This window comes from Fulmarus glacialis, unplaced genomic scaffold (genome assembly GCF_000690835.1).
Source record: "Fulmarus glacialis isolate BGI_N327 unplaced genomic scaffold, ASM69083v1 scaffold21666, whole genome shotgun sequence".
Lineage (NCBI taxonomy): Eukaryota > Metazoa > Chordata > Aves > Procellariiformes > Procellariidae > Fulmarus > Fulmarus glacialis.
Window position 1 is genome coordinate 1 of NW_009216516.1, and position 57,457 is coordinate 57,457.

General features: G+C 36.7%; 1 protein-coding gene across 1 annotated transcript; it reads left to right on the forward strand.

The window, feature by feature from the left end:
• Positions 1–6: 6 nt before the first annotated feature.
• Positions 7–48,861, forward strand: TBCK (TBC1 domain containing kinase; the record flags this gene model as incomplete). Its single annotated transcript, XM_009579341.1, has 20 exons — positions 7–126; positions 1,634–1,707; positions 2,797–2,938; positions 4,172–4,232; positions 5,533–5,594; positions 6,347–6,408; positions 7,126–7,274; positions 8,278–8,416; positions 9,860–9,959; positions 11,856–11,905; positions 12,267–12,396; positions 13,251–13,349; positions 14,664–14,726; positions 15,607–15,733; positions 16,305–16,355; positions 17,954–18,037; positions 22,077–22,162; positions 30,517–30,553; positions 31,961–32,122; positions 48,686–48,861. Coding segments are annotated over 20 exons (1,974 nt in total), but the record flags the coding sequence as incomplete, so codon positions are not given.
• Between the last annotated feature and the right edge of the window lie 8,596 nt (positions 48,862–57,457).

A 57,457-nucleotide genomic window follows, 5' to 3' on the forward strand; every position in this document is an offset into this window, starting at 1 on the left:
CCCCCCCCCAGTTCTTCAAGGATCTTATGCATAGCATATGAGGTTTTGCAAGGTTTGCAATATATGAACAAACATGGAATGGTCCACCGAGCACTCTCCCCTTGCAATATTCTTTTGGATCGAAAGGTACAGCTACAGGAATAAATCTATGGTTTTGTTTGGTTTTTGTTTTTTCCTCTTGCCAACAAGTCCATATATGCTATGTCATATATGGAGACTGGGCAGTCACAATCCTTCTGATGGGGGAAAAGTTGCATATCTGGAAAGGTGTTGGTTTTGTTTGGTTGTTTTTTTTAAAAACTACAGTTTTCCCCCATTTCTAAATTTCAAATGTATTTCAGATTTTATTTTTCTCTTTTTCCATTTCCTTCTAACCAAAACCACTTTTCTTCTTAAGGTGGTAATCTAAGTCTGCTTGTTGTCGTTGTAATTAGTTACAAGACCTTCCTAGATGTTTGAATAGGAAAATATTTCTTCTGGCTAATTAGCTATTAATAATATTTCCTGTGTTTCATGGTGATCTGATACTTGACTTTTAAGGTATCAACATATTTCTCTGTTCATGTTAAATTATTAAAATTCCCGAGTCTGTCAATTCTGTTGTCACAGACTATTGAGTTGGCAGCGTGGAATACAGGTTCTGCTCATAAAAGCTGAAAAAAATTAATAGCTGTTGTTGTACCCAGAGCGGTCGCTTCATCTTAACTGACAGCTTAGCCTGTCTGCAAAACCCCTCTCCCCTTCCCCTTCTTCCTCAGTTTAGATAGAATAGCTAGATGCTCCCCTTGGAAGGCAGAAAAAAATGAGGAAGAAGGAAGGAAGGCTATTTTTTATATACTTGTAAACAAATAAAAATCATAATAATGCTCTAACAAGCAAAAGTACTTTAGGATTTTAAGATACTCCTAAAATCAATAAAAGAACAAAAGAAGGCCACAAGACCATAAACTTCTAAACTTTTCCTCTGCATTTTGAATAGCTTGCTGATGTAGCCTTCACTGTTGCACCATCTGCAGGCTGTCTGAGTATAATTCAAAATCCAGCAGAAACAACACCTCAGTTTAACTTCTATGCCTATTTTTTATTGTTTTGGTGTTAACTTTCTGCCTCCACAGAATAAAAGCAAGCACCTGGAAAACTTGTTTGTTTGAAATATGTGTTGATACAGTTAAGGAGAGCAAGATAGTAATGAGTTGATGGGAAGGACTGGAGGAGCAAGGCTGGGTAAATGGAAAAGGTGAGGGAATAGTGGTGATACTTAGGGAGTTATAGGATTCAAGCAGGATTTTGAACAGTTTTCAAACAGGAAAAATGTTCAATAGAGTATTTAAGCCTTTTTAACTTACTGAAAATATACTGTAACTTACAAAGTCTGATTTTCTTGTGTTCCAAACAAGGTAATTACTTAATTCTCTCGGAAAGTAAAAGCATTGGAAATAAGCACCTTATTAACTTGCAGTGGAGTTCTGCATAATGGATGAGACAGAAATGTGAGAGGGTGACTTTTTATAGGTACCTGTCTTCTGACAGCTAATGCAATTTGAAATGATTTTTTTTTTTTTTTTTAACTTAAACACAGGTTCTTCCAATGTTAGATTCTGCTGCTCGTGATCATTTATTTTTTCCTTTTCAGGGACATGTGAAGTTGGCTAAATTTGGACTCTACCATATGACTGCTCAAGGTGTTGATGTTGATTTCCCTATAGGGTAAGGATGTAGCTACACAATACAAATGTATCAGGGATGTATTTTTTCAGGAAATATACTTATGTTTTGAGGAATCATCTTCAAAAATGCATTGTATGTACAGGTTATAAGTTGCTGTTTTAATTCATATCTGTTGCATACATCCCTTACACAGAAGCTTCTGATAATGTCACTGAATCATCTGACTAGGTGAAATTCATGAAAGACAGAGAACGGGTACCATGCAAGCATGTTACTGTAACTATGTGATGTCGGTCTTTATTGCCTAGATTTGCCTTCAAATGCTAGTAGTTCCCTGTGACTTGGATTCTGGAGGTGCAATCTAATATCAAGTTTAGGAAAAAGCACAATCAGTGCTTCACTGTTGCAAAGAGGCCACACCACGAGGCCTCTTATCTCTTTATCATTTTGTGATTTATTTTCAAGTGATCTTACGGTCTAGCCAAAGTGATGTGCTTTGCAGTGTTTCCTTGCCACTTTTTGGTTTTTTGAGGGGTCATGTTGTTTACAATTGAAATACTGAGCTGATTCTTAAAAACAGGCTCAAAAGAAGTAATGATGTTTCCCTTCAAAAGGTGATTTCAGATTTTTTTTTTAAGTATTCTAATGAATTGTTGACAGAAAAATCAATAATGTTATTTTTAAATTATCTAGCAGCAGGTAGAACACCTCAACACCGTTTGTTACTTTTCTTAAAAATTCAAAAGTTATTTGATGGGAACACTGTCAATGGAGGGGAATACTGCCACCATACCCAAATACGGGTCTAGGATACATTTATTTAATGTACTAGTGCTGAAACTCAATGTACGTTTTCTTTGCGATATGTAGACATACTATTTTGAAAGCTGCTGTTATTTCCTCTCACAAAAAGATGGAGCTAGTGATTAAGATTTGACCTTTTATGTAGTAGGGACTATGTATTTTGCAATTGGAGTGAAACTTTGCTGCAATGTATAGATTTTGACTGAATAAAATAGAACAATCTGCATTGCTATGAATTTTAGTTTCTTAGAATGCAAAATTAATTTTATTACTTGTTTTATTCGGACAAACAGGATATTACTTAACGTTGCTGCATCTTTCTAGGTACCCATCATATCTGGCACCTGAAGTAATTGCACAGGGAATAGTCAAACCAAGTGATCATACTCAGTGTGAGAAGCCTCTGCCTTCTGGCCCTAAATCAGATCTGTGGTCTCTTGGTATAATATTATTTGAGCTTTGCATGGTATGTAAGAGGATAATTCTCTTGATTGTGACTCTTGGGGAATAGTTACATTAACTTGATTGCTCTTGAGTATGGGGTTAATGACACTTTGCCCATCACCTTAGTCCAAATACCAGAATATGCTAGCATTCCTACCTGGACAGTATTGGTGGTGGTTCAAGTAGTAGGATGCGTATTGGCTTGGTATGAGTATATGTCTTAACCATGAAGGGCAGCTGCCTGTTAAGCCACAATGATGTAATTGCATTATTGAATTCTTAGTGAGGAATAGCTTCTGAACCAAGAAGTCTCTCTAGATAATTTGTTGTTTTAATTGTGCTTTTAAGCATGAAATAACCATTGCTGTCATGCCCTCATTCTCCTTGGAAAGGATGAGAAACTAATAATGTTTCATGGAGAGGTAGAGAAGGGAGAATCTGCCTTATCGCCAGAGTTTAAAGAGCTTCTGTACAGAATTAAGGGTTTATTTGGAAAATGCTTATTTGACTCTAGAAGTTGAAATAAATTATGACAGCATAATTTTACTATTTGTGTATGTTAAACTGGACTTCTTCAATTCAAAGACAGCAACATTCTGCAGGGAAGTATGATCTAGCAAATACCTCAATATTGATGTTTAGTCTCATTATATAAGATAACTAAATTATCAGATAATTGCATGGTCAAGAACTTGTTTTATGTAGTGATTAGATCAGGACATTGGAAATAGTCGTCTTTTGCATATTTTCCTCTTCTGTAAATTTGCATAGTGTTTGTAGATCATTATTTATTCTTTTGAATAAGTACATTTTCTTAAAAATGCAATAATATTTTTTGAAACATCTGTAAAGGGATTTTCAGATGACTTTTCAAAAGCACTGTGCAATAATACAAGATACGATGATTACCGTGTTTAGTAATTAATTGCCTTTGTTCATGTTCACGTAGGATAAAATACAGTTTTTGAAAGCCTGTTACTGAATTAATAATTTTGCCTTTTTTTTTTGGTTTTGCATTTGTTCCAGCTAACAGACATTATAAATGATACATTGTTTTCTTTATGATGGCATGAAACTGTTTCTGCTATAGTTGGGGTATATAATGTTTTCTGTTCTACCAAATAGTTTTCCTAAATCTAAAATTATCATGTAGGAGCTTATTTCACTGCCTTTGTATATGGATGGGTATGTATGCTATCTAAGTATTTTTATGTGGCAGCATTCAACTGTTGATTTGATTTTGTTATTCACTTAGGGGAGAAAGTTATTCCAGAGTTTGGAGATAGCAGAAAGATTGAAATTCATAATTATGTTAGGTAAGTAGCACAAAATCATTTTCTAAGTTTCCAAGCAGTTCTATAATTGGAGCTTTACAGACTAGTCAGCTTGTGGTGCTCAGACCTAAGGCACTTTACCTTTGTCAGCTTTTGTCTCCAGAATTAAATAGGCATTTGAAGCATGATTGCTTGTCTAGGGAAGGTAGAGGTGGGTGCCAGAAAAAATAACTTTGCAGAAGAGCTATGAGTATGTTAGAGTAAGGGCAAACTATAAAAAAAACATGCTCAGAAAAGGTTGTCATTTTGATGATTATTTGTTGTTTTGTGTTGCAGGAGCTTTCTGAAATGAGTTAGGAATTGTATGACACTAAAGAAAACTGTCCCTGCACTAGCAGTGCTTGTGTACCAAATCCCAAGCAGGGAGAAGCAGGACTCAAATAGGAAGACAGAAAATAAAAAGAGGGCTGAGAAGCGTATTATTGGATCCAGGCTTTTGTTTCTGGCTTCACCTACAAACTATAAAACATTACTGTAGAGATGGAATTTTTGCTTAACGTAAATGAGTCTGGAAGTGGGACTGTTTTGTGGCTTTTAAAACTTGATTTCTTGTGGGGTTTATGTATAAACCGTGGGGAGGGGAAGGCATGAATTTGGAGTTTGAAGCTTTATCAGTAAGTTATTATCCAGAGCAAATAGTAATACTGTTAAAGTAAGTTACTGTGAGTAGAAACATCTTCTTCATTCAGCAGTTAGTGCTTGGGTGCTGAAATTCTGACTGTTTTGGTAACTGATTTGTTATCAAAGCTTCCTGAAGCATTTCAGTCCCCTTCAAGTTGAATGCAAGTTATTGGTAACCTTTATGCACTGAAAAACATTCATGTCCTGACTTGGGAATTTTTTTCTCAATAATGTGTTGAAAACAAGTTATCAAATACTGCTAGTATTATCTGCAAGTAGCAACAAAATGAAAATTACTTCGAGCTTCTATATGCAGGTATTTTTAAGTTATTTCAGGGATTTTTTTTTTTTATATGTGGAAAGACTTTTAATTTATTTGGCAGAGACTGACACACTGCGTTTACTCAGCCTGCAAAAAGATTTTCACTGTTAAATTAGATGTGCTGCTTAACTTTCTTAGGCTTCAATTTTCTGTCTACATAGGTAATAATAATTTTCATTTCTAATTTTAAGAATTCACTCTCAGGTGATGTGGCAATGTCAATGAAAAGCCAAAGTTAAGTGCTTTTTATTGGGGTGGGGTTTTATCTGATATCCTGTTTAATTGGTATCACTTTTTTCATAGTCTTTAACTTTTTATTGTTCTGTTTGTTTTTCAAAGGCTGTGTAGATGATATTGTAACTGTATTGGCTGAAGAACATGGTTGCCTTGATATTATTAAGGTTTGTGGAATTAGTTTGCTCTTCCATGCTGTCTTATCCAAAACTTTTTATTGTTGTTGCATAGTATTTCACTTTTTTTTTTAAACTTACTTGGTCACTTGATGAATTTAGTATGAGGAAAAATTTTGAAGTCTAAACTACATATCTAAGATCCTTTCAAATAGCCAGTACTGGTAATATTCCTTCCTTCCTAAAATTGCTGTAAATCTCAGTAAATGTTAATGCTCTATCGATAGTTTAATAAGTTATAAATTTCCTTTAAAGTGTTGGGGGTTAAGTATTTTTCTTCTAGAAATTTAGTCTTCTGTCTAGTCTACTTTACACATTCTGATAGTGTAGGTTTATGCAGTTTAACTCCTCCCCACCCCCAAAATTAATCACTGAATTTTAGTGTCTCTACATTTTGAGACACTGTAAAAGGATTCTGACTGTTAGCAGAAGGGAGTTCCCAGGTACTGCATTGTTTCAAGCTGGGTACAGAACATCTAAATTAACAAATAAAAATAAAAAGCTGTGTATACGTAGCAAATTTTTTGTATTTTTTTTCCCCAAAGCAAATGCAGGGTTGGGGGGTGAGAAGAATTACTTCCTCAGCATTTTGGTCTGACACAGCTAACCTCATATGTGTAGGTGTGAAATTTTATTGCCCTCAAAGGAATAGCCTGTATGTTAAATGTTAAGTATGAGCTAAGTGACTTGCTGATTTAAGACAGTAATAAACAGACCTCCAACATATTTTTCTTATGTTCCAGGACCTTCCTGAAAATATCATAGCTCTACTGAAGAAATGCCTTATATTCCAGCCTTCTAAGAGGCAAGTATTCAGTCTAATCACTTAGTAAACTCTGCTGGGATACTATGAAGTTAGAAGACCTGTTGCTGAACCTTTTTTTTAAAATACTGACAATTTGTGCTACCTATAAGAAATTCTTGGTTTTGTTGCTTTTCAGTGTTTAAAGGAAAAGAATTGGGGGGGGAGGTGGATGAGGAGTGGGTGGAAATCAAGTGTGCAAAACTTTGAGATTGAATCTGAGTATTTTGGGGGAAAACTTAGAACTTGTAGTTCTAAGTTCACAGCTTTTAATGATTCTGTGTCTGGAAGTTGGTGGTGGTTACTATAGCTCTGTTGTAGCCAGAATTAGGGCTGTTTTCTTGAAATCTCTTCTTTCAAAGTACTTTTTCATTATGTCAGTCCACCACAACTTTCTTCTGAAAACTGAAGTATGCTTTTGTTCTTTAACCAAGGCTTTGCATTTGCATTTTTCCATCTCTGCTTAGAGAAATAAAAGGGGAATTAATAAAATAGTTGCTATGTACATTAAATGAACTTGGGCTGTAAACAGACTGCGTGGTGTGTTATGCATCATGAGTTGAACAAAATTGGTAGATATTTTTGCTATTAAAAATTCTGAAATCAAATATAATTTAAAATAACTTGCTAATATTTGGCACTGTCGGCGTTTCTTACTGAAATTTAATATTTTTGGAAGCACTTTACTCTTAGTGTTTTATTCTTTTTTCTTAATTCAAGGCCAACTCCAGAGGAATTGCTGCATGACAGTTTGTTCAGTGAAGTGTCCTCAGTATATCCTCCCTTCCACAAACCTGCTGGTCTATTCTCATCTTCTCCAAGGTGTGCTAATTTAACGCTTCCTGAAGACATAAGTCAATTATGTAAAGGTAAAAGCAAGCAGTGGGATAAATGTCATTGGAGGGGGAAGGAAAATAAAATGGTTTTGCATTTTCTTTGAATACTTTGTTGGAGAGAAACTATTAAATGTTACAGTACTATATTCTTGTAATAAGTTGTTTAATGGGCAGAGATACGGGCAAACATGTTTTGAGGGATGTGTGCAAGTCAAAGGAGGGCATTTTGATTTTGTGCTTCAACCTCAGGGAATAAATAGTTATCATTAGTATTCAAGTCCAGTTTGGAATATCAGTATCATCTTTTGCTTTTAGAATTTGGAAGTGTGCATGTACAAAGTAGTTTTTTTCACTAAATTGTGTTGTGAATTGGTAATTGGATTCTGTGGGATCATAGCATGGGATGATTTTTGGAAGTATTAGAAAACTAAATCCTTGTGAAAGAGGTCACATTCTAGAATAGAAGATGACATTTCTGAGTTTAAAACTACAGTATGCTGAAAGTGTTACCATTCTTAAGTCCTCATTAACTTTTTCTGATGAACTCAGAAATTTCTACGTGTTTAGAAAATCTCATTATACAATTTTTGGAGACTAGGATTTTATACCTTGTTAGTATGGGTATGGTATGTGAAGGGAAGATAGATTATAACTACTCAGTATGAATCACTAGTTTCTTATTTTTACTCTTAGCACTGTGTTGTGTATAAAATAGTGTTTGTTTTTTTTAAGACACACAGGAAGCAAAGTCCACACTTCAATATATTTATTTGATTGGTTCTATTTTCTGGCACCAAGGCAAACTGCAGAAATATTTGGTTTTTTCTGACTTCTGCCCATCTGCTCTTTCCTTAAATCTTCCTAAAGGGCACTTGCAAAGGGAAGATCACTTTTCCTCTAACTTCACATTAAGGTCTAGGACCTTTCAAGCATAATAATTTTTTTTTTTTTTCAACAATATGTGTTTAGAGTGGTAGGAAGAAATACAAGCTGCCTAAAAAGCTGTAACTCATATTTATGTGGTTTCTCCTAATAGATGAAGATAGTGATTACCTAGCAGAAAGATCAATTGAAGAGGTTTATTATCTCTGGTGTTTGGCTGGAGGAGACTTGGAGAAAGAACTTGTCAACAAGGAAATCATTCGGTCAAAGCCACCTGTCTGCACGCTTCCCAAGTAAGGAAGGAGAAGCACTTTAAGGGAAAGGAGGATGGATGGAGAAGGCCAGTGATTCTGATAGAACATTTTGGTTTTTAGTTTCAAGACCTGTACGTGTGGAAAAATACTGAAAATCGCGTTCTTGAACAACAGGAGATCATGTCACTTCCCCTCTTACCCAATTTAAGGCATTATTTGAATGCTTTATATCTGTTGTCTACCTGCACTTCATATTGGTTTCTGAAATTCGAAGAAATGTAGGTGAAGTGCAAAATACTGAACTGGAAGTCCCTAAATTTAGCACACTTTCCAATAGCCTTAAGTTTTACTAAAAATGTCTCACTGTGCTTCAAGAGCGTATTTGTAATTGTAATTTAATTTAATACATTCTGTAGCAAATTCTCACATTCTGAATTCCCTTTCACAGAGCACCAGTGCTGAATGGTCAACCCAATTATTCAGCAGATCAACCGATTACTTTTTTTTTAAAATGCTTAGTTTTATGACTTATTCTATAACAGCATTTTAGTCATTGCTACTTTTATCTTACTGCTGCACACGTTGCAATTTTATGTAGTATATTCATGTTTTAATCCTAGAATCTGATCTTAATAAGCATAATTATGTGTCCATATAGACCAATTTGCTGGTTCTGGGTTTTAAAAACACATGAAGTCAGTGTACAGCTAAAATGCAATATCTTGGGAAAAAAAAAAAAGGTGGAGCTAGATTTTAAGTGATAATTTGGTGGCAAAATTAGTGTGAGATTTTGAGGGATTGCCTATTTCTGTACCCATAGGTGAATGCACGTGCTTTTGAATTGTGAGGGGAAAACATTTTTTGTCATAGTATCTATCTTAAAGATGAGATGTTAATTTCAAAAATGCAATCAAACTCTATCTTCTAAGTGATACTGAGAATGTTAGATTAATTTCTGGAAATCAATTTCTTGTTGTCTGCTTTAAAAATACCACCAAATAGACAATTTGTGTATACTCTTTCTTGGATGCATTTGTATCCTTAGATGGACTGCAACAGAAAAAAGGTCTGGGTCAGACTTTTGCTTGTTCTTTGTCATGGTAGGAAATGGCTTTCATATGACAGTAATGTTTTATTTTTGCTTTTCATAATAAATGGCAGTCCTGGTCTGTGCCAGGTCAAAGAATAAAAGGGAATATTAATCCCATATCTCATTACTTTTCCTTTGTGTGCAAACCAAAGTTACAGAAAACCTGATATGCGCCTTCTTACAGCAAAAACCATTTGAATAATTTAAGGTGATTGTACATTCCCTTGATAACAGGTTTCATGCCATGCAGAGTCAATACATTATACTTCTAAGAGCTAGTATTTTGTTTTAAAGAGGAAACTGATTGATGTAAGAATTTTCTATTTTTTTCTAACTCAAGTCTTATGTTATAAAATGACCTGATTTTTTTTTTTCCCCCCTCCCTTTTGAAGCTTTTTATTAGAAGATGGTGAGAGCTTTGGGCAAGGACGAGATAGAAGTTCCCTCCTAGATGACACAACTGTGACTTTGTCTCTGTGCCAGCTCCGAAACGTAAGAAGAATATTGTGCACTTGTTCTTATGTTTTCACTGCAGAAACATTTGTTTAAAGGGAATACAAGTGACAGTGTTGTTGATTCCAAGAGAACACTTTTTGGTGTCCGAGTCAGGTTCTGATTTATGCTATTAAATTGCTTTGTCTGCAAAAGCTTACTAAGTTTGATTTATCTTCTGTCCTTCCATCCCCTTTTTGTGTCCCTCCCTTTGTTCTGGTGTAGCCCAAACAGTTCCGTAGTACCTGATACTCTCCACAATTGCTAAACTAATTGGAGTGTCTTCTTGCAGTCTTTAATTCCTGTCTGTAGGTGGCTCACAATATTCAAAAGAAAGATCAACTCAATTCAGTTGCAGCTCCTTAAAGGCTTTATACTTAAAGTTGGATATCAAGTTTCCAGTAGTTAATTACTAATCTTTGGAATATATAGCTATTAAACAACTAGTTCAAATGCAGTAATGCAGTTTTCTTCCATCTTCAGTGGAAAAATCAAAATATGATAACTCATAATTTTGCCTGATGTAATGATCAGTTACAAGATTTACTGCATATATCACTGAAATGTTTTAATTGTTCACATGTCTTTGCACATGTAGAGCTTTATTGCTGTAGAATTAGAAATTTATGCTGCACTGTTTGCAGCTTGCTTTTTACAGTAGCCAATGCAATTATGTCACAGTCTTTGTAAAAAACCTTTCCGTATGATTACAAGGGTTAATACAGAAAGGAAGGTGACTCCTGAAGTCTTGATCTCTGCCACCATTACCTTAATTTTGGGGGCAATGTGGCAAATACTGTGTAAACATATTTCTTCAATAGAACTTTGCATTACTTCACACAAATGCATGAAAACTAGACCAAAGAACTGGGTTATTTTGTTTGCTTGTTTGGTGGGGCTTGGGGGGCGTGGGAGGAGGTTAAGAATATGCAACAGCTATTTTAAAGGTAATACGCACTGCAGCTCCTACTGTTGTTCCTACAAAAGGGCAGCTTTTAAGGCTTTTTAAAAAACTTTTTAATCTGTAATTTTGGATATTGCTGCCTACTTCTATAAATACAGCAGCAAATAAGTATATACTGAAGTTTCATTTTGGGGAAGATACAAGCCTGAACCTTGCAGTGTTAGTTGAAATAAATTTTTGAACTTAGCAATTCTTCAAAAACCTTTCATAGAGCCGAGCATGATGCTTATAATCAAAAGAGGATCAGTATTGAATGAACTGAGAATGAACTGTTCTGTCAATCCCAGGAGGAAAAGGCTGTGTGCCGTATGCCTTTAAGTTAGGGATTGAACTGAAAAACAGAGCACTGCAGGGAGGATGGTATTAAATATTAATCACGATGCACCAAAGATGTCTGAAAACTTCAGGCAAAAGTCCAGGCCTGCTTGTCTGTCACCTTTCCAGAGAGTGTCTGTATTTCTGTGCAGCTTTCAGATGCTGCTCCTAAAAGGAGCTCAAATTTGCATAGCTCTTGAACAGATTAAAAACATAAAACCAAGTTGTGCAGTTGTTTTGCAGTACCCTACTTGGATAGGAAGTCCATGTAGAAAAATGAGGAGAAGAAGAACAACTATGTAATACTATTGATTTATTAATCCATGGCTCACAGAAGCTTTTTTTTGTGTGGAAGTGGGTTTGTGAATGAGATGAGTATTATCTTCAGGCAGAAGAACGTCCATCAACTCAAAAAGCCTGTATTAGCAAAAGTTTTTACCGTTAAAGGCTGTGTGTTTCTTTGCTGATGGAGGACTGAGCTAATGCTTAGATCTCAAGGCAAGCTACTAAATTTGGCAAATTAATTGCTAATTAATAGTTTTTGTATTCCACTAAATATTTCCACTTGAATTCTGAGCAGCATTCTGATAATGAATTATTTTTATTCTTCATTTCAGAGACTGAAAGATGTTGGTGGGGAAGCATTTTATCCATTGCTTGAAGATGAGTAAGTGTGTGTGTGTAAGCTTGTACATATATAAGGGACTGAATTTTGAGTTACTAGTTTTATTTGAGTGGCACACTGCACAGCTAGACACAACTGTCTTCCAAAAGCAAACCTAACATGTCCTTGTTTGGGTCTTAAAGTGAATGAGAGCTGATAAGCACTCTACACTGGGGGACTTAAGGCCCTGATACCAAACTGAGGATCGTAGCCTGTCCTGTTCTGGAAATCAACTGTGCTGAATATTCAAAATTACCCATTTGTACTTGTTTCTGACTCAGAAATGCATCACAGGATATTGATTTTTTTCACAATTACATGTGTTTTTTGCTGTTCACTACTACTATCCTAACTCTTTTTCCAGCCAGTCAACTTTACCTCATTCAAATAGTAGTAATGAGCTGTCTGCAGCTGCAAGTCTTCCTCTGATCATCCGGGAGAGGGACACAGAGTACCAGCTAAATAGAATTGTCCTGTTTGACAGGCTGTTGAAGGTATGGAATCTTTCTGATGCTGGATAATTGGATTTGGTCTGTTAATTAGAAGATTTTTAAAGGACCAAGCAATTGAAAAAGGAAGCAGAGATACAAGAGACCATGGTGGAAAAGGGGGAAGAAAACCCTACAGAAGTATAAGAAGATTGAAAATAAAAATATGAGAAATAGGTCTTTTCAGTAATGATTAATATAAAGTAGATTTTAAACATGCACGTGAAAATAGAGCTGCTGCTAATACCTGTTATTTACTGAGGAAAATACTTCTGCATCCTTTATCTCATAACAGACTAAGCCATTATAGGTATAAATATGCCTGTAACATTTCTGCATTTCCAAGCAGTAAGGTACTTGAAAACAATATCAGTCTCTACTGACAGTGCCATGTTAGAAATATGGGTTTTATACTGAGGGAAGAAAATACCAGTCCCTAATTTACATATATGCAGAGGGTTGGATTCTTGCTTAAGAATGAGAGAGCTGATGCGCATGATCAAGTACAGCACTTAAGAAGGTATAAACTAGAAATGTTTAATAAAAAAAAGTTGGATACATAGTATGAAAAGAAACATATAATGAGGAAAACACTTTTAATAAAAATTTGGATTAGTAAATTTATATATCCAGTATATACTAAAGCACATGAATATATTTATGAGAAGGAGTGGGTATTTTAACATCAAACAGTAGTCCTCCATCTAGGCCTTCCAATTAGGAATGAAATTTACTTGTTGTAAAACTTGCGTTGAGGCTAACAGGTCTTTCCTTTGGGAGAAAGACCGTCCCGGGGTTGGGATTTGAATTGTTTCTGTTACGTGCTAACATTTTTTGCTGTTAATCTCTTCTCTTTGAAGGCCTACCCATATAAGAAAAACCAAATTTGGAAAGAAGCCAGAGTTGACATCCCTCCTCTTCTGAGAGGCATAACCTGGGCTGCCCTGTTGGGTGTTGAGGTAAGGCTAATGGGAGGGCATTTGCAGAAGTTCCAGTACTGACTGGGGAGGGAATGGGATAGGAATGGGATTGACAGGGAAGCTGGAATGGATTTGAAGATGTGGCAGGTAGAATTACTGGAATTTCAAACAAAATGAGTCATGAAATTGTGTGAACAAAGACAATGTTCAGACAAACTTGCTTCTTGTCTCTAATATTATTTGATTTCAGAGGATGTATGTCAACTTGACTGCCTTTAATTTTGATTATGAGATGGAAAAATACTACCCATACAGCCAAATTTTGCTAGATTGTTTAAATACAATTGGTAGTTAACAGGTGTTTTTGTTTTGATTTTTAGTATTGTTGACAAATGCCGTTAGAATCCTTCTGCTCCAGTCAGCAATAGTTGGGCAAAACAGGATGAGACATATCAAATGTATTCTTCTCACCTACCAATCAATGCACTTCCTCCAAAGACTGGAGAATAAATAAATTAAATGTAACACTTTTGGACAAAGGACTAGAAAGGGATGTCCCAGAAATGAGGACTCCTCACAGAGATTGCTTGACTACTCAGCTTTTGCATCTACCCTGTTTGCAATCTGCAGTAGTGCAGCAAAGAGGTTCTAATAGATAACACATCCCAGGTTATTTAGGATATTTAGCTTAGGATGTGATCTGCTGAGTGCTATATAATATGACCAAAAAAAAGCTACAAAGGTAGAGGACAACTGCTGGTCAGGATTGTAGCCTGGGTCTTGGGAGATGAGTCAGTTCTCATGCTTCATCAGCTTACCATCTGTACAACGCGGGTAGTGTTTCCCTGTCCTGCAACATTAAGTTGGACTTGTTAGCATGCCTGTCTTGGGATTCATGCAAGGACAGGCTGCTTAAGAGTAGTGTATATTGGTAATATCGATATTAATTAGCAGGCAGTTGGATTCAGTGTCTTTACAGAGATGATGCTGAAAGCCACTTGCCAGTTGCTGAGGTAAGCACTGAATGTAATTGAGAGCATCTCTTAACTTGAAAATGGAAAACTGTATCAAGTACATAGCTTTCTGCATAAACAACTGAAAATCACTGAAGATCGTACTGAGGAGGTCACAGAAAGATCTATATATCCTAAACTGTAACAGAATAAAGATGGTTTTGTTAAAATTCAGCTGTCAGAATTTTCTGTACTTTGGGAAATTTTTTCAGGAAAAAAAAGTTGCTAACTAGAGCACCTAACAAAAACAGTCAACTTCTGTATATCAGCGTGTACATTGTAATATGCATTTATGCTAGTAAGGGCTTTCTAAATTCAGGTGTTCTTCTTCCACATTTAGGGTGCCATACAAGCAAAATATGATGCCATTGATAAAGACACACCGATTCCCACAGACAGACAAGTAAGACTTTCGGTGTTATCAAATATTGTCACTTGAAGTAATGCAAAGAACTTTTCCACCGGTCGCAGGCATTTGCCTATTACAGCAGATGTGGCTGATAATACTAAAAGGGATCCCCCTGTCCTCTAACCTTATTCATGCTGTAGCAAGAATCTTGCAAAACCGATAGGAACGAGTAGCTTAACTCAAATTATGTTATAACGTGGAAAGTGAAATCCTCTTTTACTTCAGAATCACTGTTTCTATAGCAGCAGCAAAGTGAAGTAAACAATATCACTGATGTATTTTCAAAGTCCTGTTTTTATCAAATGTTTGTTGTGCCTGTTGGACCTTGTACCAGTTAATGCTGAGTACCCTGAGATCCTGTAAGGTGAGCTGTGCTTCACAGAAATGGGTTCTTGAGCAATTTGCTTCTCCAAGAAGTCTTGCCAGACATAAAAAGACATCACGAGCAACAGCTGTTCCTTTCAGCTGAGTGAAATAATATTTTCCATCAAATTGGGTACAATGTTCTGAGAACTGATTTGATTATCCTTTAAGGCAAAGTGATATTAGCACCTGAAATGAGTCCAAAAGTTGGGTCAGAAAAAAAATATAACTGTAATCTGCTTTCTGCCTTTTTCAAGGGTTAGAACTCTTTTAAAAATATTAATCTGGAAAAAGAAAAAATCTCTATTTTTAATCTTTGACAGGGCTGTTAGAGTCCCCTGTCCATTTTCAGTTTTGATTTTGAGAGCGATGGAGGAAGCAGATTGTGTTTATGATGGTGGTCTGACCTACATTCTTTGGCTGACCTCCACCTCTAGTGTTGCAAGGTTGCTGTAGGACTACCCCACTTATCCTGATTTCTCTTTATATTATATGCTTGGCTGTGGTGCAGATTGAAGTTGATATTCCTCGTTGCCATCAGTATGATGAATTGCTGTCATCACCAGAGGGTCATGCAAAGTTTAGACGTGTATTGAAGGCCTGGGTTGTTTCCCATCCTGATTTGGTGTACTGGCAAGGTGAGTTTGACTAGTTGGCAAGGTCAGATAATTAACTGGAAAGCTATGGCTGATGTAAAAATACCTCCCCCTCTTCCTCCCCCCCAATGTAAGCTTTTTTCCAGTGCTTTCCTTTCTGTTTCTTTTGAATGAATCTGTGGGTTATTGCAAATTTAGATCCTAATAATTTATATTTAATTTGTAATGCAAAATTGCCCCCTCTTTTATATATATTTACTCTCCTTAAGTTTCAGTCACTTTATTTAAAAAAAAAAAAAAATCTGTTGCTTGCTGTTCAGTTCCAAGGTAAAACTGCAGAAGTTACTGAGTGAGTTCTTGGGATGGTAAATTGCATTTCTTTTGAAAGCCTTGGCAGAATAATCAATTCAGTGTAATAGTTCGACAATTTGAAATCCTCTGTTTTCATGCATTGATTTCACAGTTGTTCTTAGCATTACATGTGAAGCCTGGCATTGCAGAATTATAATCGGTATCAAGTATGCAAATTTTCATGATAAATTAATGAATTTATCTTGTGCATTACAATAAATGAGCTCTTTGTGCCGTTTCTTCATGGCTCTTCTCTCTTTAGGTCTTGACTCTCTTTGTGCACCATTTTTGTACTTGAATTTTAACAATGAAGGTGAGTACCTTTTTCTGCTGGGGGTGAAGGGGAACCACAGTCTGTCATCTGTAGTTGTAGACAAATATGCGTGCACCGCTTGTAGATGGAAACTTTCTGTAGCTACAAAGGAATTTTAAAGCTCTTGTTGCCACAGGTCAAAAGAAATGGTTGCATTTTGAAAAGCGTATGTGGTGTGCTGCACTTCAAGCAGGGGTTCAAACTCTGTTTGTTGCCAAGTACAATAATGAAAATATAATAAAAAGCACAAATAACCTTTATTATTTAAAAGCAAGAAATGCTTCTCTAGTACTCGTCTTTTTCAGTGAAGCTGTATTTCAGCCGTCTTTAATGTGAATGCATTATTTGTTAACCTAACTGTTAACCTGTGAGACTAGCTTTATTCAGAAAAGCTGATGATGGTTTTAAATGCCTAAAAGCTTATCAGACCAGCATTGGATATGTGGCCTTTATCTTCTTAGAATGTGATTTGTTCAGGTTCTAGTCCAATCTTCTATTCTCTTGCAGTGGGCTTTCTTAATATAAGGTCTGTGTGTGTGAAAACTAGTTTCTTAGGACGACTCCTGTTATGCCTACTGTGCATATTAATTTAAATATTTCAACAGATTTTTCTTGCTCTTGGACATGTTCCTATACAGTTTGATTGTAGAACCTGGTTTCCTTCCCATAGAAGCAAAATATAATAGTAGTGAATTATGTAAAATTTTGTGTTCTGGTTTACGAACTTAATTGTACACATTTGGCTCAGATATTTAAAAAGTGGTTTCAGTGCTAAAAAAGTTGTAACATAGAATTCATTTATAACATGATCCTATGTCGTATTTGCTATAAATCTGATGTTTTGCTTAGAAACTTCCAAAGTGGTATTTATTGTCTTTGGACAATTTGCGACAAACGCATATTTCTTTTTTATATCTGTGGTCTAGCACCATGGCTAAGAATTGTATTACAATAGATTGTCTCTCAGCCAAGTTCCCAGGAATTAATCAAGGGGATAAATACTTAAGTTTTTTACCCTCTAATGTCTATTTGGTATGTATGTAAGGACCTGTTGAGAAATTTAAGATGTTTTTGTCCATCTTTTTGACAGTATTTTTTAATTATATTCCACTCTGTGTTTTTTCTTCTGAACTCTGTCATCTTTAGTCTCTGAGCTGAAGTAAGAGACGAGGTGCAAGTCTGATGGGGCATAAAGTGGGTGTAAGTTCTATAGGAGAAAACCCAGAAGACTGCAACAATGCAGTTGTCTGAAACTGTCTTCTAAAATTTTATTCATCCAAGGACCTTCACTTTTGATACAAACATCACCATGGGTTTCCAAACATCATCTCATTACTTTGTCACTGAGAAGTATGGAAATAAACTGAGAACAGATCAGGTCCAGCTTTTTATTGATTACTCAGTGACAGAAGGAGACTTTTTTAGGAGCTTTTAAAATTCTTTAATGAGGGATGTGCCCTTTTTATGTGTTTTACAATCACTTTTGTGTATAGGTTGATTTAACTATTTATGCTTATTATCTGCTTAATAATGAACTGGTTTAGGTGTACTTATGTTTCTACCTCTGTAGTTGCATCCGTTTTTCTAATTTCTTTCAGCTCTGGCATATGCCTGCATGTCTGCTTTTATCCCCAAGTATTTGTATAACTTTTTTCTGAAGGATAATTCTCATGTTATTCAAGGTAAGTAAGTTCTTCTATTTTTTCTTAGTTCTAAGAGAAGTAGAATTATTTCTGGACATATAAATACACTTTTACAAGAGGTTGTAAAATTGGAATACAATTAGAATCATACTGTAGAAATACCCACCTATTTCTTTCAAAAGCTTTATTTTAGATAAATAAGAACAACAGCTGTGCAAGAAAAATAGGTACAGAAGAAGAGGATAAAGATTCAGGCAGGAGAAAAAACCCAACTGCACACACAAAAAAAAAACAACCCAAAGTTTTCTGTGTAATATCCAAGGTAAGAGTCAGTTGCTCATGCGAAGTTGTAAAATGAGGAAGTAGTCTTTCCAATGTTAGATTGTAAAGACATACCCTTCAGGTGATCAAAATCATACTGTTACAGGAGCTATTTTGACAATGAGGGAAAATGAAGAGGAACAGTACAAACTAGGGACTCCTTAGAAAATGGAAGTTACGGTATTCAGAGGGTTACGGGTTTGAGGGGAATTTCTTACTGAATAGAAGATAATGTCATTCAATACAGGACAGGAGTTGGAGAACCCTGAGGAATAATGTTCCATAGTTCAGTCTTCAACATCTGTATAGGTAACTCAGAGAAATTAAAGCAATGGCTAGGAGGTAAATGTCCGTTCTACTTGAAAATTAATTGTAAGTTTCATGGAAACATGAAGAAGGAATTGTCTAGACCTAGAAAGCCACCTTGGCACAGTCTGTGTTGGAAAGATAATTTGTCTTGCAGACAGTTTTTAAAAACCAAAATAAGCTGTTTGAAAAGCCATCAGTAGGTTAAAAATCAGATGGTAATGAATGTTTTTAATTGCAAGTGGTTATGACTGTTTATTGAATACTGGGTTTCAGCATGGCTTGCTGTCCTTGTATTTCTTTTAAAGAAATTCTTTTGTGTATAACTTGTGAAACTCCTCAACTTAGGAATGGTGTCTGTCATTTTTTGTCTTCAAAAAAGAAAGGAAATTAAGAACTGATCAACAAAAATAATTAGACATAAAAGCAGTTACAAATTGGATAATAGGGAGAGAGCTAACATAAGGAGAGAACACTGGTTAGGGGAGTTTACATATGAAAGACAATGGGTAAGAGGTGTTATGAACTGAATATGTAAGATAATAGTTTGGAAAAACTATTCAAGAGAACTTGTTTGCATCCTTTTGTCTGTAAAGAAAGAGTGCTTGCTGGGAAAAAAGGGGCAGTAAAGGTCTAAAGATGAAAAGGGTAAGTATATTATATCAGATGCTCCTGTGGAGACAACTGCTTTAGACTTCAAGATTAATAGCTTGGTAAAGACTTTTCTCAAGGGGGTATACTGTTCCATAAAATAATACTTTTGCTCTCTGGAGTTCCCTGATGATGTTGCTAAGGGGCTTTACAAAAATGTGTATCAGCCAAAGTTAGAAATATAGGTCAGTAGAATTCTGTGAATCAAAATAGTGTAGGCGTTCCTGTGCAATATCTGGCATCATCAAGGACTCGGGGAGATGGGACCTTTTAGGATTCTTTCAGTATTCTGATTTAATCCTTTCTAGGGTTGTATGTCAAACACCAATGCGTAAATAGAGCTTTAAAGAAAAATTCTGTGTAATTTCACTGCCTTATTGGGTTGGAAGAAAGTGTTAACAATGTGTCATTTAACTGCCTACTACAATTTTAGCTCCTAGCTTCTTTGTATCTTCCATGTAGGGGTGGACAGGAAGAATCTTTTGAACTGCAGAGTTCAACATACCTAATTTCTGAGCTTGTACTATACAATGAAGACAGGTGTTTTTTCTAAGCTTATCAGATGTATTTCCTTACATGAAATAGGAAGCAAGAGCAGTTAAAGGGGTTTGGGTATGGAATGCCCAATTATGTAAAACAAAAATTCATATAATAAAATTCCAACCAACAGAATGGGCTTTTCATTATGTTTTTGTGAAGATTTGTGTGTTCTCAATAGGCCCTTAATTAACCATGTAATCCCACACAGTAATTACATTTCATGAGACTGGCTAGTCAAATAAAGATGGTATTTATTAACCTGTAGTATATCTGTAGAGAACCATCATGGGCACGAATCTTCATTTTTTAAATAAATGTGCTTCAGGGAAGCTGATTGTGAAATTGTTTTCATCAGCATATGGCTGAATGTGTAGGATTACTGGTTTGCTATACCTGACTTGTGATTACTGGCTGTTTCATGAAATAAAACTGATGTAAGATGCACCTTAGAGATGCACTTTTCTTAAATTATTATCATGTAGTATGGTATGAATTTAAGGCATGTATTCAGTTATCTCTGTAACTTGTATGCATGTGAATAAGAATAACTTTGGCTTGAAACTGATAAAATGTGAGATATGTGAGCAGCTCCAAAGCAGTCTGGCCTTGGTGACACACAACTCAGCATGGGTCTCTTTACCCACTTAACTCCCCAGCTGAGTGCTGCCAGGGCATCTGTGGCGTAATAGAGATGCAGCATCATAATGCAGCATCAGAGGGGAGATCTCTGATGATCTCTTAAGATCCCAGAAACTTCCTAAGAGGTTTAGTGTGCTGGCACTTTGTCTTTGCAGCTTGAAGCAAAAGTTGTGAAATTCTGAAGTAGGCTCAAGAGGTCTTAATTTTTATTGCAACTTGCCTTGGAAAATAGGGCATCCTTTCAAGTATAATTTGCAGTAGGACTGTGGCTTGTTTCCCTGGTATTCTTAAAGTGGGAGCATTGTTTATCAGTCCTCCTGAGACAGAATCAGCTTTTAAAATTTCTAGTCCAAATAGAATTATTTTACAGAGTGATCATTCTTAACTTGCTGGCATAACCTGAGAGAAGCTAACCTGAGTGCAGTTAATCAAGATTTAAGTAAGATAGGAGTCTGTAAACAACTGAATATTTAGACCCACTTCTATTCTTAAATAAAGGTGTCTGTGCATGGAATTATCCCAGCAGAACCACTTCTGTCCTTCTTAGCAGTGGAATTGGAATTTAATTTTGGCACTTCAGAGATGAAGACAAACTGGGTAATAGGGAGTTATTTGCTCTCCCCAAGAGAGACAGTAGTAGGCATCTAGTCCTTACAATAGGCATTAAAGGAAGCAAAGGTAACTCTGGATGGCTAAGTTGTGGAGCTGTGTGGACTTGGTGTTTGGGGGCTTATATTCTGTGGAGCATTGAGATGTCAGCATGTTCTGATCTGATCTGTCTCTGTCTCTCTCCCTCCCCTCAACTGGCTGTCTCGGCCCTAATTACTGTCTTCTTGGGAGCATGGAGGAAAAAGAATGGCCATCTGTTACGAAATTGCAATGTTACTGCCTCTTCATCTTCCTTCTAACAAAGCATATGGCAGTGTGGACAAAATTGGGAGAGGGGCAGAACAGAGAGAGAGAAATCTGTCAGTGTCTGTGTTCTTCTGTCTGCTTCTCTTCCAATTAAAAGCAAGTGTTATTTAGACAACTTAATGAAATTGTACCTGTCAGCCTAATGTGCCATGCTGAAGATGTAATAAATTTTATCTTTTACAATAAGTATTTCTCCTTAATCTGTTCCAAAAACCACAAATTAAGATGTTACTGATCATGGAAATGGTAACCTTAAAGCTCCATTGCCTTAAAACCTCAACTTCTGGATTACAAAATCTAACTTTGTAGGAAAGAAATCACACAGAATATAATTTAAAGAGTAAAACTTTGTGTATCACTAAAAAAGTTTGGGTCTTAAAAATCCTTGGAACAGTCTTGTTCTAATTTGCTTCCATCAGTGTCTTGTGGCTTGTCGAACATACATCACAACCTAAGTATGAACCAAGTAAACCATTGTTGAAAATCCCAATTGAGAAGTACTAAGGAAGAGAAATGAAACCTCTCTTCCTCTGCATTGAATATAATGGTGACAAGTAGTGGTATTCACTTGCTGGTTTATTATAGGTTTTAAAAAAAAGAATTTTTAAAAAAAAAGTGTTCTTTATTTCTACAGCTCTATTGTGAGCTAGCAGCATGTGGTGGCTTGTGGTTTTGACGATGATCTTGAATTTGCTTGTCATTTCAGAATACCTGACGGTGTTTTCCCAGATGATTGCGTTTCATGATCCAGAGCTGAGTAACCACCTTAATGAAATCGGTTTTATTCCAGATGTAAGTGCTAAGGGTTCTTATAAGTATTGTTCAAAGAAAGTAAGAACTGGAAAATGAGGGCAACTAGGATGAGATGCCTTTCCAGACTGTTTCAGTAGCAGTTTGACATAAGTGAAACTTGCATATTAATGGACCTTTCTGAGTATGCTGATAAAATGGTAAAGTTTTGATTGTTGTTTTACATACCTCAGTCCTTCCCATTCTGTTGGCATGGTAAATACAATAAAGGTACTACTAGTCAGTTATTACATCTTACAGATTCATCTTAAAAGATGTATATAATTTCATTTTTAAAGTGTGGATTAATATACAAAAATTAATGTGGCCATAAATGATTAATAGCACAATTTCTGCAATCTAATTAAATGCCGTCATTTAACACAAAAGACACATCAGTTTGCAAGTAATACAAAAAATATGTGCAAGTGATAGTTAATCTGTGTATATATCAGACCTCGGAAAATGCTTAGCAGTCATTTCTTGGAGTCTATCAGAAACATTGGACAAGTGCATGACTTGTGTCTAAGTTTTATGCTTTCCTTGGAAGAAGTCTGTAAGATGGAGGAAAATGAAAACTGAGAACACAGCCAAAATGTAGTAGAGAGGGAGGGGTATGTTGGAAAAAGTAAAACAAGGCCTTTTTTAGACCCCCACTTCTAGCTATCATTGTAAATAGTAAGCTTTCCTCCTTTGTTTAGAGAGGCATGTGTAGTCCAGAAAGCCAAGATAATACTCTGTAAAAATGTTTGTCTCCCTACTATAGCATTATTGAAGTTTATGGCTGATGTTTTTGAAAAGTAGGTTTAGTCAAGGCTATAGAGAGAACATTGTTAATTGATATGGTCTATATCATGATATATTTGACATTTAGAAATTCTGTAATTACAAGTTGGTCGTAAGAACAGATGATGACTGAGAGGTCAAAATGGAAGAAGGAGACTGAAATCAGGAGATGTTGATGTAGAAATATAAATTTCATAAATAAGAAATTTATATGCATTTCTTCTACAACCAATATAAAGCTTATTTTATCAGAAAAGCCTTATGCTTATTAGGAAATGCTTTAAGTTGAGGCAGCAAGGCCAAGCCTCTGAAAGTCATTTGTTGTACACAATTCCTGGGTGAATTTGTGTGTCTTTGGGACTGGCAGATACTCATTATCACTGTTTACAAAGATTGTAATGGAAAAGTTAATACATGCTTTCATTTGTAGAGGTGTTTTTAATGTAATAATGTTGTTTATGAATGATACAAATTTAAAAGATACTGTGGCATTAAAATGAGCAGAAAAGAAAGACAGTGTATTGCATTATAAACAGAGATGTTTGAGAAGGCCACACGTATTGCTGATGACCCACATCTGAAGAGGGCGGGTGGGAGGAAAATGAAGGGAAGGTGGGGAGAAGGGAGAACATTCATCTGTAGAAAGCCTAAATATTTGGGGGCATAAAGGGCATGGCTAGCAGCAACGCTTAAGTTCCTGAGGGAGAATCAATTTTGCAGCATGACTATGTAAATGCCCTTGGAACTTACTTGTTAAAGGCTGTGGATGACCAAAGCAATTCCTCTGTGTATTTTGTACAGGATATTAGTTCCCACTGAAGAGGTAGAGATGTAATTTCCCGGACCACCTTACAGGTCCCCACTTCTGCTACTAAGCTACATGAGGGCATCTTGGGTGTTAGCTTTCAGCAGCTCCTAGTGTCTGCTTACACAGTTATAATGCTCTACTGAACACTTCCAAGGTGCAAGTCAGATGCAATAGTTTAAAATCACCTGTTTTGTTATATTTTAGTTATTGTGTTGTGCTAGTCATTGGACAGCACATAGTCAAATGTGAGCCTTGTCTCTAAGTGTTACAGTCCAGAGATGATTAGGTAATGCAGTAAATAATTACAAAACAGACATATTTAAAAAAAAAACAAAACAAACAACAACTTGCATTGAATACAAACGCTAGTTCTAAAATTAACCTTAACCTCTGAAGAGAGGTTGTCCTTTCTAAATCATCTGTGGTTTGTTGTGGTTTTTTTTTTTATATAAATAGAAGTTGTTCTGCCTTTTAGGTTAGTGAGAGATGTGATTTTTGTACCTGTAACAAGACAGCACAGGATCCATCAAGGTGAAGGATATGCACTGTAGTAATGAGATCTGAACCAGAGTTTTGTGCTTGAGTACTAATCCTATCAAAGTAAACCCTGATTAATCTTTCATCATTGAAACGGAGGCTCCAATGCAGGGAAGATGGTGTTTCCTGGCACCCTTCCCATTAGCTTCGGGTCACGTAGATCTCAGAATATTGAACACTGCTGAAGCTTGAATAGTTGGAATATCGTTAGATGATGCGGTGCCTGGATTAAGTACATTGCCATGGCTATGTGATTTACATGTAAATAGAGGGATATATACGGTGAATCTTACAGTTCTTTGCTCACTCTCCCAAAGTTTATAATCCCCTCCACCCTATATAATGCTTTATAACACGTTCTGTTTTTTACTGAATAATTCTGACATCAACAGCAGACCGTTTTGAACTGAAGAAAAACAAGGAAATGTGCTACATTACTAAAAGGGTAACGATAGCCATAAATTATTCTAAAGGGCTTTCAGCTGCAAATTATGGAAGCTAGGCACAGTTGTCAGCTGGCCATTAACAGAGGTGACAAAGTCTGGCTGCAGTTACTTAATATCATCGTGCTGGAGCTGCAGTCATAGATACCTTAGCTTGGTTTTGGTGATATGCAGGAGGTGGCGGTAATAGGGCTTCATCTAACTGAGAATCAAAAATCCTGCAATTGAAATACTTTATCTCTGTCTGTTCTGTTACACGATTACCTAGTGGTGAATCTGGGGGAGATGTTTCTTGCTGGTATTTTTATCTTGTGAGGAAAGTGATCGTTCTTCAAATTTTGTTTGTGTAGGTGCATATAGAGGGGTAGAATCTAATATTAAAAATTGGACTCAGTCTGCATTCTCTTTGCATCCCCAATCATCAAAACATTTTTGCACCTTTCTGTAGCATTTAAATACATGATTAATTGTGTAGGCACCACATAGGCTTGAAGCTAAGTATGTGTGTATGTATTTCGAAAACAGAACATGAAGGTGGAAGATCGGGGTTTTATAGAATAGACTGTTTCAGTTCGAAGGGGCCTACAGTGATCATCTAGTCCAACTGCCTGACCAATTCAGGGCTGACCAAGTTAAAGCATGTTGTTAAGGGCATTGTCCAAATGCCTCTTAAACGCTGACAGGCTGGGGGCATCGACCACCTCTCTAGGAAGCCTGTTCCAGTGTCTCACCACCCTCTCAGTGAAAAAATGCTTCCTAATGTTCAGTCTGAACCTCCCTTGACGCAGCTTTGAACCATTCCGACGCATGCTGTCACTGGATCCCAGGGAGAAGAGCTCAGCACCTCCCTCTCCACTTCCCCTCCTCGGGAAGCTGTAGAGAGCAAAAAAAATTTTTCTTAACAAATGAAAATTAAAACAAAAAGCAGCAGTTGGGAGGCAGCCTTGCTAGGACAACTCAGCAAAATAAAATTCCGGTTTATTGTTGGACAACGTTGTTTCACACATACATCAAATAGGCCGAAAAAAAAGAAAAAAAAAAATAAACAGCAACTTCATAGACAGGATAAAAAAAGGAAAAAACCTTTGTATCTTTGGCCTTGCCACTTCATGCAACCCATGATTTATGGTACAGCTAAAGTACATATGCCAAAAAAGTTACTGGAATGCTCAGAATGAGATTGTAATTTTTTTTTTCTTGTCTTTTTTTTTTTTTTTAATTTTTTAACAAAATTTTGTTTTATTCTCCTTTGAGATAATGGCTGGGGCCTGGTCACACCACAACTAAAGTCAGAGACAGGTAACAAGAGAGATACACTTCAAAGCCCCCCTTTTGGTCAATACGAGATCTCTTAAAAATGGCAGACCTTCTAACAATATGTACAAAATTATAAAATGTATATAAAAAATACAAATTCTCCTTTAAAGTGCTTTTAAGAAAGAAAGCAGGACCTTGAACTTTTGTTGCTGGAGGGAGAAGGGGTTTATGGGGGAAGGGGGGGCGGATTCTCTCCCCGCTAATGGGCGACTTGTTTTGTATGTTCGTTGAGTGGCAGCGCCGGGCCGGGGCCTGGGTTCACTCTACTTGGTGAGGATGACCACGGCGGAGGGGGGAGGAAGGGGAGTGGGGTGTGGGGAGGGGGTTGTGACAGGAAGCAGGGCAGGGGGATGTCCCAAGGGTGAAGGATTCCTTTTAGCTGAGGATCATTCTTTCATTCTTTGTTTGACCACCTTTCTGTGTAGCTATGTCAAACGGTCTTTTAATTTAGTAAGCTTGGAAAGAAAGATTGAATTACATAACAGATCTTCAATATCTGGGATTGTTACTGGACGATTCAATAAGAAAAGAAATATATGATACCTTTTCTGAATCCTTTCTGTTGTCATTTAAGCTAGTGCCTGCCTAAAGTGTGTAGAGAGCAAGTTATCATGGCAGACAAACTATCTTACAACTGTCCGTTGCAGGGTTTTTAGCATGTTCTCCTGAAGTAAATGAGCTACTCACTGTTGGAGGTAGAATACTTGCCCACGTTGCCATTGATTGTGGTAGTTCCTGTATTCCTGTAAGTATGACTTCAGCTTTGAGAAGGAAAGGCTCCAATATAAAAAATACTTGAACACTGAAAGTAGGGTGAAATACATGCTATATAGCATAGTTTTTTTGTTATCCATCTATAAATTATTTTTATAATGGTGAAGACATGACAGTTTACCAGTTTAAAATAACACACTGCATTGAATGGCAGATGGTCAGGTGAGGATTCTTCTATAAAAGACTGCAAGAATGACGATTACTCCTGTTGTCTTCGTTATCTTTAAAACTGTAGGTATTTGTTGTTGAGCTCAGCTCTGTATTTCTATGAGCCGTGGAGAGTGAACTTTCTTAGAGATTTTTGAATTTTCTTAGAGGTTTCTGGTAAACTTAAGTTTTATATACATGCATAACAAACAAGAACTTGTGAAGAATGTTGGCATTTTTAATGTTTTGAAAACTCAAACCTTCAATTTTAAATAATTCAATTTCATTATCCTGCAATCAGGTGCATAGCTTCACTGTAGCTGCCTTATGATGTTCATAACGTGCACCTGGATCATACAGGACAGCTACTTTATTCTTACGGACTTTTCACACAGCAAGAAGCTTGTGTATGCCTTTTAATACTCCCTACCATCCCCACCAACAAACATTAACACTCATTTTCACCTTGCTATTCCATCTAAAATATCTTTAGAATCAAAATCCCCTGAGCCTAAATATCTTTAAAACTATTGTCTTTACAACTGAAATCTCAATCTTCTGTAGACACAAATGTGTAAAGCTCTCATCTTCTGGAGAGTCAAATAGTGAAACAATCCAAACAGTAATAACAGGCAATAACAAAATCCTCATGGGAAAGGCTTTCATCAAGATTTGAGCCAATATCCCTAAGAGCTTTGAATGTCTAATGGGAGATGCACTCTTCTCAAAATACGCTCTTCTAACTATGGGCAAGTAAACATCTTCACCCTGTTGTAAAACAATGAACTGCATCTCCAAGCTCAGGTACTGAGCAGAATTTGTCATAGCAGAGCATACTGGAGAGGAAGCTTCAGCTAGGGATAATGGAAAGATGGAGAATGAAACCAAGTCTAAGGACAAGAGATTTCAATTGTAACTAAAAAAACGTGTGGATTTATTGTTTGAATGGGAACTAATGTTAGGGGACTGCTGTGTTCTTCATATATAAGAAGTGTCCAAGTCCTTACTTAAAAGCATAAAAGAGTTTGTATTTTACTAGCAAAGCAAAATGGTAATTATGGCATTGCTGATCTCAGGCTCACTCTAAAAAATGAAGTACTGGTTTTACAGGCTCTTATTTTAATGTGACTTATTCTCAGGCTGTCCCAGCAGTTCAGATGCTACTTCGGTTAAACATTAGGTATGCTTCCCAGCTACGGAGAGTTAAGTGTCAATGAAAACCACAACCCCGTTACGTTTCAGGGTTTAGTAGTGAAGGGTTGAAAACCTCTTTAACAGCAGCTTATTAGTACAGAAGCATGGCACAATGCTGTTCCAGCCGGTGATTGCTAGAGGGCAGTATTTACTAATAGTATGTTAAAAGTGCAGTCATTTAACTATAAGAATTTGGTAGCCTGTTTATTTGAGGACTTCAAGTCAGTGCAGTTCTTTTTGTATGTGTTTTTCAGTTTGACTTGCATGGTGGAATAATAACACCAGTGTTGTGGCTTTTCTTTGCTTGCTTATTAATAGTAATCATAATCTCTTCAGGTTTACCGAATGTTTTAGAACATTATAATTGTAAAAATCAGAGGGAAAAATCCCTTCAGTAAAAACTTGCCTGCTACCTTCTACTTAAATAGGTTGACCTACTTGTCATGTCACTGTTAACAGGTTTGTGAGGATGGTTTAGAGCAAAGCGGTGCTTTGCCTTGTTACCATTTAATAATCTGTTTAATGTTTTAAATTTTGTGTATTTTCTTGTATATTTCTATGTAGATGCATGAAAGATAGAGGTGTTTGTGAAATTAGGAGGAAGTGTGGATCTGCTTTGGTTAAACATTTTAATCGAATATATGAAAAGGAGGAAATAATTGCTTTTAAATACCAAGGAAGTAATGTAGTTCAAAATGACGTCTGCATAATATGTACCTCCAAGCAAAGAGGAGCCTCAGGCTATTAGGAATGCTTGGTTTCCTGCTACATGGAAAGCAAGATATTGCATACAAGCAAGCAGGTAAACAGGTATTATCTGATAACAACCACTGTAGGGGATATTTCAGGGAACAGGGTATGTTATTATTCAGTAGAGAGCCATCTATTGAAACATGACAAAGATATACTTGGGGAAATAGCATGAATGTATTACAAGATGAAAATGGTGATAGAAATGGATATGTTTTGGTTTTTGAACCCTTCAAATCAATTGGTGGGTTGGAGGCCAAGCTTTATAAAAGCCTCCTGAATATTGAAAGTGGTGAACAGTCTGGTTATCACAGCTTTTTTAGTTTTATGGACAGTATGGTTCAGATATTCTCAGATGCTCAGGTGAAGATGTAGGAATAAAATTTAGAGAGAGCTGTGCTAAAGAGCTTTTCAGCAAATGTGTGCATCATTTAATCAGTGCCATAACCCAGTTAAGAGTTTATGGAATAAGTAGTAATTTATTAACATAATATCGATTATGCTTTCTGCTTCTCATTTGCTTACTTCCCGGGAAAGCTTAATAGGAGGACTAATTTGCACATTTTATGAGCTAAAAAGTAATATATTAAGTTTTATGTCTAACTGTAAATTTTCAGAAGTGGAAAACTGCGTAAAATTTAACAATGGCCATCTCGCTCTTGCATTCCTAATTTGTGGGGACTTTCTGTGCAGTTCGATGTTTCATGAAAATAGATTCTGTGGCCTTCCAACACGCTAAATACTTCAGTGAAAATTGAGAAACTCTTAAAGTGTCATAAATGCTTAGTTCTTCTAATGCATACTGAATTTTCTCTATTGATGTCATGAGTATGAAAGTTTGCAGAAACTGGAAGGTTTCTGTAGTCATTGCAGCAACACAAGTTCTTAGACTCATAGTAGTATAAGTGCTGAAGCAGCCTTAAATTCTTCAGTTGACGCCTGCCTTTAAAGGTCACAGAACAACAACATAAATGCTTAAGGTGTTAGGAACTGACACGATATGCTTTTGAGAATGAAACTGTTCTTAATGCCTTTCACTGACAAGTATACATTTTAATAAATACCAACATAAGAGAAAAAAGTAGATATTGTTAATTTTTTTGTTGGAAATTGTGATTTGCACTTTTAATTATTTATATAGAACCAGGTTTTTTTCCATAGTCAAAAAGATCTATTGAATCAAGTTGTTTTATGCTTGTTCAGGCATCCTTTGCTAATTTTCACTTAGCAGTATATATGTGTAAGGTGAGAACTCTGACAGTTTAATAGAGCATGTTTTTGAGTTCTTTAAGACTTTGGGGGGGGGGGGTTTGCAAACATGAGCCTACTGAGGATGGTGGTTGTTTTTGTTATTGTTTTCGATACAGTATCACAAACCAGTAATTTGGAAGAGATGAGAATGGGGAGCTGGTGGAGGAAAAAGCTTCTCTGAGGGGCTAAAAGTTGTATGATAGTGGTTCTGCCGCTGCAGTTATTTCCCATTTTAAATACATTCATGCCAAGCTAGGCAATTTTTAATGTGGTAGGCAATTGTCACAAATAACTTCAGCTCTTAATGAAACATTTTTTTGTTCTCTTCCCCCCACCACCACCTTTTGCAGCTTTATGCTATTCCTTGGTTTCTTACAATGTTTACACGTGAGTATTCTTTTTCTCTGATTAAATGTTCTTGTATTTCTTAAGCATATTTTTTCTCACTTTTTCATCTAGAGCCTTCCTAATTGGTGTGATGTGCCTGTCCTTTAGTAGGTCACTTGTAACTTGCAAGGATGTGTGTTGCGATTTGAGTCTCAACAGTGCCTGTCACATACTTTCTACCCTGATTTGACAATAATTAGCATTTTCTTTTTTTTTTTTTTTGAAGTATTATATTAAATTTGAACTGGATTATTTTATGCATGCAGTATTTAGGGAGTATGCAAAGGAAGCTGTTATCTACTGGAAAAAGATATAATAATAGTTAAAAAAACAAAACCAAAACCAAACCTCACCACCTTCCCCTGCCCTCACCCAGATAATGTAAGAAAGAGAGTAACTTTGGTTTTGAAGGCCAACAAAACAAGATTTTTTATTGCACTTTGACACTTTGGTATTCTACTAGCACTAGTTTACTATGATATTTGTGCATGGATGTTAGGAACAAAAAGAGCTTTATAATTCGGTGAGCTTTTAATGAAAGGGGACAGAGTTAATAAAGCAAGTCTAGGAAGCAATTCAAAATCTTCTTTCCTCAAAGATCTCTGTGATTTTTTTCATTTCATGCCAACATTGGCAAACTTTGAATTTAAAAAAAAAAAAAAATGGCAGGATTAAAAGAGCTGATGGATTATTTCTCTGATGAAATATCAAAGAATTTAATGTGAGATTCTTGATTGCAATTTCTAAAGATCTTGACTGTAAAGCACTGGTTCTTGCAGTTGTCCATTCTTCTAAAACTTTCATGAGAATCACCACCTTGGGAAAGCCAAGGAGATGGTTTCCTTGGCAATGAATTGCAATAAAATCTTAGGACTATTTAGTTGAAGGATAGCTTATTTTAGGAGACCCACCTTCAGGTTTATATATAAAATGTTTCTATTTTTAACAGGCCTTTCTTCTTGTCTTTCCTTTATTCAGCCAATTTTTGGTCTATTCTGCTCATTTTCTTGTCTAATTTTAAGTAGTTGAGCTTACGGATTAACTCATTAGTGTCTTTGTACTATTGGAAAAACTGATATGCGTGTCCTAATGCATAATTGCACTGTACCAAAAGAAAAATAAATTGCCTAATTTTGTGTGTGTTTGAAATCTGAAAACTGCACATTTCTAAGTATTTAATAATGAAAGGAGACACAGATGATTTCCAAAATAGTCAAACTGCATATGAAGACAAACCTGTTTCTAAACAGGCTGAGTCCTTTTTGCTCCCAAATAAAAAATAAATAACCCTAAGACAGGAGAGGAAAAAAGTATATAGGCAACTCCTTAAGAGTGTGCATGTGTGTATATGTTTTTATCAACTTACATGCTTACAGCTTTTTTTTATTGTGCTTGTTCCTCATGCAGATGTGTTTCCTTTGCACAAAATTTTTCACTTGTGGGATACGTTACTGCTTGGAAATTCTTCCTTCCCGTTCTGTATTGGAGTTGCAATACTTCAACAACTGAGGGATCGTCTTCTGGCTAATGGATTCAATGAATGCATTCTCCTTTTTTCAGACTTGCCAGGTACAGAGAAAACTATTTTTTCCTCTTTCTCTGTCTTCCCCAGTGTGTTGCTGAAGAAAGTATGTGCTTGCATGTCTTACGTGTGTTTTGAAATCATCGTAGATTTAGGCAAACTCACTGTCAGAGTGTGTAGGTCTTAAATACAGCTTGATGAACTTAGTAGAAGTCTTTTTGCTGTCATCAGCAAGAATTGGGTGAGCTTATTATTATTTGCAGGTGAAGGCTGGAGTACTTTCTTGTGAAATTTAGAACAATTTTAAATAATTCATAAGCGACTGTAGACATGCCATGTATAGAAACAATCCAGTTGGTAGGATTTCTTAATGAAAAAAATTTAGTGCTGTTCTGAACAGTGCTTTTCCACTTTGCTGGTACTAGCCTGTTTTCCTTTCAAAAATAATTAAACTTTTGCTATGGAAGCAATTAATGTAAAAGGATTGGGGAAAGCAGTATAGAAGCCATTGGAATTGCTCTGTTTCAGTTTCCATTTGAAATGTAAAGTTTTCAAAAGAACCCTCAAAATCAGATCGGAGGCTGCATAATCATTGTGCAGAAGTTCTATCTTCTTGTTCAGTGGGAGGTGGTTGACTTATCCATACAAGCAAGTGTTGCATCAATTTAAAAAAAAAAAAAAAAAAAAATTGCAGTTAACCATGAAGTTTGGGTCTTATTTCTGAGGAAGTTTCTAGTGAGACAGTAGAATGCATTTGACTGAGTAAGCCCTGTTAACTGAAAGATGTGCTTCCATTTGTGATGGACTAATATTTACATACCACATGAAGTGGCAGGCTACTGCATCCAGAACATACTTATGTTCTTGTATTAATTCCTTCTCCCAACCCAGATCTTACTAACATAATATAGGTCTTGGTTAAGAGGTGACACTGTTTTAATTGTGTGGCCTTTCTTAAGATAACTTCAACTTTTGGCTAATGCCTGGGCTAGTTATAGATTGCACCATATGTGCAATTCAATAATTCGTAATTCATTTAAACAAAAATTCTTTTTCAGAAGAACTGAATGAGAGAATCAAGTTTGGAAGAGCATTTAAGCTTAAAAGCTCTTGTTAAGTGTGGCAGTCTGCACAACTGCAGAGTTTACAGAGGTTAGCAATAGTCTAGGATATGGCAGCAAGCAGGCTGAGGCTAAGTTCATAGTTGCATAAATCAGTTCTCAGAAGTTCAGTAAGTCCTTACAGATGAAGCTCTGTGATTTGTCTAAATGTTATTGTCACACATTCTGTCTCTCACTGTATACCCTTGAACATGTGTCCGGATTTCAAAATTTTGCTTTTCTGCTACCTTTCAGTTTAGCATATACTATGCAATTGCTACTGTATTTTTCAATTTATGAGAAATTTAATTAGGCTGTTCCGTATGGTGTGGGGTTTTTAATTTTGCAGTCTATATGCTTAGTCATTTCAAATGCCCTTATTAAATTTAACTGGATATCTTCAGATGGTCTGAAAGGTGAGTGCTAAACTAAAAGATTCCCTCTCTCCCCCTTCCCTCCTCCTCATCTATTAGCTGTATGTCTTAGTTAAATATAGATTCCTTAATATTTAAATTATTTTCTTGCCTAAGGTCATTTCTCCCTATTTTTTTCCCTTGAGTGGTTCTAAATTATGTATTCCAATTTATCTTGAACTAGCTGATTTACTGACATTTGGAGTACTTTATGCTGAGGTCATGTGTAAGAACACATTAGTTCTCATAATACATGTCTGTTTATATAATAAAATTAAATCACTGAAGTCTGTAGTGTTATGAAATACATGCTTTCTGCTGATTGTGACAATTTTGCTAATACTCTGGTAGGAAATGTTTTGATAGAATGGTGTTTCTTTTCAGAAAAGTGTGGTGTTTCAATTTCTGAAAAGATTCATCATTTTTTTTAATGTTGGTGATGTCTGCAACATTTTGCATGTCAACAGTGGCACGATTGAATATTGTGAGATGAATCCAAAGCATATCATAAACTGACTACTAAGGGAAAAAAGAATGAGGATGGAAGACGATCCTAGTGAGACTTAAAAGTTAAATGTTATTAGTCTAACTGTAATCAGTAACTTCTTTGAACACATAATTATCAGAGCCTTGTGCCTTCTCCTTCTGACCTGAGCCTTATTTCTGGTTAAGAAGTATTGAATTGCTTATGCTTTTTGTCACCTGTGTCTTCCAAACAGGACTTCTGTTATTTTGGTTAAAATAAATTGTGTGCCATGCCTGAGAATTTTCTGAAAGTAATTTACAAACAACCTTCACCTGAAACGGGTCATCCTGAGGAAGAGATTATGTTGTTCAAAACATCTGCAATAATTTCAGTCTAAAATCAATTGTTGCTCAACAGTCTGAAACTCCTGTGGTTTTTAAGCTTTCTGTGCACTGGAATGGCTTATCTCAGGCTGCCAGTGAAAGTGACTTTCTTTCCAGACTGATAAAGCTATTTTACTGCAATCTTGCAACTTTGTGGAACACTTTTTTAAGATTTCTTGCTTTTAGAGTAGCTATTTCTAAAAATGTATATTTAAAGTTTAAAAAAAAAAAGAAAACCACCAAACAACACAAAACTGCTTTATTTCCAGTTTACTGCATATAACACAGTTTCAATTACTGTTTTAAAAAGTTAATGATGTGAGGAAAAAGAAGGGGCACAGTGCTGTTATTGATTACTTGATTCTGAAAACCCTTTCCAATGCCTGTGTCAAAGCTTTGGCCATATTTTATCTATAAACCCAATACAATTGGGCATTATTTGCTTTTTTTTGGGAGCTCTATTGGAAATTTTAATTTGTTTTTATATAGTTTTAACAATATTCTAGCATATTAGGAAATCTATTTGAAGTATTTGACAAAATAATTGGTTAATTAAGAATACTGGAAAATCCCTTTGCTGTAGCAACAAATGTCCTAGTTCATTCCTCGTGGGACTGTATAAAGGGGACATATAAGCAACTGCTAAAACTTAAATAGAATGAGATTGTTTAGGAGATTACTACCCCAAGGTGTTTTTTTTTTATTCTCTTTCATTTGTTCTTTCATATGTTTTTTTTCCTTGTGTTTAAGGAGCTCCATTAAGTATAAACTTTATTCAAACAATATAAATACCAGAGAAGATTTAGGAGGTACCATCTGAGGCAGACAAACAAAACCAACCCTGGAGTCATTGCTAATTCTTTATGTGTAGTTTTGAGATATAGTAAATTTCATCCTACTCAGGTGATGCAGAGATAGCAAACACAGTATGCATTACCTTTGTTTTTCCTTTATCCAAGTCTGACACATAGCAGGAGAATGTGGCAGGAAAATGAGGATGGTAAGGGTGGCACTACTATGATGTGATTCCTGAGGTACCAACGACAGAGGTAGGACTCTGCTTTCAGACCAGTCCTGGCTTGTACTAAGCCAGTTTGGATATTCTGCATCTTATGTATCAGCAAATTTACAGCCCAGAAGGCTCTTTCACGCATTGATGGCCAACTGTATAAGTATTTTTACTTTAAAACTTGCAGTTTTGCTTGTAGCTTAGTCTTTAACATCTTGCCATAAGTTTGTGTGATAATGTATATTATGCAACTCAAAAATTGTGATTATTGTAGCTTGACTTGATTACTAAGTTCATTACCCACTGTACAAGTAGTACAAAGTCACCAGCGCGTTTTGTTAGGAGGCAGACCCAGGAAGGAAGCATTCAGATATGTACAGCTCTTTGCAAACAGTTGAAGGATCCCGTAGACCAATTCGCTCCCACCTGGAATGGGTGCAATATAGGGCCCAATATATATAAGATAGAGAGATATATATACACATACAGGGCAATATATAAGATCTTCCTCCAGAGATCCATGCCAATGTCATCACTGACACACGGAGATTAATTATGGCTTTGAGAAGGGATGGGACAACTACCAAAAGATGGGGCAGATGCTATTAGAGAATAGGTAAACATCAATCCTAGGCATGAGATAAAACATATTTTCAAATAAGCCTTGTAGGTTAGTTCACACAATAACCTCATCTTCTGTAACTTTGGAGCGAGAGAAGGGTTCGTTCTTTTAATGCTCTGCACCTTAGGAAGGTGTCTTTTTGCTGACTCCAGGCTAGTTAGTGCTTCCAAAGGAAGAACCTCGGCCTCAGATAGGAAGTCCAGAAAGACTGGCTGTGGAAAAGCAATCCAGTGCAACAAGGAGCTACAGTAAAACTGTTAAAGCGGAAAATGTAGAGGATTCTACTTTGTGAGACACAGACATAGAATCATAGAATCATTAAGGTTGGAAAAGACCTCTAAGATCATCGAGTCCAACCGTTAACCCAACACTACCATGCCCACTAAACCATGTCCCGAAGCGCCTCATCTACACGTCTTTTAAATACTTCCAGGGATGGTGACTCCACCACTTCCCTGGGCAGCCTGTTCCAAGGCCTGACCACTCTTTCAGTAAAGACGTTTTTCCTGATGTCCAGTCTAAACCTCTCCTGGCACAACTTGAGGCCATTTCCTCTCGTCCTCTCTTCTGTTACTTGACAGAAGAGACCAACCCCCACCTCGCTACAACCTCCTTTCAGGTAGTTACAGAGCACGATGAGGTCTCCCCTCAGCCTCCTCTTCTCCAGGCTAAACAGTCCCAGTTCCCTCAGCTGCTCTTCATAAGACTTATTCTCTAGACCCTTCACCAGCTTCGTTGCCCTTCTCTGGACATGCTCCAGCACATCAATGTCCTTCTTGTAGTGAGGGGCCCAAAACTGAACACAGTATTCAAGGTGCGGCCTCACCAGGGCCGAGTACAGGGGCACGATCACCTCCCTACTCCTGCTGGCCACACTATTTCTGATACAGGTGATGCAACATGTAGTCAAAGATATAGCTGTCACCAAACCACAAAAATGATTCTCCAAGGAACAGAGTTTCTCCAATGCAGGAGAAACAATTATATCTGTTCCATTATAGTGACATGCCAAAATGCTGAATCCCATGGTGGTGAAAGCCATATAAATGCTTAGAAGAATTACATCCAGTTCAGAAATGGACTAAATACTAAAAAATAGTGGAAATTCTACACTAAGATTGTATGGTGCAGTTTTGAATGATGTGTTTCTGCTGACAGCAGCAGAATTAGATGCACATCAGAGAACTCTACTGTAGATATGTATCTGACCCTAGGTAGCTACTATTTTAGTTTCCATTATTTTTCTTCCTGAAAATCCTTTGTCTGCCCACATCTGTGATTCATACACTTTTATTGTGCCAGAATTTCTGGTGGTTCGCCACTTAGTTAATTAAGATTTGGTAGGAGGAAGAAATGGCAGTTGGCCACCAAGCCCAAGGTGAGTTTGTGGGTGTTTGGTGCCTGTTCCCATTTGTTTCACCACTTCTCGAATAAAAATGTAAACTCTGAGATCAAAACACCAACTTTGAAGACACTGAAAGAGATACACCGTGCCAGTGAGCAGTAGAAAAACAAAGGTAATATACTGGTTTTTGATTAGGGTTTCACTTTTTATCAGACAGTTTTGAAAATGTCCCATTGCTTAGGTTAAGGCTCTGAGGAATAGACGTCATAACAGCTCTTTTAAAAGGAAACTTTTTTCATAACTTCAGCCATGAAATTTTGACATGTGGCTTTGTTGTAGCTTGTCCAAGTCAAAACTGTTGTCCCCCATGGAAGATGACACTGCAAGGTGATTTATCGTGGAGTTAGTGAAGCTGGACTGCTTTTTCAAATTACAGTATATCTGAAGAAAACCAGCGGTTTGGTCTCTGTCACATGATGCTCATGATAATGGTGCTATAACAATAACATAAAAAAATTGGATTGAAAATATCAAAAGACATCAGAAGCAAAAAGGAAATAATCTTTCTAGTTTTCTTTTCTTGAAAGATGTAGGTCCGACTGATATTTATGGAAACATCTTTTCCTAAACTTATTCCTCATCTTTGCTATGTTAGATGGCTTTTTTTAGATGCAAGTGGCAGGTGTATTCCATAATGCAATTCCTGAAAATTATTATTGCTAAATAATGGCATTTATGAAGCAGAAACTGTGCATAGCTGCTACTAAGTGTTTTTTTGTTTGTTCTGCTTCTTTTTTTTTTTTTTGTAATGGCTTACAGCCAACTGTGCGTTGGGAGCTGGCTTTGATACAGAAGCAGAGCAATTTGTTAGGGCACACCTGCTCACCAAGGGTGTTCGGTAGTGTCAAACTCTGTAAGATTGATGTCATTTTACCTGAATCTGTGAATTCTTTAGTTATTCACGTTTTCCACTTGTTGTGACATGAACAAAATGCAGTTCTATTTATAGATTCTACCTTGTTGACACTAAAAAGAAATGCTGCAGTGGGTGACACACTAAGGAAAAAAATACCAAAATCCTTTATTTTATTCATATTAGTGTTCTTGCTAGTCTCTAGTTGTCACTGGCAGAAGAAAATCAAATATATATCCTTTAGCAAAGGACTGTCTGTCTCAAGAGATGGTATTTCATAAAAAGGGTGAAAAGTGAGTTCATCAGTAGAACTTTCCTAGTACATGTCTTAAAATCAGTTGAGGTGCAGTTTATGCCTCCTGTTTCTTGATAGAACCTGTATGTACTCTTCATAGCAAAAGGGGACTTCAGAGAATAGAATAATCCACCTGTTAGTCATGTAGGATTTAGTACACTTTTACCCTGGAATAAAACCAAAAGTACATGAAGATAGACCATCAAACATACTAGCATTTTTAGGCATGGAAAGACAAAACTCAGGCCACTCTTATCTGAGCTTTGCTTCTGGACGTGGTGAATTATTATTTTTTCTCTTTACAAAGGTGTCTGGGAAAATATTTCCCTCTTTTTTTAGTTTCATTAAATTTATAAGCATAACTGGTTCAGGATTAGACTAGCACTTAGAAAACAAGAGTGTGCACTAGATTTTTTTTTTTTCCTTTTACAATTATGGAAAATGTTGTTGACAGAGCAAGGTGCCTAATAGGGTATCTGTCTATATCTTTGTTATGCTGAATGCGTTTGTTTGCCTGTACAGGTATAAATAGTCTTCCCAATAATCTTTAGTTCTCTAATTGTTAATTGAGGAGGATTTTAAAATGAGCTGCACAAATACTGCAGTGTTGAAATTCCTTGATTAAAATGTACATTAGCAGCACACCTCTGATTGTAGATATATTTTGGGGGGTGTCGTGGTTTAACCCCAGCCTGCAACTGAGCACCACACAGCTGCTCGCTCACTCCCCCCTGGTGGGAAGGGGGAGAGAATCAGAAGGGTAAAAGTGAAAAAACTTGTGGGTTGAGATCAAGACAGTTTAATAGGGAAAGCAAAAGCCACGCACACAAGCAAAGCAAAACAAGGAATTCATTCACTACTTCCCATTGGCAGGCAGGTGTTCAGCCATCTCCAGGAAAGCTGGGCTCCATCACGCGTAACCGTTACTTGGGAAGACAAACTCCATCACACCGAATGTCCCCCGCTGCTTCTTCTTCCCCCAGCCTTATATGCTTAGCATGACGTCACATGGTATGGAATAGCCCACTGGCCAGCTGGGCCAGCCATCCTGGCCATGCTCCCTCCCAGCCCCCCGCACACCTGGCAGGGCACAGGAAGATGAAAAGTCCTTAAATAGCATAAACATCACTTAGCAACAACTAAAACATCAGTGTGTTACCAACATTCTTCTCGTACTACATCCAAAACACAGCACTATACCAGTTAATAGGAAGAAAATCAACTCCATCCCAGCCGAAACCAGGACAGGGGGAGTATATCCAGTGTTGTTAATAGAGATACACATAACTACTTAATTCAGAACTGGAATGGCAGTGTAGACTGAGAGCTAGAAAAATCTTTCTGCCAAAATAAGGACTGAGAAACAATGTCTGTTTAAGTGAATTCTCAGCGGTCTCATACTTTGGGATAGCTGTCAGTTTCCTTTGGTCTACTTTCCCATATTCAAATAACTTAAACTCTTGTATTTATAAATTCCGCATGAGGCGTTTTGATTCTGTCTATCCAGATTTCTTTGTTCTTAATATACTAAGAGCTGGAGTTTAGTAGATATCAACAGAAAGACCAAACTAAATATGGAGAACTAGAGCAGGGTTTGTACCTAAAGGTAGATACAAACAACAAATATCAAGACTTTGTTGATATTGCAGGCTCAGAATAAATTTCAGAACTGGATTGTTAGCATTGAAGGGCAAAACTTGTTCAGGAAGGACAAGCATCCCAACTGGGAAAAGCTTGCATTGTATGTGAAGAATGTTGTCTGTATTGTGAAAATGGTGATAAATGGGCTAAGTATCCATCAGGGGTGTGTCAGGTGAAACCTCCGTCACTGCAAAAATTTAAAAAGTCTAGACAAGCATATGTAGAGGATAGGCTAGTCACATATCATTTGGCTTCAGACCAAGGCAAGGAGCTAGGCAATAGCTTGCTGGTTCTTCAATCCTTATGCTTAAAAAAAAAAAAACAAACGCTTTTTTTCCTTTTTTTTTTACTCGTCAGCACAGCATAGTTCTAAGGAAACAAATTCAGCAATCATGTAAGCTGATAGGGTATAAACCAGAAACTTTTCTGCTGGGAATGTAACCCTGAAATGACAGAAACTTAAAAATGTCTTAAAGAGGTTTTTTGTTTTTTGGTTTTTTTTAATAAAAATACGGTATTTAGGAATGTACTTCTTGAATACTTTCAGTTGTAAATTCAAATGGGGGGTGTTTGAAAGCTTTTTTACAGAACAGAGGAACTTTTTTCCTTGACTTCTGAGTAGGTTAATTATGCAGCAAACTTTAAATCATTTAGAAATGTATATTGACAAGGTTGGCCTGATGTTAGATAGGTCAAGCTACTAGTGAAAACATTGCACTGTGAAACACTAACATAGACTTGACTAATGGTAAACACAGAAAGTTTTGCATCTCAGTAAGTTATCTACTGTAGTGCCAAATGACAAGAGCATTTTTTTGGAAATGAAAGCAGTTTTAAGCATAAGCAAGATGGTTATTATCCTTCTTGTTTACAGTTTCTGTATTTGTGGGAAATTTATAACATTCTAGTCTTGAATAATATGTTTCTTGCTCTGTGGTAGTTTGTGGGTGTTACATGGTTCATGGTACACTTTAGGCAGATCTAGATATCTTATCTATATTAATCCTTACCGAAAGATTTTTCCGTTATTGGTCTAGGAACCAACAGGTCAAATTAGAGGCTTTGATCCTTTTCTTATGGCAACAGGTACTCCTTTTCAAGGTTACTTGAATTTTTGTCTTACTTCAAAAACAGAAGTTCTAAGTTACTTCATATTATTTCCTTAAAAATATCCTGAAGGCTAACAAGAGGAGAGCTATGCTAATACAAAGGTCTTCTACTTATGGCTCTTTAGAGATTGATCAGTTTTATAAGCATTTGTTCTGGTCGGAGTTTCTGATTGTAGTTTTTTACAATTTTATACCTGTTATGTCTGGGAAACAGCTGAAGTGGCTTTTACCTACCACTCAGCTAGAAACTTACATGGCATTATCTTTACTAATGCATACTGAGCTTCAGTATTTGCATATTACTTCTGTGAAACACAGATTTAGGATAAAGGGGGTAGGTTTCACTAGTATTTGAGATTCTAAAACTGACTCAACAGACATTTAGCAAAGATTTTAACAAACCATACAGCTCAGAAAAGCCAAAACAATGTTTTTCCTTCAAAAAATTGAATGTTGTTGGACATTGTGTTGGTGGCACAAGTTCCTCATCTCCGTGTATTTCTAACAAGTTTCTCCTCTAATGTATCTTCTGTAGGTAGTTATCATCTAACTATGAAATAATGTTCATTCTTTTGCTGATCTGCTTTATTTCACCTTATTCTTGTGTATCTCCCGGGTTTTGCATAGTAGCCTCCATCTGACTATTTCCATTATATAGCGTGAATTCATGTCCTTCTGTTGTTGGCCAGTATCCTAATCTGATGTTAGGGTCTGACCAGATGTCTTTAACATTTTGTTAGTTTGTAGAAATGTCTGCTGTTAAACAGCCGTGGCACACCTCATAAAACAGTTTAAAACACACTTTCTTGTCAGAGCTTAGCCAACATTACAGTCTTTGTGTAATCTATTTCAGTCTTCTTTCTCAGTAGGACATAGTATGTGGCATTTGGTGGTTCACTTACAGTAAACCTTTACTCTTCATACAGTCATTCATCATTATGTGTCTTCCCTGCTCATCTTTATCAGTGCAGGACAACTTCATGTTTCCGTACTGGAAGGCATTCTTTGTGAAACCTTTTCACTAAACTGCTGAGTCAGAGCAATTTTTACAGTCACGAGTAAGAAAAGGGTTCATGTTTGTCCTTTATGCAGTCTAATGCCTCAGGGAATAACAGTGTTTATTGCTGCTTCTCTCTATTGCTCACTATTTTGGTAAGTGTTGCATGAACTGGTCCAGACGACTGCATAACTGCAGGTACTGTAATAGTTGTACTTTCCATAACTCTTCTCTCAGCTTCTCTTGGTTATACATAGGCTGCAAACATACCTGCTGTTGCTCTCAGCACGAGTGTCAGTATCTCACATAGATATGTCCTTTCTACTTGAATTATTATTTTCATAACACCCACTGCTACAGAACTCTTTATCTGGATACATTCCGAATTTCTCAGTCCTTGAACATTTCCTTTATGGATGAAGACAAGAGACCAACAAGTTCTTTTTCTGCTCTTTGGGCATTTGTCGTGGTTTAACCTGGCAAGCAGCCAAACACCACGCAGCTGCTCACTCACTCCCCACCACCCCCCCCATTGCATGTGATTTCATTACATAAAACCAAAAGTCCTTCTTTTCCCAGTGTTTCTGAACCCTGATGCAGATGGTTGATGTGCTTTCACCAAGCAAGGGCCTGGGCTATTTAATTTTTGATACACTGACCGCTGCTTGTGAGCATTCAGGCTCAAGAATAGTTTAAATTGTTGTCTCCTTTCCAACAGCAAGATAACCATCACATGTACACTGAAAACGGCAATATCATCCAGAGATAGTAAACAATATTGACTGTGCAGAACTGTCTAGAGAATTTTTTATTCCAAGATACTGAAAGAATTGTAATGTGCTCTCAGACAAGGTAGCCTGTCAATGCAGCATTGAAATTATTGATCCTTATTATAGCCCTGCAACATGCAATTTGTCTGAAGACATAGTACTATAGTTTGTTCCTTTGCTTCTGCATCCAGTCATTTTTCTAGCTGTGTGCAACTTCTGTACACCTGCCGTATTACATAAAAAATATGATGGCTCCTTGATTGACAGCACTTGTCCTCCCAGCAGCTCTTGAAAGATGCACACCTTGCATCCATGTAGAAAGAAGAACAAAGATATGTCTTATTAGCTGACGAGTTTTAAAATTAATGACTGATATTTATCTTGCTTTTGAAATTTTGTCCCAAGATGCTGATGTGTGTAAGCAAATTACTATCCACAAAACAATGAAATAACAGAACTATCCTGTAATGTATGAAATAAATTATATAAAAAGAATAATTTTGCATTGATCTTTTCGTTTATAGAAACCTGCTAGGAGTAATAGATACAGAGATACTGGCTAGAAATAATCACTTCTCTTCCTACATTTGTCCTTTTAAGTATCTATGCTTAGTGTATCCTTTTGTATGTCATTAGAAAAGAAGAGGTTTATGGGCTTTCACCTCTGTTTCTTCTGAGAGCAGGAATCATGAGATCGAACTGACTGACCTGTTCAGCTTCTCTGCTTTTATAGCACAGAGGTTTTCTGGCCTATTTATGTGGCTGTGTGGTGAAAGCTGATGTTGCTTGGCAGGGTAGTAATAAACTATTTGTGATGGAGAGGTCAAACCAAGCCCATAATTCTGGGCTGTTTCCAAAATGCAGAAGCAGTTTATTTTGGCCAAATTTCTTAACTGGTGTCCTGTTACCCAAGAAAAGGGCTCTGGAGTTGATTAACTGCACACAAAGACGTGGTCTGTGTACCTTTTCATTAAGAAAGAACCATTCGTGTTATGTTTTTCTCCATTACTTTTTTTCACTTGCTGTGAACAGTGTACGCACATCCGGTTTTGCTGTAAAAAGAAAAAATTCTATGTGCTTTTGTCACAGGTGTATTGCCTTTAAACTGATGCTTTCTCTTTAACATCTGTTTCAAGTGTGTCTACTTCTCTCCTGTATCTATAATAATAAACACTAAATATACGTAGCTTAAAAAGCTGCTATGTCAGGCTGAGCCATCCTTTTCAGTTGTGACAGAAGGAGGCAGCAGCTTGGTAGGGAGTGATAATTTAGCATGAACAGAGCAAAATGAATGACATCATAGAGCAACCAGGAAGTTTAGTTCAGAAAAGGAGCAAAATATTTCAGTAGGCTTAATATTGGGATGGGGCCATGGCAAAACCAGGATATTAGTGTTAGATTATTTTTTCTTTACTTCCCCACCCCCGCCTTTTTCAATTCCTGCATTGTTTGCATATTTAGAAATCTCAGGAAAAGTCTTTTGATGCCAAGTAATGGAGTAATTAGCTGGTGCCATAGAATTGTTTCCTGTAAGGCTTGATTGCTGCTTGACTCTGAAATACCTGAGCTCAGTTGAGCCAGAACTCCTAAAACCAATGTTTTAAAATGAAACTTGTAATTTTTAGTTCCTAGGTACTTGGGTGCCAACTTTGAGTTTTTGAAATGCAGGTGCTCTGCACTTTTTGAAAACCAGACTGCTTGAAGACATACTAAATTTTGAAATGAGGACTTACTTTTATAGTATTTATATTACGTTTAAAGTTAGGCTTAAATTTTTTCAGTGCACACTTCACAGTTAATGAGAACATGTTATGTCAGCACGTTTTAGTTACTGATTTTCCAGCAAAATAGTTTGTATGAATAAAAACAGAAGGCATATGCTTTTTAAACTGCAAAACACCCCAGTGTTGGGACCTCGGAGAACACAGAGGTGTTATATGTACATGAGTGAGCGGGCCCTCCCTGTCCTTTCTAAATGGGTCTGTCTGCTTCTTGGTGATGCCTTGAGATTTATGTAGAGCCTGCTCTCAGAAGGATGTTCTTCTAAGTTGTTTGCACATGACGAGTAGTCTGGCATCTTGGTGATGTTTTTTGTTTGTTCGAAGTCCTGCTCAAGAATATAAGCTTGATATATTTACACTTCTGATGTACCAACAGTATGTTTTTAACAATGTGTAAGCTTTAATGTTTTCTGGCTTGTAACACAGTTACTTGGGAGCAGGAAGAGTATAAGCAGGATTAATACTGTGTGAATGCAAAGTCTTCGTGCGATAACAAAAGATGGACATTTAATCAAAGACTGACTCATTTGTCATATATGTGAAAGGGCATGGGAAGAAATTGGAATTGAAGTATCACAGCAGGCCCTTACTTATTAGCCAAAAGGAGGAGAAAAGATCTTATCCAGCAAGGCTGCAAAAGATTGCATTGCATTTTAGTTACTGACAGGAAATGATTTTTCTTAAACTGAAATTTCAAATAAAGGGTGAAGATGGGCTTGAAGGTTACTCAAGTGTGAATCTCATTCATGCAATGTGACTAATAAATATCCTGTAAATATTTACACCAGTTTAATGTTGTCTTAAACTCCAGTATCCTGAAATTAATTGTTTTTAAAAAAAGAATGCGAGTAAATTCTTTCACTACCAATAGTCTTGTCTCCCTTGTGGGTGATAAATGTTGACCATTCCCACATATATGCATACATGTGCTTATGTGCATACATATATTTTTATTATTATTATTTGTGGAAACCGCAGTCTCCTTGTTGTATTTTTATTTTGCATTACTTAGAAGCAGATCAATTAATCAGCAGACTGTAAATTGGTGTTAAGCTTTTGATGGCCTCCCTCCCAAACCATTTCAAATTCCCTCTTGTTCCATGGAATTTCATTTTCAGGCATGGCCACTGTCCTCCTGAAATGGTGCTTAGAAGAAATGAGAAACCAAACAGCCAAGAATCACAGAACAACAGACTCCTAAATTTTTTGCTTACACTCTGATGTGTGAGAACTGGTTATCATTTTTAGGGAAACCCATTGCTGCATTTTTGAGTTCTTTAAATGGATTCCTTTTGGAATTACAGAGCTTGTTTGTAGGAAGAATATTTTGATAGTCTTTCTCAATGCTGTCAATCTCAATTTCTGCTTTCAGCTTTTTCATAACTTTCTACTGCACATAGCATTCCTATTCCATCCCCCAGTTCTCTGTTTTCAATTTCAGATATCTGTAGGCTATTATGCCCTCCATAACCAAATGTTTCTCGTGCTATTAATTATTGTTGTTCAGATTATTTGGTTTTTTTTACTGGCTAAATTCTGCTTTTATCTCACTTATTACAAAAGTACTGCTAACGTTTCCTTAGCTGAAAATCTCAGGAGACAGGGCTATAATTCAGTTATAGCAGTCTCTTTACAGAAAAAAACAAAAACCATAAATGTACTACAGTCTTGAACTGAAATTCTCAACTTTTTGTAAATAAAATGAGTCTTCAGAAATGTAGAGAAAGTGTGACTGTAATGACCATGCTTCCGAATGTATTCTGAGGTCTAGGAATAATAACCAGTGAAAGGCATCTACTGTCTTTACCTGAATTTAGAAATTGTGTAAAATTCTCCAGTTGCGTGGATTTTCCTTGGGAACGATACTAAATAACAACCTTCCATTACAATATATTCAAAATGAAAAATTTAATATGTTTTCATCACAGAATGAAAAATTTTCAGTTACTGTTGCGACACCACGTTGTCCATTTATCTCTGGCAGGTATTATCCCAAGTAGCTGGGGAACCTGATATGGTTAAGAAAAATTGTGATTTACTTTCACATCCACAAAAAGGTTTTAAAGCTAGAATTAAAATTAGGTAAACCACAGCTTTAGTCCCAGATTTTTCAGAATTTCAGCAAGATAGCACATAAGCACGTTGTCTTCAATGGAATTAAAGCATATGCTGCAGGTTGTATCCAACCTGAATATGGACAGCTTTTTGAATGGGAGATTAATAGATCACATCATTCATTCAGGTTTTAAACAAAGTAAATAATCTCATCCAATTGGAATATTCTGCCCCAAACTTCAATTTCAGCTTCTTTTGCTCACCACCCTGCTAATGACAGGTTCTGGAGTAACTCCCCGATTGATAGCAATGGATCAAATCTGTTGATGACAATGAATGGTTTAGGACAATGCATCAAATCTGTTTGAGGTACACAGATAAAGCTTGGCTACAGTGCCTCTGTTTTCTTCATAGAAGGTGATGCTTCAATCTTCTGAATTGTGAGTGCTGTAATGAATCATCCAAGATGCTTGGGATAGACACAAGAAGCGCTAATATATCCGTTGTTTGTCTGATGCACTTCACTAGGTTTGTCATAAAACGCAAGCTAGGATGATTTTTCTCTTCATGAGACTGCAGACAGGAGATGCAAAACTAACCAGTCTTTTTATAGTGATAGAATAGTAAATGGTTTTGTGTTACATCTTGTTAGAAGATAGATACATGTGGGATGTGTTGCAAAAATTTTATTTGTCATAGGTTTACTTTTTTTTTTCCTTTGCATATGTTTTTCATTATGCTTTGGTAATTTTTATTTGACCACAGCTTATTTCAGGATGCTTCCCATTTGATGGGTGTCTGCTTTCCTCCCAAGTTGAGTGATATTTTGTCACACACGGCACTTCACTCCTTCAGCCAGAATGTTTCACTGTGAATGTCTGGTTGGATTTTGGACTGGTTTTTTTTTTTTTTTTTTTTTTTAAAAAAAAAAAAAAGCTCTAAAACAAATCCATTGCATTTGCACAAATCCATTTTGTGGCTTTGTCAAAATGGCAGGCCACACAAAGTTTGACAACTGAAAGCTTTAAGTTTGGCTCGTAGCCGTATTTAACTGACAAATAAGACACTCAGTTGATCAAAAAATCCTGATGTCCATACACTGCATGAAATGTACTTTTGATGTACTGCATGTACTTGCATTTAAGAGTCAATAGTCTGACTTGCAAAGACATTTAATGAAGATGCCTTACAAAGATTAGGCTTCAGTTATATTCCTGTATTTGCATTGGTTAAATTTCTGCTACACTTCAACTGACAAATAAGACACTCAATTGATCAAAAAATCCTGATGTCCATACACTGCATGAAATGTACTTTTGATGTACTGCATGTACTTGCATTTAAGAGTCAATAGTCTGACTTGCAAAGACATTTAATGAAGATGCCTTACAAAGATTAGGCTTCAGTTATATTCCTGTATTTGCATTGGTTAAATTTCTGCTACACTTCTCTTAAACAGATTTCCATACATAACTGGGGATAAAATTAATGCTTAAAATGTCTTTGCTAGTTTTTCATTAAAAATTTCTAAGTGTTTTTTTTTTAATGGGAAAATGTTTTTGGAAGCTACGTGCCCTTTAAGGGGGAGAGAGAGACAGAGACAGAGGTATAGATGGATATATCTATATTTAGGAATGTCATAGCTAGGTTAATTGGCTTTAATGATTTTTCACGCTTGCATTTCTTGTTTTTTCTTTAAATCCCTGATCAGAAATTGATATTGAGCGTTGTGTTCGTGAGTCAATCAACCTGTTTCGCTGGACCCCGAAGAGTGCTACATACAGGCAATATGCACAGGCTCCACGGCAAGCCAGTGAGAGCAATGGCACAAGAAGTTCAATGTCCTGCTTTTCAGCAGACTATCAGGAAGCACCTCGAAGCAACCTAGTAAGTGACCTGGGAATTGGAGGGGGGAGAATTGTTCAGATTGCATGTTTCTCCTGCCCCAGGTGTTTTTTTTCTTTTTAAAAGTTAGACAGGAAGAAGATACCCACCAAACCTCAGGTACTGGCATTTATGTTGTCACTTCCAAGCAGAGGGGTTTGACAGATTCATCAGATGTTCTGATTTACTTGTCAGCTAGTGCACTGTGTTAGAGCCATATTATTAATTTTGATGAACAATCCAATGCGGTGAATGAGAATTAACTGAAAGATTGTTGGGTTTGGGTTTTTTTAACTTCACTGCTTTGAACTTCAGCTTCTTTGATGTACATGCCAATAAAATTCTTTCTTCTTGTGCTGTATTTCTGCCTCTCCCAACTCCTCCTCCTTTGGTTCTGTGGTGTTTGTTACCACAACAGACCAATGTCCACGACTCACCTGCAGAAGTACAAACAGGCTTTATCTTAGGAGAAAAATAGTAAAAAGAACAGTTTGCCAGTGAGAAATAGGTAATTGGAAAGTGATGCAGGCAGCTCTGGCTGCTTTTTCCATCTTGGCATGTCAGGTTAAAGGTATGGCTCAAGTTATTTTGAGAAGTAGTATGTAAGTTATTTGTCTTGGCAAAGAATAACTCGTGGCTAAGAGTATATCTGCATTAAATAGATACCCAGTTTAGCAAAAACATTTTTCCCTTCTCTCTCCAGTAAAATCTGATGGTTTCTTTTGTCAAATACACCATCTGAAGAATGGTGATTTGAAATGATTCGTTTCCTTCCTCTCAGCAGTATAAATCTAGTCAGTCTCTTAAAAATTAAACAGTTTTATTTTGTTTTATTTCCTTCCACGTTCTCCTACAATCAGAATTCATTCATGAGTACATTACTATAATAGGGGAAGGATATATAGACCTGCCATCTCTATTTGGTCAATTGCATTAGGTTTTAGTCTTTCCATCTGTTTTTCCTAACTACTAAGAAACTAAGAAGTGTATTGTCATTCAAGTATATCTTACTTTTTAAGTAGTCCTTAAACCAGAGTCTGATATTCAGTCCTTTTCTTGATTTTTACTTTAGTTTTGATTTTATTTCTATTGCTGAATTTTCTGGAAGCCTTAGCCACAAATCCAGGGCTCCAAGTGCTAGACATGCAAATGCAGACAAAAGGAAACTCCAAAGAGCTTACAGGATTTAAGAAATAATAGGTGGATGTAGAAAGACAATTGGGAAGAAAAATGAAATGACAGGAGAATACTGGTTGTTGTCATACAGGAATTGTAGCCAACACAGCTGCTGCTGTGCTGTTCTAGAGATATGTAGAGACACTTTCTGAAGGACCTAAGGGCTGCACATTCATAGAATAATTCAGATAGGACTTTAGGAGGTCATCTGGTACAAATTCCTGCAGAAAACAGGCCCAACACTGAATTCAGATGGGGTTGCCCAGGGCTCTGTTCCGTCAGGTCATGAAAACTTCCAAGGAAAGAGATTATGCAGTCTCTCTTGGCAGCCTGACAGTGCTAACAGTGAAAATGTTTTTGTGTATGTGATAGCTTTTCTTAATGTTATGACAACAAGAGAGTAAAAAGACAAGTCTCCTCAGTCCTAAGGATGTGCTTGTGCCTTTCTGCATCCAAGCAAGAGTGAAGGGACTTGGAAATAGCAAGGAGGGAGACAGGAGAAAGCAGCAATGGTCTACTGAACTGGTAAATAGAACAAAGATTTTATATTTGTAGCAGAGATAAAAATCCATTGTTTTGGGTCAAGCAAAGTTTCTTTCAGTATTCTTCCATTTCCTGAGAAATTTTTTGGGCGTTTTTTTCCCAATAGTAATTTTATTTTCATACCAGAAGTTGTGTTTGTTTATGATGCCAGTAACTAGGCTCATCCATCCCACAATTTCCAAGAAATTAAGCGAATGTTTGGTGTGTTATAAAGAAGAAAAATAAATACTGTAACTTCTGTTGCCTTCTCTTTCATTTCTACTTCTTTCTACTTAACAGCAAAGCGCTTTTCATTTACTGCAGCGTAACTGATGGTTTAACTTCATTTGAAGCTCAAGTGTATTGGATCTTTGGGTACTGCTGTAGGTTTTTTTAGCCATCATATGGAGCAGTGCTATGTGATTTATACAGAAATATGTGAACATATTCAGGCTTTTTCTGTAGCAAAGAGGAAACTAATCGCATGGACACCTGAATGACAAGGAAGCCAGTTCGTATGTTAAGTTATAGTCTACAAATGTGTTTGGTCTCATGTGCTGTATTTTTGTGTGTCAGATTTTGAGGAAGATATATACAAGCCAAGGATGTTATGTTTCTGTCAGGAGCTATAGTTCAGACTTCAAAAATCCTGTGTAACATGAGCCCCTAACGAGCTACCTCTCATTTGTGACCAGTTCTGCATTTCTGGATATATGTCTTTATAAGATGACACTTCTCAGGGGTTTGAGCAACATTGCTAGAAAAAATTTGAAATTATTGGCGAAATACACTATTTATACCCAAGTGTTTGTTTTTTGGTTTTGGGTTTTGTTTTTTTTTTTTTACCTTAATCCTGGAACTCTTTCTTCAGACATATCTTCTATTGGTGTTTGCTGTCATGGGGAAACTTTTTTCTATTTGAAAGCAGTGGAATCTGAGTTCAATCTTTAGTACGCACAGTAGCCTTTAATGGATTTTCTAAAACACCTTTGTGTCCTTGCTGGTCAGTCTGGCTCTTAAAAAATTACTTTGCTGTTTCCCCACCTATTCAGTTGGTCATTATTTGGACAAGCGCTTTGTATCTTCAGTTTTATATCTGTGGGTCACCTCTGTATTTGAGGGTGGGTAGGGTAGGAAACGATTCCTTTGTAAACAAAGCTGTAGTTTTGCTTCTGAAGGTAATTTATGGCTTCTTGAAACATTAAGTGTTTAGTGTATTTAATTCTAAACACCAGCTGCCTCCTACTTCTATATTTGTATTTTCCTTCTAAGCTGCTTCAGTTTGTTTCTTAAGTGCTTTTTATTGGCTACTCAAATATTTGTGTGTATCTGCATGTTATGGTGCTTTGGTTAATAATAACATGGCAAGTATTTGCCCCTGGGTAAGCACTTTTCTCCCTAAATCAGCAGCCTGTAAACCAAAACTGTTTTGACTCTTTTTATCACTAGCGTTGCTTAATTTTCATTTCAGTGGCATCTATTTGCAACTTCATAAATAGGCTTGGGTGCTCTCTTCCCTCCTGGACTTGTTGCTTAATCTTTTACTCTTTCAGCCAGTAAGCATATTTCTACTGAGATAAAATCTCAAGGAGGAAATAGTTTCAGAGAGAATGAATGTACATCTTAAGTGGTTTTGCATGTTTATTTTGAGAAAGAGAAAATGTCAAAAATAAGAATGGAAAAACCCCTTTCAATTCACGGCTGAATTTTAGTAGCAGTCTACTCAAATTTGTGTCTGTAATTTTTTATTGACCAGTACAATGATGATTTTTTTTCTTACTCTTCCTGAAACTTGCCTGGAAAATCCCAAAGTGTTTTTCTTGAATGTCCAGGAGTCACAGAGACAAATAACACTTGTCATGTAACAATTTTCTGCTATGCCTGTATTTCCCTTATTGTAGACACGGTAGATGTACACTCTCTCCAGCTACCTCTATACTTCTAAATAAAAGCGAGAAAATTATGCAGTTTCTTTATCTTCATGAATGTCTGCTCAGGTGTGGCAGGTGGACTTCCACAAATCCCAAGGCTTTTATGCCTTCATCTTGGTCTTTTACCACCAATCATTTTTTCAAGGGTGGGAGTTCCTGATGAATGTTGGGGAGTGAAAGCATTCAACTGGAGAAAAGTCCACCAGATGATTATTGATCCTTGCACTGATTTAAATGCCACTGGTCTGGTTCAGCATTTCGTTTTTGATGAAGTAGGAGAAATACCCGATGGTAACTTTTCTTTGCAGATAATCAAGGGTAGCTTGTGTGACAGACTTCTTACAGATGGGAATTCAGGCCTATTTGCAATAAATATGCCAGTGCTCAGTTGCTTCTAATTTCCTACGTGTGCACGTAGGATATATTTGTCCATGTTAAATGTGTTGGCTAGGTTTATATTAAGCCCTTGAATAACTGGTGTGTAAAGTCCATCTACTCTTCTAAAAGAAGCATGATGAGTAGTGTATACCAACATTTCTGTTTCAGTGTACAAGCTGGGAAATGTCCAAGTGCAATGGTGCAATGTTCATGCTGTTCATAATGGCTATTATATATATTCTGCCTCAAGGGTTTTCTGACTGCCTTGACCCATTTCAGGTTTGTTTTGTGTTCTGTTTTTGTAGGGAACTTGTTTTTGTTTTCTTCCTTCATTGTTCTACTACTTAACAGAAAGCTGTTCCTCAAATTTGTCGTTAGTTCATGTTGTGCAAAGCATTAACTGATCAAGATTTGAGTTAATGTTTCTAATTTATTTTGCATGTGCATTTGATGCTTCTGTTTTTCTGATTGTAGCTGCCAACAGCTTAAATGAGAAGTTGCATTAATTTGTCATTTTTGAGGTGAGTTGGTTAAAATACACTTTTTATGTCGCTCTCCTGTGAGTGAATAAAGAATTCACTGTTTAATTAGGCATGTCATAAGCTCATCGCATTCTGGCAAATATTTTTAGGAATTGTTGAAAGCTTCAAAACTTTCTCTGTATATTTGCTAGCTTTTCAAAGGTTTTTTTTATATTCATAAGCCAGGCAGCCAGCAACCAACAAGTGGGGAATGTAAGGAAACCTCTGCTTCCAGTGCTTTGGTTCTGCAGATTAAATTAGCTGAAGGAAGCCTTTTTTAGCACTTTCTTTACTCTACTTCGTTTTAAAAGTATGAATGCATTTTCTTATGTTTTAGGCCTTTTTCTGATAGAAGGTAAGGCATTAAATCAATTACCAGAATGGATAAAACAAGAAATATATGGCTTAGGAAATAACTGATGTTAAATGTTAATTTAAGAGTCTCTAATGAATGTTGTGGTTGTTTTTTAAGTTGTAATATAAATAGCAATTATTTTAGTTGAAGGTAGACTCATTGGAACAAATGTGCTGTGTTTTTTTTTTAGTTGAGGCAGAATTAAAGGAGTATGTTTATAATAATCTAAATATTATTTATATGAGACTTTAATAGTTTGTTAGACACTCAGTTAGATCATGTTTAAGGATTGTAAACATATTTTGTACGGACTCAGTTTCTGACTGTCCCTGGGATGTGTTTGTCTGCTGTGAATGTAGATGGGGCAGTCGGAGCAGCCAAAGCACACTCTGCTGCAGCCTTAAGCTCTGGTTCTGGATTCACTGATTGTCCATCTAGTCCCTCCTCACAAGCGTTTGTGATTATACCCACTTTGAAGTTGAAAGCTGGGTGTATTTGACCTTTTTAACTTCCCACAATTGGGATTCCTTGACTGATTAACAAATGTGCTGGGGGGGAGGGGGTAATTATACCTGTAAAGTTACTTGGGGGGGGTGGGGTGGGGTGAATCTAGCCAGTTCTCTCTCTCTGCATCTTGTGGGAACGTTCTTTTTTTTTTTTTTTTTTCCTTCTGATTTGGAAATTGTTTTAAAATCAGATTCTGGGTTTGATAGCCTTTGATCAATTAAATATTAGGAGTTTCATTTTTCTTCTTTTTTTCAGTTTTGCCATATTACTGGGGAAAATAAATTTACTTAAAATCATAAGCAGTAGCCCCTGTATGGCAGAATAAGGAATATGGCAGCTATTGTCACCATCCTTTAAGGTGTGGAAGTTATTGACAAATGAGCTGTTTACAAGATAAAGAAAGGATCGGGCCCATAATAAAGTAGTAAACACAACAGAACAGTGCATTCAAGTTTGCTACAGCTGTTAAATAGTTTGGATTTGAGCCAACTTTGTTTTTCCTTTCTATGCCCAATCTTAGCCTGTGGAGTGTATCCTGTGAGAAGACATTGTCTGAAATGCATATGGTAGCACGGGTAACGTAATCCGAGGTCAGTCCGTGCCAAAGCAAATTATTGGAATATTGAAATGAAAAATGGAGGAAAACCGGAATTTCCGAAGTTTCTCTGGCCACTGTTATATCTGCCCAGCCATACTCAATACTCAGCTGTAGCTGGCAATCCGAATCTGAGCTCTGCAGTGGCACTGTGGTTTTTACCTGTGCTTTTTCCATCTGCATTGACTGATGCCAGTTTTCCTCAGTGATTATTGGTGGGTGATCTCTGTGATATGTGAGCTGGTACAGTTCCATTCTTGAAAATTTGGTGTTGTGCAAATGTTTCTTTCCACAAGAACAGCTGGAACAAAGCCTTATGTTATAACTAAGTTTTAGCAAGGAGGAATTTGCTCGGTCTCACTGAAGAGTAGTAGCAGTAACCTATTTTTCAGACACTTTATTTTTTTTTTATGCACATGGGCTATGTTAGGAAATAGTTACACACCTCAGTGTTTTAATAATTTCACTGGTAATTATTTATTAGGTTGCTGACAATATGATGTAAAGTTCACATTTTGTGAGGGATGCTTTAGAATTTTCCCCTGAGAAATATGTAAGGAGATCAGCTCGCGAGCTCATAAGGAGAGCACAATTTCAGGCTGTAGTGGTCCTGAATTGCAAGCTGGCTGGCTGGCTGAAGGCACAGTTGTTATTTTGTTTGTTTTCACTTGTTTTAGCGCTGACTCTGGCTGTCTTTGAGAGGGAGGACTACAGTGGACATAAGTCTTTTCGGCAACCAATATAAATACTTGGTGTGGTTTCCTGGGTGACAGTTTTATTTCATACCTTGTTAAATAATCCATATTTTATCAAAATGTGTCTAAAAAAAAGGAAAATGAAAAAGCAGCACAGCGTGTAGGTGAATTTACCTTAGGAGAGAAGTAACACTCAGAATAACCCACTGAGTGTGATAAAAATATGCTTTAGGACCAGAACGGATCTAAAAAGCTTAATGCTTTATTCAGCTTCTGAAAAGCACAGTTAGATACTGCAGAGAGAAATGGTCCACTTGGTATTACATTTTTTATGTGTGTGCTTGTAGCATTAGAAGGCAGTGGAGTTTGGGAGAAATTTTTGAAGTCAGGTTTTGGAGAAGTAAACTCAAGGGTTTTAGTAGTTTATCTCACACACAAATATGCTCAGGTGCACAGGCATAGCTACCTCCTGTCACTCACAGCAACGCTAATTCCAGCATGCACTAACTCCTGAGTATACTGTATATTGCTGCAGTGAAAGTTATGTCTTAGAGCACAGTGCTGTGTAACACTGCTATTGAGAAAATGTAATAAAAAATGAATTTTCATGACATGGGGAGGGGGGTGTATTATGTCGGAGATACTTATTTCTATCAAAAGCCTAAGGTGTTTTTTTCATCTACTCCCCAGTCCTCCCCAGTTCATCTACTCCTCCCTTCTCCCCAGAACACCTATTCTGCTTCTCTATATAGCCCGCCTTAGGCTAACCTTGAATCCAGGATTCCATTGCATCCCTTTCTTAATGCACCTCAGGCCAGGCTAAGTGCTGTGTGTTTTCTCAGTTGAGTCAGGATGTGGTGTCATTATCATCTAACTTTATTAGGAAGTGCAGTGAGAGGATGAAAACAACTTTCCTGAATGCAGCTCTCTTGCCTGGTGCTGTTGGTGCGTTCTTGCTGTTGATAGCCTAGTACAAATTGGCTGGTAGCCTATGTGATCGTGGCAACATCGTCTTAATCTACTAGTAAAATTGTTACAGCTGTGTATATATATTTTCTCATCTGCCATTTTTACCTGTGGAAAATTTGATTTTCAAATATGTGTGACAGCATAACTAGAAGAAAGAGTGCATACTGATTGCAAAGTTGAACCTGCAGCAAAACTCAGTCACGGAGCCCATCCTGCAAACGTGAATGAACACATTTTAGGTTGATGAGCATAAATATTTCTGTTGATGCTGAAATGATGACTTATGTGTATCTCACCAACCAGCTTGGGCCTGGGTTTCTAACATGAGCAGAGTGGTACAGAAATCCAAGGAGATTGATGTGAGAAGCACATACAGCTTACCGGGTAGCTGTCTGGCTAACCATATCTTCAAACTTTTTGATAATTACTCAAATTCAGCACTCCTCTTGATAGTCACCAATTAAGGTAGAGCCTTAACAGTATGTTTTGCTCTTTGGCAGGCTTCACAGTGGTAAATAACTGAAATGTCCCAGAGCTGTGTTGCCATTGTTAATGCCAGTTCAGAAAACAGGAATCGTGGATAAATAGCAACTGCAGTTGAATCCTGAAAAAAGGTGGATTGTCTAAGTCCAAGGTCTCTGACGCCGAGTGACGTACATGATCACATTGTGAGGGAAAGGAAATTCCCCTTCCAGTTAAGATGTGATATTAAATTCCTGTTGGTTTTGGTTTCAAAGAGGGTGAGGGAATATCTGACAGTTTGTATTTTTAAGATTCTGTAATATTTTTTTCTCAAAGCGAAGTAACATAATTTCTTTTCAAGGAGAGAGCGTCTATCAGGAGGAAAAAAGAGGGACCGATGGAAAGCAGGGAAGGCTTGCAAGATCATTCTTGCTACTGCTTTTACTTCAAGTTTTATTTCATGTTCATAGAATCATTAAGGTTGGAAA